Source organism: Pieris rapae, chromosome 15 (assembly GCF_905147795.1).
Source record: "Pieris rapae chromosome 15, ilPieRapa1.1, whole genome shotgun sequence".
NCBI classification, from domain to species: domain Eukaryota; kingdom Metazoa; phylum Arthropoda; class Insecta; order Lepidoptera; family Pieridae; genus Pieris; species Pieris rapae.
In genome coordinates this window covers 6,014,922-6,087,010 of record NC_059523.1, presented here as the reverse complement: position 1 = coordinate 6,087,010, position 72,089 = coordinate 6,014,922, and the positions used below count along the sequence as shown (strand labels likewise).

General features: G+C 33.4%; 1 protein-coding gene across 1 annotated transcript; it reads right to left on the bottom strand.

Moving 5' to 3' along the window:
* Window positions 1–20,705: 20,705 nt before the first annotated feature.
* LOC110996774 (headcase protein) lies at window positions 20,706–64,752 on the bottom strand. The gene is made up of 5 exons (XM_022264603.2): window positions 63,953–64,752; window positions 49,642–49,738; window positions 22,599–22,787; window positions 21,512–21,700; window positions 20,706–21,022 (listed from the first exon to the last, which is right to left on the bottom strand). Exons 1-5 carry the CDS (start codon window positions 64,540–64,542, stop codon window positions 20,852–20,854), a joined length of 1,236 nt encoding a protein of 411 aa, XP_022120295.2. The 5' UTR covers window positions 64,543–64,752; the 3' UTR covers window positions 20,706–20,851.
* Between the last annotated feature and the right edge of the window lie 7,337 nt (window positions 64,753–72,089).

Genomic DNA, 72,089 nt, shown 5'->3' with positions numbered 1-72,089 from the left:
AGAAACTTTTATTACAATTGATATCGTTCCCCAACATGAAGTTACCATCAGAGAATGTGCAAAAAAAGAGTCACATCTTGGCGGCCAAGGATTTCAGCACTGCAACTGTACTGGAGAATACGTTTCTAATAGGTGTAAATGTAAAAAGTCAAACCTCACGTGTAACTCAAAATTAACGCCTTACTTGTAACAATAAATAATACTTATGACTCAGTTAATGAATGTCAGTTCATTTTAAATATTTTATTATTGTAGTCTTCAACGATAGATACCAAATACTTCTATTCATCTGTTTTTTTTTTGTTGTTTTTAACGGCTAGTAAGCTTTAAGTTTACTTTATAAAGTTTAATTACATTATAACAATGTTAATTAATGTAGAATTATTATATCTATGGTAATGTCATTTTAATTCTTAATATAAACCTTAACAGTACCTACTTGTTTTATTACATTATCCAAGTCTTTGAAGATATTATATAAAATTGCTAGTTAATGTGATTAATTCCGTGTCAATTATCACTTTATCTAAATTGAGTAGACATTATAAATAATATCTAGATAATATACATAATATCCAGATTAATTACTTTGGCTGTAACATATACATTATTGTTTAGCTTATTTAAAAAAAAATAACATAAAGCATTTGCATTGATGTCCTACATCTCTCTTTTAAATAATGTAACTGGAAATATATTTATCGAGTATATTTAATCCAACTCCAAAAAAGCTCAATTTAAAACGTTTAAAATGAAAATACGCGCACTACATGTACCATATAATTAAGATGTAATCTCATAGCGTATTAATCGTTTATCTTAATGACGTCACGCCATCAAAGTTCATAAAAGATCCTTAAATTTCCTTTACGAGAGTTGCGGGAACAATTACTTAGCGTAATCATAGCGGCTCACGTGTAAGTTTGATAAAACTTTGTAGACACTTGCACTTAATTAATGATCTTTTTTGTTGTACTACGTGGGTAACACTGGAAATGTTTAGAACTGGCCAGTTAGAAACATTGATAATGAAAACTTTTTTTCGAATTTCAATTTTAGAACTCTTTGGTAACCTAATGTAGTATATTCATATTATGTCATTTCATTTGTTTTTGTGAATTGGTGGCAAATATAAATTCTTGTTACACGTGAAAATGAACCTAATGCAAGAAAATTTTCGGTCAATGATTTAGTGTGACTTTCGTTGTGGGTTTACAATCCCAATAATGATCCTCGTGAGGGAAGTCTCAAGTCCTTTAACAGCAACTACTGAAGATGATGATGCATGATGAAGGATAATATCATCAGATAAGAGAGTGACCTATCACCAGATACGTGCAAGCCTAGGATTTTTATGAGTCAATTTAAAAAAATTACACATTTGGGCGTCAGGAATCTATGATGGATTCCCCATACTTTAGCCGACGGCATTTCTACCACAGCGATTATGCACAGAGTATATGCAAGAATATTGATTGTTTTTTATTTAAATTTATTTTTGTCGTCATTCCATACATAGGAACGTTGGAGTGTGTTGAACATGGCTGACAAATTTTACGTAATATACATTTACAAACATAAATGAATCCAGTATTTGATTAAACCAAAGACAGTTGTGATTTTAACCATTATTATAATATCTCCGCTGTCTTTGACTAAAATTAACTAAAATAAAGTATATAAAAGTTAAAAACAGTACCTGTTTCGAGATAGATTTCTTTCTTTTAATAGGGAAGTGGATCATCAGTGTTTTAAGTTCTTTCCTCACGATTATTTCCTTCACTGCAGTGGGTGTTACATGCGCATATATGCATAAAGACCTTCGGCGGGTGAAACCTATGACTTTGTTAGAGAGTCACACGCTGAGGCTACTTTAAGTAGACTTACATTTTTTATGACTGTGAGGTTTTTATTTTTTTTATAGAAAACGGGCAGGAGGCTCACCTTTTGATGACTCACCTTCAGATGTTAAGTGGGGTCCACTTATTATTATATATTATTATATATATACTTTATGGACACTCAATATCAAAGAGATCGAAGCCGACCTATTGTCTCTCTTTTCTTAGTTCCTATTATATTATTGATTAAAAAAAAAACTTGCTTTTCTTATCTTATAAACTATAGTTTATTAACTAACTAGGAATGTGAAATATGAGCCACGCGATCGCGACCTTTGATAAGCTTAAAAGTTAAGTTGGGATTAATACATCAAGAAATCGCGTCATCTCATGTTAAAATAAGTGAATGAATAAAGCATTCAGTTTGGTAACACGGAAATAATTTAGTGGAAACCTGACCCACGGCGCGTAAGTCAACTGAGGGATCACATTACACTTATGTTAATGAAGCGTCCAATCTGATAGCGTGAGACAGGCGGGCCTACCAGAAGCGGCTGAAAAAGTGAAATCCCGTAAGCGGCGCATGTAAACGTGTATTTTTACTCTATTGACTCGATGTTATGTGTCAATTGTCAGCAAGCGAAAACATAGTTTCACAGATAACTACTTGATGTAAGTATGTAACCAATATACGCGCGTAATTTTTTTCTGCATACGGCTTTGATCGGGCGATAAAATCTATTCAATTAGACTAAAAAGATTCGTTATTAGGCCGCATATTTAGTGAAGGATAATGTTTATATGCAACTAATCAACTCAGCGAAATTTCTTGCATCAGTGCACTAACGACGATTATAATTTATATAATTCCTTATTATTACAGAAACTTAACACAAAAGAAACATAAATACAATTTAATACAAAATTTAAACTGAGAACATATTACATAAAAACAAAAGAAGAAAACATAAAACCTCAAACTTTTTTAACAAATTCTTAACTATTCCTCGTAAATACAGACAGTGCAATTAAATAGATCAGTCTCACATGCAATAGTAATGAAGGTGCGCAAGATGCACGTAAATGTTGGTTCCCAAAGAAAATTTGATGGCACGTTTCGCAAATAATATTTATCGTTAACAAAAAAATACTCAAGTTGAGCGTATGAATCGTTGCGCTGTCTAAAATCGCAAAGTCTTGGCGGGCGCCTAGTCAAAAATAAATTAACCACAAACCGAACCTAATCGCGTGTAAAGGATTGATATCTCTATCAAACATTATTGATCAACAGTATCAAATATCTATGGAATATAAATGTTCTTCGAAATTTTAACATTATGTTCAGACAAAGTAGTCTACTTTTTGCCTTTTTCTTGGGAATAATTTGGTATTTGAATCCTCATATGACCTGATTGAAGTAGCTAATGTAGCTAGATATGTATCTTATATGATTTTTCTAAATATTATTAATTATTATTATTATAACTATTGAATTACTATTAGTGACCAAAGTGATTCCAACTTTTGGAATATGGAAAAATAAAACTACATCTTTAAAAATACTCTATTTACCCTAGAAAGTTAGAAAGCAACTTACTTAAATGCATTTCGTTAGCGGATTAGTTATATAAAGCTTGTATGTCATATTAAATAGACAAAAGCCTGCAAAATATTTAATTAACAGTAAATCGTATAATATTCATACAGACAGTCATCATAGAATACTGCTTTTCCTCGTCACCCTTACATACCGTCACGCTTCAGGTAAGCTAAAGACGGATTATGATAGCCTCACTAACGAATAAAAAAATGCTAACCGTATAATCAAATTAAATTAAATCAAAATCATTTATTCATTCAGGTAACTCAATGTATACTTTTGAAGTTAAAAAATACATATTAGATGCTTATGATTTTATATTTACTACCAGTTCCCAAATCAAGGGTCTAGAACAGAAGAGAAGAACTGACAATAAACTCTCCGCCACTCTTTTTAATCACCAAGTTTTTGGTTTTACACAACTTTAGAAAGGAGCTGAAACCATTTTATCACGTTATACATGACATCTTAAGGAATTAATTAAAAAAAACACCAGTAGGCATCAAGAAACAGGAGTACGAACTTCCATTCTCGTGGGAACAACACGCTCACATATTCAATATAACTAACATTACCGCATATAGGAATTCAAGTCCGACCAGTCATCACAAGCAACACCCGTTCACGAGTTTGAAGCATGGCCAGCCATATTTTAAGGAGAGGGACAACCCGTCGCATGGACGCCGCCACAAGCAATAACATTTATGCGAGCGTGACGATGCTTGGATTTTGAAAACCTCAACAATTGTACTTATTAAATTCTAATTATGCATTTTTGTATTTGCATTTTCCTTTATTATTTTATTTATATTTACAACAATCTGTGTTGTGTGTCTGTGATTTAGTCTAGAAAATTACAAGCAACGTGTCGGCCTTCGATAGATTTTTACGTTTTAAATAAGCCAAGTCTAAATAACAAATCATAGATATTAAAACAAAAAGCCCATAATTACGTTTTTACTATTTCATATTTGTTATGCAAAAACAAAATTGTTTAGAACTAGTGATGTGTACAGACATCATTCTATTATAGTTGAGGAATACTTTTATTGTTTTGTTTAAAACGAAATTTTACACATATCAGTGCGTAGTTTTCTTTATCTATGCGGAATATAGGAAAATTAGCTGTACCTAACTAAGGATAGGGTATGAATATAAGTTCGTTACAGACGTAACGTATAAGTCTTTCTTAATAGAAGGGAATTGAAAAGGATATTTAAATGCGATCTGCAGCAGACTTTGCTTCACCGTGCGACTCTCATCCTTGAGGTGAAATCCCCACCTGTGCACCACCAGACTTTCTTAGTAATATCTGTTTCTGTGTGTATCTGTTTCATAATGAAGTAGGTGTCGGGCTCAGGACGCTGATCACCTACTTCATTATGAAACAGATACAGGAACCTGAGGCGAACACCTGAAATGCTTTTAGGGCCAGTTTTTTTTAATATTTAAATGCCTTCGTCGGTTTTGGCCCGTAAATTTATGGGATCATAAAAAAGTGAAATTATACCTAAGAAAAAATGTGATTCACACACCTACTACAAAAAATGAATTCTGGAATAGAAGAGACCTACCCATGTTCTAATAATCAGTGAATGTTTATCTAGTGTCGGATAAACAGACACTACAATTATATTATATGTATAAATCGTGATGTTATTATGTTTTTCATAAACTGTCAGTCGTGGAATTGGAATAGAAAATTAGTTTAGTTAATTATGGGTTTGTTAACGAGACGAACTAATGATGGGGTTAGTTATTGTTCAAGATTCGTGAGTTCAAGGTTGTATGTGGAAAAGCAATATTGAGTGTCAGAATTTTTATGCGTATGCCTATAGGCCAGTTATATTAAAACAGTCACGCTTATTTACCCTTCAATAGAGTATGAAGCAGACCACACTTCTCTGTCGCTTCATTAGCCATGTAGTAAGGCTTTCTACGTCAGCAGACGAACCAGGTACATGAACTAATGTGCCACGAAGGTGGTTAGATAATTGTTATTATATTAAAGTGTAGTTTGTGGTGCTATGCCCACGATTACTTGGGTTATAACTATGGTTTTGCTGTCACCTTCATAAAAGTACTAGAAACTGCGTAAATCCAAGTCTTTGCATGCCTTCGTCAATATAAGAATATTATAAAGTATTTGCGCTTATTCGTATCTGAACCACCGTCTTCTCACTGCCAAGAAGGAGGACTATTCGGTATAAATAGTTTTGATACTTTATGTTAGATACAAGATTTTATTGACTGGAATGCATGAACTCTGTATACCAATTTGCTGTAATTACAAGAATTGTTGCGATTTCTAGCGATTATTTGATCTTATTGCTTGCAATACCGACTCTCAAAGTTGTTTGAGGGGAGCCAGTGTTATTAGTCCGTTAATGACCGACTCACTACCGACTGTACGACCAAATAAAACTGTTTTATTTCCTTTTTAGTGCCCTTTCTTAGCTGCACGGGACAAATTAATTTTTCTTATATCGTTTTGATAGTGAAATTGTCTAACGTTGTTAGGTTTATTCCAGGAGAAACTTATGCACTGTTTCGGTGATTTTTGAAGCGAAAAAAAAAACAGCGTAAAATGCTTTAAAAGCCAGCAAAGATCTTCTGCAGTATATCGCTTAAGTAAAGTTAATAAATATGTTTTGTGTTTTAAGCGTTTTCTTACAATTGAATATTCAAAATAGATATTATATACGCCGGTTTTTTTAGATTTATTTTTGTGAACTTTTTTAGAATAATACGAACAATAACAATAAACAATGAGCTCGTCAATTCTGGCGTCAAGGCAATTCCCAGATATTTACTTTAGGTTTAGCGTATTGCAATCCTGAAATATATTAAAATATTAGGTGGTTTTTAATACAGTACGGACTGTATTGAAATTTAATGAAGAGAGGCACCCGTCAATCTTCGTACAAGCTCAAATTCAATTTTAATAAAAATTACATGAGTCCCAGATGTTTCAACTTTATAGAGTATTTCTGACGCAGGTATAAGTTGCTAACACGTTTATAAGATTATTTCTTGAAACGTGAGATCGTATATCTAATTATAATTTGATTAATTTATGCTACAATTTATTTGATATTTTAACTTAAATTGTCAAATTCTTGCAATATGAATCTCATACAAATTGAATGAATTAATATATTCTTATTATTCATTTTAAAAACTCCGCCACAGGGACCAACTTTTTAAATTAATTTTAATTTTATTTTTAATAATCATTTCCATAGTTTTTATAAGACAAATCTAGGATATAAATATCATATAGGTAACATTGCGTCCCGCATGCTTAAAGTATGTCGTTGCATGTCCGGGTTCGATATCAAGTCGTTCCAGAATTGTATTTTTCTAGAGATAACGATGGTTATCAAATTTTCCAATTATGTTTGGTGTCAAGAAAAAAATTGAAAAAATAAGCAGGTTTCTGATGACCAAGTTTACCATTTCTAGAAAATAATCTATGCTAGAAAATTTATTGATGAAGTTCTTGAATTTTTACCGCCACAGACCACCATACCATAAAATTAAATAAAATTTGGCCGCTTCTGTTCATCTGTTTATGTAAAATTTATTTTTCAGATTTTCCGGGGATGGTCCGATTCTCTTAGAAGATTTAAGTGTATAATTCATTATACTAACAAAGTGAATTTACTGAAATTTAACGATTTTTTTTTATAGAACAGGGGGCAAACGGGCAGGAGGCTCACCTGATGTTAAGTGATACCGCCATCCATGGACACTCTCAATGCCAGAGGGCTCGCGAGTGCGTTGCCGGCCTTTTAAGAATTGGTACGCTCTTTTCTTGAAGGACCCTAAGTCGATTATGATTGAATACGTTGAAATCCTGCATAAATACACGAAACCTACTATAGGAAGCTGATAATATATTGCGCACCTCTAACCAATCTTAGAGTTCAATTTTAATTTAAGAGGTAAAAACGCTAGTTAGTGAAAAACTCAGCGCGATTGACTAATAAACTTTATAGCGAAATGATCACATAATAAAGGGATTTATGCCCGCATGTGACGTTGTTTGCGAAGGTGTTTAAACTGCAGTCTAGACTAGACTTTACGGACGTTTTAATGTCGTAACTTGTGACGTACTCTTTACATTACGAGCTTGGGCGTGGTTATAGACTATACTGATAAAGTTATGAACGATGAGATATACATTTATTGCTTCCGCGCTTGGCGAAGCCTGCTTCGGAACAAATAAACCGAAGATTCTTTCGTAAAATCTTAAGTCATATTATTGACTAGCCCTGGGATCATAAAATTGTTTTGGGTTAAAATATTTTAAGCATCGCAATAGAGCGAGGGAATACTGCCAGGATTATAGGTAAGGCTTTACACCACATGTACCTAACTTATGACTTTATTAGCTTAGGTTTTAATTTTTATGTAAAAATATTATCTAATAACAAAATACATTGCAAAATGATATGGGATATAACAGGTTCAATTTTATATAGTGATAACAAAAAGTGAAAGAAAACAATAACATAATTATAACAATAATTAATTACAGTTTTATATTTAATTGATGGCATGTAAGATTGGCTAATTTGCTTTAATATTTATTAAGATTTACTGTTAGAATTTCACTTTTTCCCTCGTTGCTTGTTTATGAAAATTTAAAACCTTAAGTTCAATAAATAAAGACCACAGCAAACTATCTTAATATATTGCGGTGAACGTCAGGAGGGTAGCTCATAAAAATAATTTAATGCGGCGGCGTCATTAGCCAGCAACGCCATCTGCTGGCACCGCCTAATGAACATAAAAGCATTATTATGTCTTATTTGAATCTTCTGCTGCAAAACTGTTAGATATATAAATTACTAAACAACTATTTGTAATAATTTTTCTTTAGATCTTATCTATATATTATGAAGTATGGTTAAGTTATTGGATAATGTTTTTATGAGCTTTAAACCCTGGATTTTATTTCTATGTGCGTTAATAACGCTTGAGGAAACTGGCATGATCTCAAAACCTATGTGTGTCAGGCACACAAGGTACTTAACGCAATAACTAGGATAGAGATAGACACAAATATATGTCTCGCCTGTGCTAAGAATTTAGTTAGAACTGCCGGTAATTATAAACTAAAATAAACAAATTCATCTATGTAGATAAATACATAGGTATCAGATACACAAATAGCTATTTCTTTTAAAATTATTTTTAAGGGTCTACTGAAACTTTATGTTCGGTCCAACAACCGCCGTTCAAAATAGAGTACACTCAAGAAATAAATTAAGCGGACATTTATGTTTCCCCTTAGTCATATCCTGTTTTATTGAAAAGGTTATGTAAAATTTTAGACAGGTGCTAAGAGCACCTTCTAAGAGATCAAAGAGGTAAACACACTTTTACACCGTTCACTGGCTTTACGAGTATTTACTTTCGCTGACCAACAAGATCATCGGATATGTGCGAGATATAAAAAGTTTATAGACAAATAAAGTACGGGGCCTCATCAAAAGACAGTAGGCCGTGACGGGATCGCAAAACGATGGGACCTCATTTTTATTGCTTGTTACGCACCATAAACAGGGATGTGGTTGATAGTGTTACATGGATATATTTTATGATACCTAAAAACTTAATAGTTCATGCGGTTCGTGATAGTGGAAGGTATAAGGGCTGTTGGTATATATATCAAAACAATCAATTAATACCGTATTCACAATTTGCTTAACCTATAGAGTAAAAATAAACATAATTAATAAAAACAAATAAAACTTTATTATCCAAATTATTAAATACTTATTAGGAGTAGTAATAAGTATTTGTATATATTTTATGGTACCTAAAAATTAATAGTTCATGCGGCTCGCGATAGTGGAAGGTATAAGGGCTGTAGGTATATATATCTAAATATAGTTTATTATTAATCATAATAATCAATTAATACTGTAGTTTGCTTAACCTATAGAACAAAAATAAATATAATTAATAAAAACAAGGTTAAAACAAATAAAACTTTATTATCCAAATATTATATATTAAATACTTATTAGGAGTAGTAATAAGTATTTGTATATATTTTATGGTACCTAAAAACTTAATAGTTCATGTGGTTCGCGATAGTGGAAGGTATAGTGCTGTTGGTATATATGTCTAAATATACTTTAATATTAATCATAACAATCAATTAATACAGTATTCACGATTTGCTTAACCTATAGCGTAAAAATAAAAATAATTAATAAAAACAAAATTAAAACAAATAAAACTTTATTATCCAAATATTATATTTTAAATACATATTAGGAGTAGAAAATATATATAAGCAAAGCTGAAAGTTTTCTTAACGATATGTCATCACTCGTTTCTGTTCAGAATTCCTCTTATTATACTGAGATGACTTTTCGTAAATGAAATACAGCAAACAGTCGTCAATGATTTGAATATTGACTGCTACCAATATTCTTTTTAAATCGCAGCTATTTAGCTAATTTCCAATCGCAAATACTGTCACTGGCAGAATTCCCACATCACGTACGAATAGCGAACCCAGACCGACGGATTAGACTCAAATCTAGAAGCACTAAAAATATAAATTCTTTACGTAAATAGAAAGAGCACGTTTCCAATCAAGTTAGTAAACAGTGATAGATATAATGCATAAACCTACGCAGCTATGCGTGGTACAATAAAATGTGTTTTACGCGTTTTGTGCGCCCTGTTCGTCCTGATATCCCAAGGTGACCCTCGCCCGAGTCCACTTTATTATTACGAAATTTCTATAAACTGACCCTTTATTTATAGTTCTGTGTTTTATTGCCAGTTTTACGTGCGGTAAATGTGATGGATTAGTTTGGATTCAATATTTTATTACTACACCTTGCGTCTTAATGCAATTTTTTAACGTAAAAGGAAAATATACGAATATTTTATGAAGGTATTTAAGTGTATAGCTTTTAATTCTGAATAATTTTGTAACAGAGAAAGCAGTATTTTAAAATTGTGCTCATAATATTTTGTTAACATAATCTTATCATGAAAGTAATCAACTAACTTAATACGATTAATACAAATGCTTAATGTTTGATTAAATATTAATCATTTAATTATGTTTCTGTTGCGCTTTATAATTATGATTACAATTAAGTATACAGCTGTTACAATTTTCATAAACTACAAAGTAATAATAATAATTATTCAAAAGAAAATCCAGATAAATTTAAAATGTTTGGTCTCCGTGGCAGTGTACCTTTAACCTTTAATAAACTGTAAAAAAATACTAGCTCCTTAGATCTAAAATTGGAGTTTATCGTACTGGCCACTTTGATCTCAAATATAACCTCTGGTTTCAAATTCAAATCTTTGGAAGCTGGAAGGATTAATCATGTGTATGACGGCTTTGTCGCGGTAAAAAAAAAACATAGTCTAATGTCAGCGTGTTTGTAATTAAATTCCTCCAAAATGGGTCGACCGATTTTCGTGAAATTCTGTCTGCGTATCGGTTGTGTAAAATGTATAAGATCATTTTATAATTTTTTTCTGCTGAATATATCTGTCCCTAAATTATCTTTTTAAACAAGTTTACAACCCTTTCACCATTCTACGATCAACCCCTGATTTTTTATTATAGTACATAGAGTCTTATATTATAACTCTGTAAAAAATAAATAAGGTTTTTTACAATGAAACCTTGAACAGAATGCAAGAACATTAATTATTATTAAAACTGATCTCATGTAAATATCTTAATTAATAAGTTATTTGTGTAATCTGTGGTAAGATAAACTGTTTATTCCATGCAGTTTCACCTCTCCAAGTCATCTGATTGTACGAGGTGTAAATACTAATTATCTAGATACCAACTACAATAAATCTAGTTAAATCATGTATTACACCTCAGCCATTAATCTACTAACGACGTCTCGGGTCAAGATTATTTGAAATAGTGCCTACGGTAGTAATTATCTCGCCGCAATGAAGATATGAAATCGATTAATTTTACTTTAATGTACGTAATATCGGTTTCTGTATATTGCGTTGCATTTCTTATTTTTGCAACACATTTTGCAGAACTCTGGATAGGCTTTAGAAGAACGCGTTTTGGCCAAAACTCACCGATATCAAGATTGAGCATTCTGATAAAGAAGCTAAGCCTGGATATCCATAATTGCTGCCCTTACATTTTGAAATCGACTTTTTTTTCCTTCAGTTATTGTAATTCAATTATTTATAACGACGTGTGTCAGGCACTGGAGGCTGATCACCTACATGCCTATTAGATTGAAAAAAATGATCATGAAACAGATTTATAAATCTGAGGCCAAGACCTAAAGAGGTTGTAGCGCCACTGACTTATTTTTTTAATTTTAAATATTGTATAAGGTTAGTCCTTACATATGAAACTGGTGCTATGTATAGGTGGAACAAAAAGGAGAGTTTTTAAAAATATAATATATTTAATTAATCGTAAAAAAGTAAGTGTAAGTATGAACCATTCCTATGTATACACGTTTGCCATCTTGTTGGTAGTTCATTGATCCGTTAATAAAAAATCATTTAAGAACGAAAACTTTCGAACCAAAACCGCACTGTTTTATTTTGCAACACCGCCGCCATACACATCATTAATACTTCCAGCCTCCAAAGAATTGAATTTGGAATTCCTAACCAAAGAGGATAAATTTAAGGTCAAAGTGGCCAGTACGACAAACGCCAATTTCATATGTAAGGAGCTAATATTTTATTTTTCTTGTACCAATGTATCAGTGTTCCGAACGTTAGCAAGGTTCTAATCAAAGAAATACATGATTATTGTAAATAAGAGCTAGTAGGCGCCGTTACGAATTTGAGAAACTAAGTAATAAAAAAAGTGATGACAATTATTGAACTTTAATTTTAAACGTTATAAATTTATAAAAACTGTAGCATTTTTTTTCGAATGATATCCCTAGGTGATCTTATAAAATCATTTGTTTTGTTAACAAAAATCGTTGGATTTCAATTCTAATCAGTATATCTAAATTGCTAATTACGTTCCAAATCTCTGAATCTACGATGCAAATTCAATGTATATTTAATTCTGAGCTATTTACGGAGGAAATACAAATCTGTCTAAGTAACCCGTACTTGGAGCTCGTTATCTCTAAATTTGTAGCGGTAGGATTAGACGCGAATCTGAATGGCCTCGGACGGACACTTGACGGCAGTAACTGTATTATGCGCGATTTTGGATTTCTGTATTCAAGTTTCTTTATGTTATTTGAATCAGCAAATTGAACGGTGTTGATAGAAACTCGAAAGTCCAGCTCAACATAAACAAATTCATAGCAATATTATATGTATTTCAAGTTGTATAAATCAGGTGAGCCTCCTGCCCGTTCTTAAAAAAAAAGTCAAAACCGTTTACGCTGACATCGCTTAGAACATACCGGTTATATTGGCCAAAATCAAAGGTACCCGCGGATGTCTATAGTATTGCCCCCTGTTCTATAAAAAAAATAGTAATAACAACGTCATCGGCTGTTACGACTATCAGTTTTAACGACCAAATATGAGTAGACTCTACGATGTCGTTAAAACAGAATTTGACTGTAGTCTTTATTCTATAATTAAATAAAACCAATATGTGACGAATTTAACAGCTGCTCTGGGTGAGGTTGATTACTTAAACTTTTTGTAATTAGCGGTTATGGACTAAGATTTATCAAGCTGTATAATTAAGAACGAAATTGAACAATTGAAATTCGGAAGTTCGACCTGACCTTTAACTACAGCGAAAGCCTGTAGGGCAGACTACCAACAGTGAGAACTTTCTGTTCTTACTTCGTAACTATGATTGTTTCCCCGAGCTCGAACCCACGACCTTTATATGGTATTGAACGACATCTAACCCACGACAATCAAAAAATATTTAGCAATTGCGAAAAAAGATGCGAATCAAAATGTGTTTTACGCGCTAAATAAGATCAAATGTATCATTTTAAAGGTGGCATTGTTATTTCATATCTATTAAGTCGAAAATTCAAATATGACTGAATTAGATGTCATTTAATGCCTCATTACAAGTTTCAATAATAATTTTGATATTTGATATATGCGTTTAATGTTGTGTACCAAGTAGGCACTTCGTACACAATTGCATTAAAACTAAATAAATTTTGTAGTTCTTGTGTATTGTCGATGAGACATCAAGGCGGCAAAACTCATTTTGTATGCCCCAAAATCAATTTACACTACTAGAAAAAATTGTCAATTTCTAGCAAGAATAGGTAGTATTAAAAGAAACGCACAGTAAATTTTTTAAAATTTTTATTATATTTTTATAAAGGTTTCATTGTATTACCATAGGTAGTGTCATTTGAAGTATATTTCAATGCAAATTAGCTTTCCCTTTAGGTAATGTGTAGTAGGCGATTAAGTATAACAAATATAAGTAAAACATAATTTGCTGGGTAGTTTACATACAACGAAGCTTAAAATTAGTGGGAAAAAGTAACTAAGTATCGGGTTACAATGCAATAACTAAAGGTAAATTATAAAATTAAAATAAACTAACATCAAACGAATGTACACAGCTGCTAACTAAGAAGTGGACATCGTTGCCAATGGCTTGATAAAATCAGTATTAATTTTAACTACAATATACTTTGATTATCCTTGTCGGCGACGAATGCGATGTACAAACCATAAAATGATTATGCATATTTTATTAAGAGGCTTCATCGCAGGCAAAGAAAATACAATACAAAGCCAATCCTTAGAATACGCTTCCTCTGCTGTTTGCGAGCAAGCCTTACTCTCTCTAAATTAATTTCCAGTCAATAACAGTCAAACAAAATTGGACTAAACAACAAGGAATTTGTACTTTGGGAGATGTGATATCATAGAGAATCGACTAGGTTCTCATCAAATGAATTAAATACTTAATGAACATTGTATCCATAATATATAATATAAGCAATATAAAACGTAACATAATCGGAAACACTAGATGATAATATAATTCTGCTAAATAACTGAAGTAATTCAGGTCAATCGCCAGACTTGTAATGGGACAAAACTTCTTAAGACGTTCTGACTATTTTCGTAAGCCGATGAAATCGACTAGAGACGGCTCCGATCCAATATGGAAATGTACTGTCCACTACAAAACTGACAATACAGAATTGTCTAACAATATAATAAATTGAATAGAATAAAAACTTGGCTAAATTTTGTACCAAAACGTATCTAGCGTCGTATTAAATGATATGCATGCGAACAGCGACACTTTGGTAAAGATCACATAACTGCTGCCCGCTGATGCTACGTAAACAAAAACGAAATGTTTCGTCGTCCTACCCTCATACCCACTACACATCGGCTAATGATCGATAGCCGCTTGTTCGGTACCTCTGCGTATAGTATAATTAATAGTAAATGTCACAACATCAAGCCGGTATAAAAAACACTAAGCCTACTAAAACTACTACCTGCGAAAACTCTTTTAAAGAGTAAACTTACACACTATCTTCGTAAAGTAACACAAACCCGCCTCGCGACGGGTCTAATATCAGTATCCGTATAAAATATAACATGTTTTTTACCTCATTAGCTTTATTACAATTTTCTGAAACAATCTTAAACACTACACATGCTTTACCAACATTATAAAATAGACAATACAACGCTCACTATCTTTACAAATTAATAGCTTTTATTATAAAATCGTTACAAAATGGAACTTTACTCACTTATAATAACTGCTTAGTAACATTTTCTTGGTGCCAATTCCGTACGCATTGACTTTCGCGAATGTACAAAAATATCCTAAATACTTGACGTCTTAAATAATTTTCCAATGGTATATGTTAACCCTATCATTCTTAGTTATTGAATAATTAAAATGACTTCACATAGCTTAGAACGATTTAAAATCTAATTGGCGTTTCTTACTGAGCTTCGCAACCTCGTAACCATCATCGAACCTTATTCCAGAAAAATTGTAAGTAAACGAGAGATCATATTAAAAACCACACGACCACATTGAGATAAGTTATAAAAACCGCTTGACGGTACCTTTCAAAGTTAGAGTATGGAATATACTTATAAGTGCGCCATAAGCAAGTCATACAGTTGTTATAAGTTGTCTCTGACGTGAAAATAACCTGCACATGAAATGATAACACGACAGATATCCACTCATCCAAACATGCATTAATATATCAAAGAATATTTTCAAGAACTTAAATATGCACCAACAGAAAGCGCTCATTGAAACTTCACACCGAGAGATATTTATAGATTGATCCCCATTAGTGTGAAAATAAACTGTAAAACATGAATAAAGACACAATGCGTATCTGATCGCTAGAAACGAACGTTAGGTGAATACTTAATTACCTACGAATTACATGACCTTGCTCAGTGTGCGTATTGTATCAAGAAGGAATCTTTTCTTTCGTCCTGAGGTTCCAGTCAAGATTACTTCTCGAAGTTTCACACTGAGCGGTCTTAATACCTATTATCGCTGTGATACACGTAACGAGCCCATAGTCTCGGATTCTCCTTACAAAAATACTACAACTACGATTTCAGTAAAAAACGTATATTACTTGATGTTTAATTTACGATTTATACATATTATAAGAAAAAAAGTTATCTCTAAATTACTCGTTATTAATAAGAAAGTACAAAAGTTATGTTATTACGAATTATGACACTCATACCCTGATGCACCCCGCGCATTACGTACCTAGTAAATGTAGACTGTATTTATGAAGGCGCTTGTGTAAATTTGCTTTCAGTTTTACGCCTTGTTCGGAAGATGTTGCATACACGAAACGTCTCCATAAGTAAGTCCGTAGTCTTATTGCCTCGCAAAAACTTAATTATTATCATTAACCAATTCGTAAGATTATCACCAATTCAATTGTTCGTGCAACATTCTCAAAGCCGTTCCGAAATCGAAGCCGAATTTAGCAATCCTCATTTACATGCTCCATAAACTGGCTCCGACCATTTAGGGGTATCCGCCAAACGCTTACAATATCATACCGATCTCGAGAATAATTTAAATTCTTTAATTCGATCACAAAATACCTTAGTACCACGTGGGACATGGATGATTTTAACGATAAATGCAATGGAACGCGACGTTAAGCCCTACCTAAAAAAAGTTAATACAAATGTTAATATGTTACTTACTACAGTGTAGAAAACATCGAGTATCAAAATATAATTAACACGTTGATTTGCTTTCACTAACCAATAACAGCCGTATACTAGAATCAGCCAATGCGTTCAGGGTAATTTTGAGCCTACTGCACGCAGAATATTATACGAAATTTTATTCGGTTTTCTGTATCCTATTTATGAATTTTATCTGTTCGCTGTTATTGCTTTTCGGGGTTATGATGCATTCTCAAGGCATTTGTGCAAATTACAACTTAATTTCACCACTGGTTCCTCAATTTCCTTATCACAAATCTTATACCTAGCAAACGTTATCCGCGACCAAGTCTTCTTGACTATCACAATTTGGGACAAACCTTAATCATCGGAACATTAGTTTTCAATGTACGGATACGAGCTCCAAGCATGTATTGGGTAAAGCGCGGTAACCCATTCTAGAAATGGGACAGCGTAGAATGACCACTTAATTTGAAATACCTAAATGCGATGCGTCGTAGCAGCGCCTATGACCAGAATGTACACATTGTAATAACAAAACTCGCTTGGCACGAGATTATTATATAATATGAAAAACATGATGATGACTTAAGAATAAATATGACCACAACCACTCGATCCATTCACACCAATGAATAATTAAATGTAGATAAATTTAAGAGACTACCGAAATTAGGTTAAAACTTATGTTAGAAAGCTGACACGAGACTACTAGATATAATGCAGATGATCCTAACTGCGTGCTACTATGCTACTTTATAGGTTTTCGGTAAATATAAAATTCAAATTAATATACAAAAATTATTAGGATATAGTTGTATAATAAGTAACAATTTTTTGTCTCTAATTTGACCAACGAAAAACAATGTAAATGAAATATGTTAACGAGTCACGTATTGTGAGGGAGAAACAATTGCGCGTATATTATTATTTAGGATTTACAGCAACTATTTCGTAAAGATTATCTAGATCTGTCCATTTAATATGCATTTGATTTAATTTATAAAATTTGCAAAAGTAACAAATTGTTTCTTTGTACTTTTAAGCAATTCACTAAATTACACCACATTAAAATTTAACATGAAAAAATTCGAATGTGGATGTCTAAATAAATTGTTATTAATTACAAAAATTTAACAAATATGTGCAAATAAACTAAGAAATTGGCAACGTTTGTTGTATTAACCTGAACCAATAACTTACTAAAATATGAATAATCAAACACATACGATTAATTTTACACTGAGGAAAATTCAGTATTATTTAGTGAGCCTCCATACAACCTTGCAAGTATTAATATAGTATAGAGTAACCTCAAAGGTAGAAGAAAACTACACCGATAAGTACTATGTAGGAACAAAATTTTGAGAACTGATAAGTTTAACAAGGGAATAAAATAAATATAATTTCTTAACTTTGATTCATACGTTAACTCCTAAAATAGGTATTGGTGAGAATACCTTATAATGGTCTTTGATGTTTATAAAATTTCCTAGTAAATCTAAAGAGGTATCTCGTCAAACGTATGTTTAAATAAAAATTTGCTTCGGAGGACTTTCAATATAAATGGATAATCTATGTTAAAACATTTGAATTTGTACCGGAAAGGGTGTGACACGAGTCATCGTTAAATGTTCTATATAATCTAAGTTAGATAGATGGCTCTGTATTTGACTATTAAACAATATGATTCTATAATTTGTGTCATTTTCTCTAGATATCCGCGCACTGTAATGCCATTCCACTATCATTTGTACATGGCCACCATCAGATGATCTGGTTCATTTTTAATATTTTTCCTAAATATACCAACAACAGCTCGTTTAATTTTTTTTTTACTTTTTTCAAATATTTTATCGATTACATATACATTTATATAAATGTATAAACTTTTAAATATATTTCTATATACGAGCAAACTTTGATAAACTTAAAATTGTTTAACATATGGCGTGGCATTACAATAGCGCGTTGTTTAAAATTATTAGGGATTTTTTGATATTGTTGTATTATGTACTATCGATTATGGCTAATCTAGAAATACGCAATAATATATCTCAATAAACACTTTTTAAGCATCTGCATGTATACGGCATTATTTACATATGTTCCGTACTATTTTAAGATATAATTTTTAATCTTAGTCAAAGCGGGTAGAAACAAAAAAACTTTGAAGATACAAACACACACAACGAAATGGCTATTATGATTCATTAATATTAACGAAGAAGAACTCTACGATGGTTTATCAAAATAAATATTCCTTATATCAATGAATTAAAAAGTCATTCCGTAGTCCAATCAAACCGTGCCAGATGACAAGGATAATGAATGAAGGTGCAGTGATGCGGATGATAGTGGTGATGAATGTCGATGATGAAAACTCGAAAAAGTATATATCGATGAATATTCAGTACACTCACTTCATGCGTCCGGTGTTCAACGCTTCATATCCTATGAGTAATGAAAATTATTCATCGAATTATACGTCTTAGTTAACCATAGTCCCAATTTACTTTAAATATACTTAAAGGACAATGCACATGCGATTATTAAAATAATATTTGAGTACAGTATAAAAGTGTGAAAATATAAAATCCAGTCGTTACTAAATTTATTTCTCAAAAATAGATCTATTGCCTTTGAATTTTTAGTACAAACACATGTGCATAGACCAGAAGATTCTAAATGGCAGTTCACTTTAGAAGAATGCAAAAATTACCTATAAAAATGTTAAGTCTTTATAGAATTATTGCCTACAGAGCGAACAGAGTCCACCGACATTTCTTTATTAACATTTTTACGCCTACCTATCCGCACCACTTTAATTCAATAAGCAAGAACACGCCTCTACAACTATAAAATTTATCACTTTTAATCACTTTGAGAGTAAGTATCAAATGTATCAAAAACTTATCTAATTTTTTTTAAATTTTAAATGAGTAAATGTGCATCACTTACACGCTTATACGTTGAAGCGCTATTCTTAAATAAATAGACATTCATGATAATTATAAGAAAATCCTTATCCTAAACTTAACGTATTTAAATATAACAAAAAGACTTGTAAACTTCAGTGAGCAGCGGTCCTATCCAATAAATTGATGCGAACATCGAAACTCGTTTTTATTTGATATGGCACGATTCCAAATAAATACTTTATATTTTTATCATCCGCTAATTACTGAAGTTTCAAACAAAAACAACTCGAATACAGTAAACCTTATAAATACTCGTACACAGACAAGCTAATCATATTATTGGTGACACAGCAATCACTTACGATTAAAACCTCTACCGATAATTAAGTGACAGGTGAATGAATGTTATTAAGAAAATAATCTAAGACGGCGTATACGGGAACCTCCCTCGGGTGAAATTGCCGTTGTGGTGGGAGAAAAAAAAGAATTGCAATAAACCTACGAAAATATGGTATAACACTTAAGTTAAAGTTAAAAATTTTGCTAAAATAAAACATAACTAATAAACTAAATTGAACTAAATAACACACCACACAGACTGCCCTATTAAATAGGGCTACCGTATCAGTATCACTGAACTCGAAGAATTAATAATTTAAAAAATCTGCCCTTCAGAAGGAAAATACCCAATTTGAGGATAAACCGAAAACAAAAAATGCAATTTCTGGTGTCACTCTACTGCTAAATACTTTCGACAAAACTCAACATCTATCTATTTTAATCAACAAAGTACAGAATAAAATTAAAATAAAATCAATAGTATGATCTAAACCGATACATAAAATTACTTTCAATAATACCAACTTAATTTAACAAAAATTATTCCTAGCCTCGTATGAGGGTAATGTTCATAATTCGTCACACGTCCACAAGTCACACGCTTAAGCGATTTGGTTGAGATAGTTAATGAAGTCATTGGAGAACAGCTGCATGTTCGAAGCTTCGTTGGTTGGAAGACGACGCGGTACACAGCTGAGTGCCGGCCGTTCTATCGGCTTCGGTCTCAGAGTAGCGAGGTATCGTTCAGCGAGGGATTCACCAAGACTTATCGCCAGCGTCTCAGGGCTGAGGCCGAGAAAGGAAAGTGATTCGGTTATGCTGGAGATGGTCGGAGGTGGGAACTTGGCCTCTTCTGTGTCGGTAGTTCGGGACGCCATGCTAGTGTTAATGACGGGGCGCAGGGCCGGGGGCGAAGCGCGTCGTGGGGGCGACGGCGCGAGGCCCCAAGTGTCCGGGGGGGTGCCGGGGCTGGGCCCCGGCACCGCCGTTTGTTATGGCCACTGCTGGAATAGCGGGAAAACCCGTTTTGTGAAGCAGTAGGACAGCGGCTTGACGAAGTGCGTATCTAGCACGCGGCAGTGCGGGCAAGTCACCGGGTGAGAGTAGTCGGAGTAGTTCAACCGCTGGTGCGGGTGAAGAAGTGGCTTGTAGCAGTTGTTGCACTGTTGAAAGAAACAATATTAATATATTGTGTAAACACATATCATATCTACAAATAAAATAAAATATCTTCAATTGGATTATCATGATTCATGTGCACTTTTTACTTTTTGTTTTTTTTTTATTTTCTCTAGATTAAGGTTCTATAGATTTAATATAAATATATTTTGTTTTTTATATAACTTCTGGTTATGCACTTCTTGCACTCATCATTTTTTTTTATTTATTGTTTTCTTTTCTTACTGGGGTTGCCTGGCTGTTAGCGATAAGGCCGCCCGTTGCATCCCTTGTAATTTATATATATTGTGTTATTTGTGTTTCTTTCTAGCAACGAAGTGTGAATAAATAAATAAATAAATAAAATTGATTTTATACAACTTCCGTTACAAGCTATAGATAACGTGGTAATGCCAAAAAATATTCACCTTGATTAGCAATGGTTATTTAGAATATAAGTATCTAATTTGAAAAAAACTACAAATGACCAATACCTTCAATCGTTCAGCGCAGCACGGCGTGGCCATGAAAATGTCATATGAGTACATGGTGCCGAGTACCAGTGAGGAGCCGTCCCACTTTTGTCCACAAAAACGGCAGCGAATAGTGCGCTCGGGGTCACATCTCTCCAGACATCCCATGCAGACGCAGGTCAAGTACTGCGTTCGACCTTCCACTTTCACCTGAGAACCAAAACTGATATTTAATAACTCGTGTAAAGTAGCCTTAATTAAGAAGATTTCGCTTTTCTATTATAATCGCATATTAAAATAGTTTTAAATATCTGTCCTACTCTCGAATTCACATAATGATATATCTATTTAAAGTGTAACATGTTTCCAAGGAATCATATGTTTTTTTGGTTATTTAGCTGTAAATTTAATAAATTAAAAAAAAATCTTCAAATAAGAAGAAATTACGGAAATTAATAATTACAACTTTTAAACTACTATCACGATTTGACGTATATTGTAGCTGTTACAAATTCAGTGATTTTTCCTCTAATCTCCCACATTTAAAGGGATAATCTGTCACCTGTGCGAGGGTAAGTCCGAGAACGTATACTAATGCTTACGTCAAACAAACGTATAAGTATCCAAGAGCACACGTTCTTGTAATTCGCTGAATAAACAACGCCGAGTCGAGGAGTTTGTATGAATTGCGACTGGGGACGCTATTTTGTAGACTTGAACAAACTTTGCCACATCTTATTTAACTTTGTAGTTTACTTTTCTCCAATCTACGACAATTTTATACGCGTTCTTCCGCCCTTTAATTAAAATGGTTTATTGATGTACGTGTGTGATAAACAAGTTTATAGAATCCAGATGGTTTTATTACATCTTAATTTGATTTAATATTATTCCGTTTAGGCTTTTGTTTCGTTTGTATTCATAAGAAAATAATGACCTATACATGTTGTGTATAGGATTTTTTTTATTATTTTCATTAACTTTTTCATTTCCATATAGATAATTAAGTTATTTCTTCAGCAGTTCAGTTCTATATAAAGATAAAAGGAAACTAATTTAGTCGCAGTAAATTGATTAATAAAGATATTTTTTTTGTTTATGTGCCTACCTCCACAGCGCTGCTTGTATGCTGTCGTGGACTGAGGAAGAAAGTTCCATCGACCAATGGGTACCGGTCAAACACGTGCAGGGTCTCTTTGCAGAGGGCACATGACACCTTAGGTTTGTGCTGCCCAGCAAGCGTGGACAAGATGAAAAGCCTTGTGTCATCGTTGCCATGGTTACCTTCGTCTTCAATCTGTAACAAGTGATATATTTAATTAATGTTTCATATAAGTGTACAATTTCAATATTAACCAAGCAGTAAATTTGTATTTTTCTATAATTACTATGGATTAATTATTTATTTCTTCATGACGGTAAGCCCAAACCCCAGAAGGGGTGCACTTGCAGGCATGCAATCATAATTTTCTAGTAAATTACTAAACGATGACATGTAAATTTTATATTACAGTTCTACACAGATAAAAATAAATGCCTTTATATAATTATAGATAACCGACTTGTTATCCATTTTGCAACACGTATTATTAAATAAATTGCTGTTTGTTCCGTGATTTGCTTTAAACGAGAAACCAAAGATAATTTAAATCTATATGTTTAAGGAAATAGGAAGAAATGTGCGGTTACCAACCGTAAAATGGTATCGCAATAGAAAACAATGTAATGGCGGAGTCATGCTCTTCGCGCTTAGCTCGTTTGCAAGCCTCGCTCGCTATTTCAATATTTCATATCCCCACATTTACATATTACGATTAATGCATACACCCACGACACTTACCACACAACTCTCCCTTCGTAATAACCCAAGTAAATGACTGCATAAAGTTGAATAATGAAAGGCTGAAAGGCAATTACGCTGAATTCGGAGTCGAACTCAAACAAAGGCTCAGAGCGCCACAGAGATCGATTGTGAAGTTCAATTTGTTCACGTACGAACAATTTGTGAGCGCGAATAATAATGAAACTTTAACAAGTTACTGCACTCGAAACTCAATTAAACATATTACCATCTGTACACCCCTGAAAGATTTTCATTTACGCATAATTGGTTACATCGCGTGTCTATTGTTGGCCGAGGATGATTTTCGCCGTTACAGAGTTGATCGGTAGCATGTTGTCTAGACATGTAATGCAGGATGCATAATATACAAGTTGCACATACCACTGTGCTCGATGTTAACATTCCTATAATACTATTAATAGATACCTCGTGACACCAGGAACACATAAAACGACCCAGCAAGTGCAATGACCTACGCAAACTCAATATGATTTGCCGTATGGAATAGTGCAGTTTGCCAAGAGACGAAGCGGGGGCAGCCATCCGGCCACGGCGCGCTGATAACATCCCAAGTTTAATGTGAGCTTGCTATTTCGATTGACATTCATGTCAATTAAAGTGTATACGCCTATCATGGATATGTAAACAAGAGCTACAAGTCTGTCGACAATACAAGTGATGATAAATAACGATTTCATGGAACCGCCTGTAAAGGACATGATTGATTCGTCTAGAACGGCACAACCATGATTGATGCTAAAACAAATTGTATGTGTAACACATACGGCATTGTAAGTGTTATAATACATTTATAAAGTGCGAACAAAGTTGTCTCAAGACTAATGAGTGACAATTAAATTGTTAAGATGAAGAAAGTTAAGGTTGAAGGGCGCGGGCAATGACCTAAGAGCTCTTCCACACACATTAATGTGTACACAACAGAATTGCAAGATTGATGAGCACTTTAAACAAGACTTTATTTACTTAATCCGATCACGATTTGTCTTGCAATCGTCGCTACCACGCCGTCGCTTTACCACGCTACAGAATATTGCCAGTAAAACTGAAACATAAAATGTTCTTGATGACTTCTCGTATTTATGTTCTTATGTCTGATGTAACTGCCGCTGTAGAAATGGAGGAGGGGATCATTTAGTTCCGTCCATAGTCAGTTAACAGGAGCAGACTGCCGTTTACCGAGAGTAGACGATAGTTACTTCCTCTAATTACGCCTACTTAAATTTACATAGAGGAGAAACTTGGCAGCCTGTGAAATGGTTACGATATGGCAATATTTATACTCTGTTAATGACTCTTAGTTGGGGATATAGTTTCTGAAGCTTTAAATTTGTAAGCCTCGGATTTAATTTGTATTCAATGTTCAAATAGACGCGTGGAGAACTTCTTTGAGATGAAACTCAAATGGTGTTACGCGAAACGAAATCGGTTGAAAGTTGCCGAATCGAAATCCAATATGAAAAGATAAATAATTTTCAGCAAAGTTAAAACGAGACTCCTCTTTAGCAAACCTATAGAAATATATATGTAAATGTCTAATATTATGTGCACAAGGCTTTTGTTTCCTCAAAATAAACAGCTGGGAGTTACTCACCAGTCACCACACAAACAACCTTCGTTTTCCATTGTCTTTGCTATCTTTACTGAGACTGTTTTAAATGAGCTTTTAATATAAAACGTCGCCGACGTTAATGTTGAACAACTTTAATAAATCCAGATTGTTCCCCTGCTTGGCTTATTTTTAATTAGGCAAATGAAAGTTTCCTATTATAATGCGCCGTCGTCGGCACGGGTAAGTACCGCACAAATAAAAATTAAATACAAAGAACCCCTCGTAGGAAAAGGTCATGTAAAATGAGAAACCTAGCCACAAATCCAATTAGCCACAACAAGATATCGAATGCGATATTGGCGAAATACTAGAGTTCAGACGCTTGTAGATGGACGAGTTTAATTATTATAATTGCTATTTGTTCAACAGATGAGAGTTAAAACGGCAAGGCGACCGTCTTAGAAGTATAATAAATAAAACTGAAAGCAAGCTGCAGACGTTGCAATATTTCGGGGACACGCGAGAAGCAATTTTTCACCAGCTATTTCAAACAATAAGTCTGCGAGTGGTTGATATTTGCGGTGCTCGATACATTTATATCCTGACGTTACGTTCCGTTTCACGTTTGCTGTTGTTGCTCAATGTTCTCTTTGGCAACGCTAAGTGTTAGTAAAATTAAATTTTCTGTCTTGTCTGACGTTATATGTAAAAAATTAAGTTGTTATTGTTTAGATTTCTAGTAGCACCGTATTTTTAGACTCAACTTTGGTTATACACAAGTAACCCCTAATTTTACTTCTTATCATTCAAATCAGAATATTGTGCAAATTCTGGAGATATGACGATTTCTGCAATCATAGCCATCACTCTTGCGTGTAACTTGTCCGCACCTCATCAGTATTCGACTGTCAAAGGATTGTGGTTTATGTAAATCTGAAAGCATTTATTACTCTGACAGTGTGGCTTCGTAAATGTCGATGTGTAAACTTAGGTTTCATATATAAATATTTATTTATAAAAACTTAATTAGTGGTTACAGTGGCTCATAAAGCACTTATCTCATTTGACGGAAAGATGTGCACAAAGTAGGATAATACAGAATATAGTAAAAACGAGGTTTGATTTTTAAAGAAGGTAATTTGTGAATCTATAACCCGAACTAATATTATTAAATCTATCTGCTTTAGTCTAAGCTCCTTTAAAGTTTCTTATGTATTTTTATTTTATATAAAAATTTATTAAAAAGGAAATGATTTTTCCCCAATTTTCGATGTTGTGAACATAATTTAAAGACAACATTCTTCATTTAAATATTTATCCTAATAAACATAGCATATAGAATTCCCCTTCATAATCCAAATACTTTCTGTAAATTAGTATCACGTCTCAGGCATTCTACACGTCGCAAAATTCCGCGATATTGTTAGAATTTATAAAGCGTTTTAATTTAACTAGACCTTTTCAACGTCACATAATGCCCACCTACATGTGGAAATTGTATGAAAATTCCCTGCATAATACCTGCTTAAGCAGACGGAATCTTGTCGTTTTATTGCTTGAGAAATAGTGAAATGTATTCCCCTAGAGGAAAATGAAGTGTAGAACGAACTATCCCATCTCTTTACGACGAAAATGTACTAGAATTTACAATATTCAAACGGGTGTAAAAATTCTTTAACGCAACTCGCGAGGGTGTGGGGTATTTTGATGCGATTTTGATGAGGTTCGCCGTTACAGTGACGACATTTTTATTAAAAGTGTCTGACAATAGCTTGTTCTGCCGATGAGAAACGTTGTTTCAATTGTTCGAACATCGCGATTGAGTAGAAGTGAAGGACAAAAAGAATTTGTAGTTGAGAAAGATGTTAGTTTAGCCACAGTCGAGACGGGTGCTTAGAACATGGAAAACTACTTATCCTAACTTGGTTTTATCGTTAGTTGTATTGTTATGTCAGTTACGACCCATTCAGGCAATGTCATTAGTGCCACTAGATAATGGCAACTTGTTTTACGAATGTTTATAAACATTAAGTTATATTTCTCACGTTTTTCAATGTTTGTTTTTATAGTTTAAGTTCTCTACATATTTGAATGTCTGTCTGTAACCAATAGAAAATCGGAAAAATTAGAGTTGTTTTATGAGTTTTTGATAAGTAACTATATATTCGAAGTATACTGCGAAAGCTTTCGCAAAATTCATTTTCACTTGGTGGTTTTGAAAGAAAACCGGTTTGACGATGTTTAAACAAATGTTTGCACCAGCGACCTCAAAGGCTGACCCGTGCGATTTTAAATAGTTCTTTCGACACACTCCATATCTTTTACTTAACTTCAAAAACATAACTTTATATAAAACATAGCTTTATTAACGTATATGTACGACCTTCGTATATAAATCAAAAACAGCATTCGCGTTTAGTCCGTCGGTTCTGGGTTCGAATCTCGGTGGACTAATTGATAAAATGTTCTTTTAAAATTCATTGAAGCATACACGCAGGAATTTGCTTTTGCTCCGCCATTCAAACATGACTACGGGACTTCGCACACACAACGATAAATATAAACCAATGATATACATGATTCTTGATATAGAATTTATTGCTTCTAAATAATTCCTTTGTACCCAAGTATAAAACATAAATAAAGTGATTGATGTAGGTCAAGGAACACTAACTCATGAGTAATGGGTAAATAACGATGTTTAACTTACTTAAAACTCGTTGTAACAAGTTGTTGTATTTGTTATAAGTAGTAAAACATATTTTATATAAATCGTTTCACGATTATAAAGGTGTCCATATTGGAGAACGCGCCCTTAGAATAAGTAAGAAATAATAAAATATTTCCTCCAAATGCACATGAATTTAATTCGTGTTTAAATTATTTTTGCGTAGCGATGCGATATCAAAGAATACTTTTTTTTATACCGGTTCCATTTACACATGCATACAAAATGTCTGGAATATAGTTTTTTTACTTAAAAAATAAGCGTAAACTTAGCCATCAATCAGGGACTAAAAAATTCAGCGCTGTTTTATTTATCAATCACAAATCAAAATTAAATACAGCTGATACCGGATGAAAGCGTTTAATTACTGCTATTATAGAATTAATCAAATTGTAATTATTACATTCCGTCATTTTTCGCGGTTTAAACCACTATTACCCATATGAAGGTGGGTGATGTTAATTGTCATTGGAGCGGACGCAGGATTTGATTATATTAATTTGAATGAATTTACTAATATTTGGGAATACGATTTATAATGTATTAATCTAGTAATTGGGTTTAAAAAAATGTGTTCGAAATGAACTAAAAGCCATTAGGATTAAAAATATTAAAAAAATATCATTAAAAATATAACGATTCATATAAAAACCTTGAATTGATAGAATAATGAGATTTTTTTTAAAGTGGCATAAAAACTGCTTTCTTTTACAGTGGCTTAAAAATAACAAGACATAATTGTAAAATAATGTAGTATGCATATTTTGTATCAATTATTAAATAATATATATTTAAATAAATTCAAATTTAGATAAATTAAAAATCTAAATGTTTTATTATTTTAGGCTTACTTAAATCTAGTAAAGTAATAGATGCTTAAATGAAAACCACACGAGACGTAAAAACGGTTTTCCTATTTAAAATAAAAGAAAATATGAAGACTGTTTTCTTCTATTTAAAATTTTTAAGTGAGGCGTTTCTATTTTTACAATTCTTAGAAACTAACGAAAATCAGCTTTCGCCTTGTGAGTCCCTTCGTCTAAGTATTTAATCTAATCCCATACGGCTGGGTAAACAATGGATCGCTGTAGTGAATTAATTGCTTCGATATCACAAACTTGATCTGGCTGGAACGCCAATATGTCTAGAAGTGGCTTCGTAATGAAATGTTTCTTGTATTAATAGTGCTTCCCCATGTGGTTATAAAGTTGTTTTAGACTGTTCAAAGCTTAGTGAGCGAGACGTTTCTATGTTATATATTATGTATAATTCAAAGTTCGATAGAATATATGTAGTTTTATATAATTAGTTTATCTACACAATGCGTGTTTTCTGTTTTTATAGAACACGGCTCCTAGTACTTGTCGTTGAAATATATATATGTATTTATGACTTGATAAAGTCTTAATAATAACCAATATATACGTATATATATTATGCTGAGCTAAATACACTTTTACGGCCCGGCTGGCACATTTGTCAAGTGATAAGTGGTACTTACATTTTCTTACATTATGACAGTTGCAATAATGTGACAAACGCGATTTTTTAAGGTATACATCTTTTGGCGCGTTAGGGAAAAGTGATTAAAAATAATTTTTTACAATGCGCGACAGTCACAAAAAACTTAGGCCTTGAAATTAGCGATAGTCAACATTTTAGTAGTTTTGAAGTTATACTTCTTTTGGCGCGTAGGGAAAAAAATTATTACAGTGTTTTTTTTCTAAGTTTAGTGTCGTTTCTTCTACAGACGTAGAATGAGGCGAAAGATAAAGTTTTTGAAAATATTTTGCTTGCTATAAATGCTTCGAACGCGTATACATAAGTGCACACACGTTTTTTTGATCATCGACATAAAATTTAAATACTCGGTAATAATATATTTTATATGAGGGGATAATAAAGTTTATTTAAAATTACCTTCTAGGGGATCAAATGAATTTTCGAATTTCCATTTACACCTTGTTGTTTTAGGTTAAAAATTATCGTAATTACATTTATTGTGGTGTTAACATTAACACGTCAATTACAAAACCCTTTTACGTATTTTCTCATAACCCGTGTTTCAACAGATTGTTATGAGCGGGACTCGGTTATAATAAAAATGCATTCACGCCCACAGTGTGCAAAAATATTCGTATGAAACAAAAACATTATTGGAAACTGCTGATTTTCGAGGAAAAACTAACAAATGTTTTGAATCAGAAATAATTTATTCTGCGGACAGTCTATAGTGTATTCCTATTAGATAGAAAATAAATATTATTATAGTTCTATAAATACTATAAACAATAAAATACATAGGCTATAAGACCTATTATAGTATTGCAAACAAAAAGAACCGATGTATAACATGAATTAAAGTCGAGAACAAAATATTAACACAGTTCATTAACGGTTTTACGATAATTAGCTATAATGTAATTTTATTTTATTTACACAAGCGTGCCAATGCTCGGCACACTGAACCTTTATATAAGAAAAATAAAATACAAGATTGAATGTGACTAGCATTAAACACGAAATGAAATAAATACATCGTTCCATAAATTATAAAACTAAAGGAAATTGATCTCAAAGTGTGACTAGGAGTAACTATATCTATACCGACCTAGCTCGTTTAACAGAACGATCAATCTGACCAAAACTAACAAGCCAGATAAAGGAGTTTCAGACAAGAGGAATATTGGAAGGACTATATTTAAATTAGGTTTTGTCTTTAAAATTATTGGACTTCTTGGTCTTACTGACGAATGTAATTTCAATATACTGCGTTCTTAGTACTGAAGTCGCTATACGAAAAATATTAATTGAAATACAGAGAGCCGTCATAATAAACTGCAGTGCAGTAATTGTGACATCTACCGACAAAATTTAATCATTTGTCAATCATAGGAAATGGATATTGCTGAAGATGGAGCCATAAAGGAGCTAGTTAGGCTTATTCAAGCTTTACAAGGAAGTACTCAATGCGAGCTTTATGCAACCTTGCAACCTAATGTATGCAAAGCTTTATTGCGGTAATCGATCTATAAATAAAATTGTTCAATGTCCCCTTCAAAGCCGTATGATTTAATGTTTTAATTTACATATTTAAATATCAATAACAATTGTATGTCATGAATGACCTCACCAATACATTAAACAGATTTATCTTAAATTCAAATACTTCAAAGTGTGTAAAAGTTTTCTTTTTATCAGGACGTTAAATCAACATGTCGAGATATGAACAATGCATCAAATATGTTTTGCAACAAAATTGCGTACACGCATACTAACAAAAATAGCTGATAGCATTATCAGAAACGATAAGGCATTGACATAATGATAACCCTGCATAAATGTAGTTATCAGTTGTGCAAAATGCTTATTAACAATTATATAACATATCCAACTATATATATAATTCGGCTCGCCTGTGATCGTTGTTTACAACGCGTTACACTTTAGAGCAATATATGTATATGTAATAACCATATGACATAGTTTCAATATTCAAATAAAGTAATAAACAGACACTGGATATATCTAGAAAATCATATTTTCTCCTTAATAAAAATAAATTATCAATACTTTAATAAATATAAAACGCTAAAATCTTGTTAAAATATAATTAAAAGATCAACGTTAATTCGTTACTCAGTAAAACACCAGTATAGTGAGATGTTTCAGCCAGCATTATTATGTTTGTAAGCGAAAATATTTTATTTTACATATTAAATGTTAACCTATAGAATTACAGACAGGTCTAAATGCACATAAAGTGTCCCCCAACCAGTTCTAGGAAGAAAAGCCTTTGAACTCGATAAATATTATTTATTAACCCCAATCGCGATTCTTCGAAACAGATAATCACCTTAATCAATATTGTAGTTGGTTGATATGTGGTAAGACTCTTTATATCTAGTCTTTATTGTTGATAAGCCCAGGTTCATGCGTTTACAGACCGAACTTTTAAAGGACGACAAAGAAAAACCACTTAGTTTAATTTTCTCAGGGAGCTGGGTTTGCCGTACCCAATTATTCAGTAGCTGCAATGGCAGAAGACGGGCGACCCACAGTCTCTCCTACCTTTAACGGTTAAACAAATGGTTGTAAATCATTAATATTTTTTTAAACTTCGTTGCAATTTTACAACATAATACTTATCGCTAACAAGCGATATCTCCCGACAAACCTAGTAATAAAAATCTGAAAAGGAAATATGATGGGGTTATACTTCTTTGATGTAACAACAGCCTTATTCTACGTTTGTAGAAAGAACGACATTAACAAGAAAAAAATACTAAAATGTTGGTTATAGCTCTCTTCAGGGTGTCGTCGGCGTTTGTGACGGTGTGCGCACCGTAAAAATCTACTCTCATCTCTTTCTATAATGCGCCAAAACTTACAACACTTATATTAACCTTATCATGTATTGTAATTTCGCAAATGAAAATAGCCAGTTAAAATTCTAAAATCATCAGTACTGATTTATAAAATCTACTCTAGATTTTATCATAGACATATTTTATATTATTGAATGTAATTATTTACACCTTACGAGTGAAACGTAAGTAAAGATAACCTGACTACAATATTATTTTGGCATCACTGCGAGCACTCATTTAAAGCGATATTCCGAGATCTAAAGAGGATTTTATTGATTCGAGGTTTTATTAAGCGAAGTTGTGCACCCTCCAATGTAATTAATGTTCAGGTCTTGGTGCCGATCAATAACTTTTTTATTTCACAGTATCATGTTCGGGATTTGGCATTTATGTGTAACATGTGACAAGCAAACATAGAGTTGCATATACGTCGCGCTCATGAACGCAAAATAAAACCTTATAAAATTACAGGTATTTTTTTTTTGGCAAAATCTCGTAGTCTCGTTATGACATCAAAGTTATTATATATCCGTTTAACTGACTAGTTAATAATCATAAATAAAATATAATTATAAAACAAAACTTATCTTTTTGTAGGTTAAAAGTCTTGTATTTACTTTTTTAATTATGTTGATTAATGTAGTTTTGAAAATATGTGATAATTTTATCAACTGTTTACATACACTTTCACTGATAAGATACATCCATTTAAAAATATCGGAAGCTTGATAATTTCTTTCCAAGGCTACAACTATTATGTAAGTGTAATTATTCAAACATTACATTTTTTGCGGATAGATCTAAACCGAATTCTCAGTTAAACGGTAAATTCGTCACGGATTTTAAGTTCAAGTGTATATATAAGATAATTAACTTATATTATCTCAGCGTAAAAAAATATATTTGGTGATAATAATGTAATTTTAATAAACGTTCTGGCAGTTCTGTACTGTTATGATATTACTAAAATCTTTTTTTTTAATCATTTTTCATGTAACATAATGTACACTTATGAACGTCAAAAAAGAAATAATTAAATGCTTCTAATTTTACATTTACTTAATTCGATATAACAACAAGTGCGTAGATGCGTAGTAGCAGAGCCAATCCATTTGATTTAAACGTTTAAAACATAAAGAAATGTCTGACATAGAATTTCGACACAAAGCCGTCGTTAAAAAAAATCGTTCAATAGCAAAGTTCTCCTATCTAAATACATTTTAAATTATCCATACATCAACTGTAAACACATGACGTCATCCGATAAATATGTATATTTTTGTAACAGCTGAACAAATAGATATTGTACCCGAGTCGATAAAATATTTTTCACATATCAATGCATTTATTCAACAGTATTCAAGGATGTTTGCGACATAATTTCGTTCAATTTCAGAAAAACATTGTTTTGGCCTTTTGATTCGTCACGGGATATTTTATGCATACTGCAGCTGAACGGAAAAGTTCTAAGACAATAGATAGATAGTATATACATATTAAGGGATCATTTTCGCCTTGAATATTTCTCGATTTAAGTCTACATTTTTCTACTTAGTACTAGCCTTCTGACTCTGTGAAACCTCTAGTAGCTGAGAAATATGTTGTACGACCACTTAGTATTAATTTTGGAGTCGCTATTGAAGTCGTCTAACAAAATTAATTAGGGCTTAATTTATTCTTTTTACACAGGCGGTTCTTACACTTATAAAGTAAGGAAAATATAATCTTTCTCATAAGTTATGATAGCAGACCTGTCATAATTTTTTGCGTGCCAATTATGTCAGTGTGATCAAAAGTTATGCAAAGTAATCTGCTTCCATACATTAGGCAAGTAAGATATTTGCGATAAACGTTCCCACATATGTTAAGAACAAATATAGACTTGGAATTTTATTCCAACAATTTAATTGCTTGAACTATTAATTAATAAACATGCTGAAACCCTAAATAGGCGAATGTTTTTTTTAAACTGGCAATAAATTATTGGTATGTAGGTATGAGTGCAATTTTTAAATCTCACAATAATGTTACAATTAGTTAATAAAATAAAATTATTTTTAAATGTATTTCCAATTTATGTGATAAAAATATTCCTTCATTTCTTTATATTTGCAGCACTACGTATTACACAGATTGTACCTTTGTCTATTTTGAAAGGTTTATACAATTTATAATAGAATTTTTCAACACATATGCAGAGGACAACAGCCTCGTCAAGGCAACTGTACAGTACATTGCGTAATCTAACGTGCGTATAGTACATATTCTACAATGCCAGACCTAGGGCTGATGAAATATTATTAGGAAATAATATTCGATTAAGTTCTGTACGTGACACGATTGTACCAAAAACCAACGAGTGTAAAAAGCTACAATCGTTAATTATTGATGAACGTTTAGAAACAAAATCGTCTTCCGAAATTGAAATACACTTGACGGTGATCTCCAAATACCGCATATAAAAAATATTTAAAACATTTCTTCTCAACAGGACAACACAAATAAGAATATAATAAATCTACTCTGTCTTACAGCATTTTGAAGTCAGTTCTATTATAGTACTAAAAGTAATTCAAAGACCAGATGTATACATTTAGATTGGTTTAAGTAAATTCTACTAGTATTAAAGCAATTATGTTCTCAATTAGAAATTAGAACCAAAATATATTCATAGTGACAACAAAATATACTAAATGGAATATGTCGAAACATTAAAATCTTTGTTCAACCCTATGTAATACGTAATTATTCAATAATATATAATATACAAGCACAATAAAAACAATAACAATTAGATTTCATACAGATATTTTTGATTCCAATTCCATTTTCAAATTGTTTACATTAATCAATTTATGGAACAAAAATACGTCAGTACTGCAAATACATTTGTTTGTGTTTTTAATGTTTACTTTTATCTGTTGAATACATTTGTAAATTATAAGTAAGCTTGTAGTTTATGTTAGTCTGGTACCGTAGCAATGTTTTACATACATTATTTTAATTTCAAATACGACAAATGGATACACAGAACTATATGAATTAATCTCACTAATTATGGTAACTACCGCTTATCTCAGAACACATCCGGTCTTAATACAAGTAGTCATAATTTTAACGAATCAATAAATATTGTACTATATTATAAATATTCTTTAGAAACTCTTAAACTATAAAATAAACTTTAAACTGAGCGCCAAAAGCTATAAAAGTCACGAGCTATTTCAAATATTTATTCATGCAAAAGGATATTTAATTGAAACGTATCATTTTAAAAACGATTGTATTTTATACTGTGATTTTTCCTGGTATTGTACGAATACCGGCCTGGCATTGCCGTTAATGTGTTTCAATCAATTTTAATTAAGTAAATATGTGAAATATATTAACATTTTCAATAAAATTACATACTACATACATACATACACTCACAACGTAATGCATCGGACATTAATAGGCAAGAGCAGTCGAGAATTGTTTCTTCTCTTTTTCGTAGTGGGGCCGTACCTCTGCTCCTGCTAATAATAAATTAGGAACTACTAGGTCTAGCACAGAACATAAAACAACGAAAAGATAAAATAAGATATGACCTAGGCCATGTATTAAGCCTTGACCGCTACCACATCTTTCAATTATACTGGGTAAAATCCAGGGTAAACGCCGTGTTGGTACAAGGAATGATTCTTGGCTTTGCAGCATAGGGGAGTGGACGGATATTGCAACTGAGGAAGACATGTGCATCTGGCACAGAACTAGACTAGCTTCAAGAGACTGTCGGCCAACCTCCAGTAATGGAAATACACGACCAGCTCTGCAGCCCGTATGAAATACATCCATGGTGAAAAGGTACTTTTAAAAACTAATTACGTTTACTTTTCTGTTAAAAGCCGACAACGTACCCGTTATTTGATCCTACCGCATGCTTTGAATGTTGTAGGTGTCCCGTGTCCATGCGCAGCCCATAGATATTAGCATTATCAGCTGGCTTAGACTGCACACAAAACTAATAAACTTTAAAAATCTATCACATGTTTACATTGTGATTAGCTAAAGCTAAACCTTGATCGAAGCATCAATCAGTCATTACGATACTCAAGCGGGACCTATTAGGAATTCAACTTAATTCTGTATTTATAAACAATTTGCATAAGTATTATAATGCAGTTAAGGTGTATTGAACGCTACAAGGCAAACTGCGCTCTACGATTTCTATCGGTCATTGTACCATAATCATTATATAACCATGTCGTATCGTTGGAAGCACTCCAATATATAGATAAAGACTTCCATGATTATATAGGAAACTGAATTTGGTCAATGTCAGAATATCATACACAATTCGTAAAATTAAAAAATGTAGACTGGTTCGAGGGTCGTTAACGTTCACTAGACGTTATTTCCAGCGTTAAAGACGCTAATATAAGATTTATTGCTCCTGGCAAAAGGTGTGGCTCAGTTATCGCGTAATAAATCCAATTTGATATTCTTTTGCGACTGGTTCTTATCTTTGCTTGAAACTCGTACAATTTAATACATACTATAATAGTCACACCTATGTTTCTCTTGTACCAAAATAGACAACTTTTATCCCATGAAGCACAGAATTCCCTAGCAGAAGGCGTGCAGTATCACGAAATCAGCTAGTAAACTCCTAAGTGCTTGTAAATTATTACTTAGCAATATAATCTGTCAAGTTAGAGTTAAATAATAGTTAAGGTCTATGACCTGTAAGTAATTCATATAATGGGCGAGTCAGCGAGGTGCAGCCCGATATGGCAGGTGTGTTATGTAAGCGAACTGCGCCCGCGCAGACACGTACCGACACCAAATGCCACTGCTATTCCTAAGCTGGTTAGAGCTTGTGCCAAGGCCTCAGTTGAAAGTAGATGTCGTTCATTATAACATTACGAAACGTAAATTCAGATAAAACACTACACAATGAGGCACAATTACCCGCCATTTGTTAAAGGTGCTATCAAAGCTCGTAAGCGAGTTGAAGCCAGACAAATTTATAATGATATAGCCCATTAGGTAGCTCATAACGATAACGTATGCGCGCCCCGACTGGCGACCTAAGTGAAGTTTGAGAGAATTTAAAACATAAATTAGATAGTGCAGTCTAAATGCGAGGCATCTACCGGGAGGTTAGGGATGAATAACGAAGCGAAGAGGATGAGGGATCGCGAATGTCCTGGCAGCGAGGGAGACAAATGATAGGGCGCATGTAGAATGCAGCAAAGCACTGTTCACAAATACCGATCGATTAGTGGGCTAGCCCGACTGATATCGACCACAATTCAAAATAACTGCCCAATTATTCCATCATCACTTATTAACGCACACGACAAACAGCGTTAATGTAAACTCAAATTATTTAATGTTAGTATACTGTCTGCTTAATGTCAATATACGCTTCGAATTATTATAGTAAATACTGCGTATCACCTCTTATACAACTCGGTTTTGACATATAATTAACAACCGCTCAATTATTTTCCTTCGTATCACGTATGAATCGATTCAGTAAACAGGATGAGTACCAACAGCCATAGGCAATAGATTCCCCAAGTGCAAATAGAAATAATTCACCTCACGTAAGCGGTGATCATTTAGCCCCGCACTGTGATTCAATACAAATGTAGGATCATTTTTTATTTATAAAATCTGCAATAGACGCGGTAATGGAATAATTTCGCTGGAGCTGATCAGTATTCGGTATAAGCCTGTCGGTGTGTACCCAGCTTTTCTCGATTCAATTCGGCTTTGGCCTCGGTTATAGAGATTAGTGCTTGATTGAATTTATAGTTTTATAACATGTATATTTAATTGCTTCGATGTTTATTATTAGTATACGTAAAGAGCATTTTTCTGATATGTGATTGCGTAAAAACGACTTTCTAGGTTTGCACATTATATATTAAAAACCATACATTATAATTGTCGTAACTCAGACGACAAAATATTTAAATTGCCCATCAAAGACAAGACAAGACGATAAATTGAATTCAGTTCAAGTAGTCTCCCAGTGAGCTATGACGGAGAGAAAAATAACTGAATAAATTCCCCTGAAGTTTCTCGGGACGTATTTAGCTTCAATGAAATTGCCTGTGACCGAGCCATAGTCTTATGAAATTTATAGGAGTCCGTTGGCTTTTCTAACAATAGCGTCTGAGATCCTTTAAGCATTTATTAAATTTTATGAACTAATGACATTGCATTTAATATGATTACACTTTAGCCTGAATAATGAAGACAATGTAGTAATTGAAACTTAACAATAAAAAGTATTTTTTGAGAATGTTCATATTACTTTAATAACATATTTTAAGAACCTAACTTAAACTAAACTGACAGCTTATATCAACACAAAACATTTTAATAGATTTGAACTTGCAAATGCTTAATGAATAGTGAAAATATGTTAAGCGTTTAAATATATCTCTCAACTATTAACGGAATGATTAGAAAGTATTAATAAAAGATTTATTGTTAGACGTAAAGCAGGTTCTAAGCTAGATTTATAATTTTCCCTTTATATAAATAGCGAACAACTTTTTGTGCTTTATCTGTGGAAAGTCAAGACAGTTACAGGAAATGCAGACATAAATAATTGTCAGCGTAACGGAAACATAAGTGATATGATAAAAGAATAGTTCGAAGGAAATGACTAGTTTCTTGAAAGTGCGGGCTGCACTATCGCTTGAGTAATTAGTAAATACTCGCAAGTGTGAAGATACACTATCGATAACAATTAAATGTATGTAGTTGATAATTGTGACTATAATTTTAATATAACACTAATACCCTTAAAACAATCAACAATAGTAAGAATAAAAAAGGACAAAATAAAGGAGGTTATATTGCAAGTATAAAGTTGTTTTAATAATCTCATTGCTTTCTATCATGGGACCGATATTCTAAGCCAAGAACAAAGCTGGGCTAACTGAACAATGTGTTTAGTTTCAAGATTATAGCAATCCCGTCCGACACCTAAACACGGATTTTAGATAACATTCAAACTCCAACCACTGAATATAAATGAGATTTTAGCCATCTCGTGCATAATTAGGGATTCAAGTACAATTCAATGAAGTCTTCATTTTAGCTCAGATTTCAACATTTACGCGGTGTTTTATTAGGGATTTACTCCAACAAGGGTTGAGCCCACCCCAGCTGTTTGCGCCTATTACGATTTCAATGTCAAGTCCGATCAATAATGGCCGGGGATGTCGGGTGCCGTCGGCGTTTTCCGGGGCCGCCCGGAGCCGCGAGCATACTAACCTACCGTAATATCGCCGGGGTGCGTGCGTAAACGATCAATAAATGCCAAGAAAGGTCTGCTTATAAATAGTCTTGAACTTCACCTCGCACAATTTGTGGGTGAAAGTGTGAGATGCGTCACGATCGCGTAAAAGCGATTCGCATCTACCTCAAATGAATAATCAATGTTTGAAGTTCGTGTGCCATGCGCTTGACAATGCCAAGTGTCTCATTATTTAAATCTGCACAATGGCAGGGAGAAAGTTTGAATATTTTAAAATGCATTGTTGATATGAATATTTTGAAATATCAATTGTTTGAAGAAAAATCTTTGGAACGTCGTGATCTGCATTGAAATACGATAAATATAATACTGTTTCGACATGTGTAACTATTGTTAAATACTGATATTCATTTCTATTTAATTCATATAAAAAAATTGATAAACAAAATTAAATTAATTGTACGATACATGTGTATTTGGTGTTGTCCATAATACATTATGTTTAATGTCAAATTGATTAATTAATAATTTTCTATACAAAAACAAACGAGAATTTAAAGGTGTTAATTGTAAAGTGTTAGGTTTGTCAACCTTCTTAAAAGCCATATCTTGCTAAATATGTATATAAATATTATATCGTATTCAAAACCTTTGGAAAGTTAAACAGTATCTGAAAAGGAATGGAAATCGGTGATATTAGAGGATGAAAACGAGCGCTTCATTACTGGAATGTTAGCAATAACAATACGGCTAATGGCCTTCCAGAGATCTTCTCAATTCCCGCTCAAGTAAAATATTCTTTATAAATTCCTTACAAATGAAATCAAGCTCTAGGGACCAAAAGATTTAAAGGTATAATTTTATTACTTGATGTTAGAAGCGTTTAACACTCAAATGAGAGTTTAAAATCACAATATCTTGGAAAGTTTTAAATCACTGTCTATTCATAGAACAGTAAAAATTCTTACTCATAGAGAACTAGCGCCAAGTAATTTTGAAATAGAGTTTATTGTGAATACTTAGCATATCTAAATTGTCTTGTTTAATTTTTTTTTAAATATCTTATTGAAGCAGTAAATTCGAATACTTGTGAATAATTAAGCGTAGTTCAGATACAATTATTTTATGATAATTTGTCTAAATAAGTGCTAGGTATAAATTTCTAGAATTTAACCAAGATACTTACTAGTAGGTACTGTAGTGCCGTAGGTCATGAATGTTTACGAATAACATGTATTTAATACACACATGAAAGCGTCTATTTACGTCAAGACACAAATAGATGTGTCATCAATGCTTATAATCATAATTGGTAGTACGTGTAGTTAGGTCACGTAGCAAACGATAAAATTTATTCTCAAGTAAATAGTCTTGTATATACATAATTAAGACGTGACATTTTGTATATAACGATGATTCACAAATAAATGCAACTGCCGAATTATATACAGGATTTGGTTAAATATTTTGATTATTAGTGATTAAATAGTTTACGCTTTCATAAAAGCTAATAAGTATGTAAGAGAAATTTATGTGTCTAAATCCTTTTTATAGATACGTGATGATTTTGTGCCATTGGACCTAAATTAATTGTATCAGCTCTAACGGAACCCAGAGAGTGGCGACTGAGTACAAATATCAGTGTATATACAATATACATTGGTAAACAGTTATAGACGTAAATATTAAAAAAGCTGGAATGATTACTTTTTCTTTCCTTTTCCAAATCAAGGGCTTAGTTAGATGCAGCGAGCACAACTGGCAAAAATATCTCCGCCACTATTTTATTGCCAAATTTGTTTAATAAAAAATTTATTCAAAGGAAATTGTAAGAAACAATCTAGGCACAACTTCAGTGTGCCATATTTTTAAGTTGTTAACAACAGAAATAGAATTCCTTAAGTATTATTTGAAATGTTTTTAAAATCGTATTAAATATCTATAATAAAAATATCGTATTTTCACACTAATTACACTACACTGCAGCTTAACTATTTATGTTACTATAATTTGCTAAAGTAATTTATACAGCGCACCTTATAATTATATGGACCGTTCGTTAGTACACTGATGCATGTATTTACTCTTATAAGGAAACTTCTTGAGTCTTGTGCGATGTGTTTTACGACAATCATAAAAAAAGTCCATTTTTAAAATATATTTTCAACTTTCTCACTTTCCAGGCTGTGTAATCACCAACGAGCAATCATGGCAACCCCATTCGGAAAGAACCACCATCAACTCCGACTGGCAGGTAGCCGACAAAATAATCACGAAAGAAAAAGTAACATGGGCAATCAACTCATTTCTACCACTCAAAGCGGCTGGCTTGGACGGCATATTCCCAGGTCTACTAAGATGGAGTGGGAATATCTTGGTGAACCATCTGGTACCAGTATTTCGAGCCTGCTTAGCTCACCGCTATATACCTCTGAAATGGAGAGAAGTGAAAATCATTTTTATCCCAAAACCGGGTAGAGAGGACTATACCCAGGCCAAATCATTCAGGCCCATCAGTCTCACTTCATTCTTTCTCAAGACGCTGGAGAGGCTGGGAGATCTGGAGATTCGTAGTCGGGTATCCCTGTCTAGATTTTTACATCCCAATCAGCATGCCTACAGCTCAGGCAAATCAACGGAATCATCACTCCATAACGTTGTTTCCCGCATAGGCAACTCATTGAAGATAAAGCAGTCAACCCTTGGCGCATTTATTGACATTGAAGGTGCCTTTGACAAAACGAATTTCGCGAGCATTACCAGAGCGCTTGTATCTTGTGGAGTACCAACGACTCTTACAGAGTGGATCAATAATATGTTAAAACAACGAGCTATACAGTTCACCGTAAATACCACTACAAGAGGCATTGTCTGCAGGGGCTGCCCACAGGGTGGCGTCCTTTCGCCGCTCTTGTGGAATCTAGTGGTAAATGAGCTCATTACAGAACTAAATGCTATCAATCTTTACACAGTAGGGTATGCGGATGACATAGCTATCTTAGCATCGGGAAACTTTGAAAGCACCTTATGCGATCTCATGGGAAGAGCTTTCAGAGTAATTGAGAGATGGTGCAATCAGCACGAGCTATCTGTCAATCCATTAAAAACGGAACTAGTGCTATTTACAAACAGGAGAGTTCTCGGACCGCACAAGCTACCGAAACTCTTCAACACTGAACTAAAACTAAAAGAAAGTGTTAAATACTTAGGTGTGATTCTGGACAGTAAACTGCTATGGAACAAACACCTTGAACATAAACTAAACAAAGCAACGATCGCCTTTTATCAATGCAAAAAGATGCTAGGCGTCAAATGGGGCCTATCACCCAGAATCACCCTATGGCTATACACTGCCGTAATAAGGCCAATGCTAGCTTATGGTGCCCTGGTATGGTGGCCGAGAACAGAACTACAAACGACAATAACGAAACTTGGGCGCTTCCAAAGGCTCGCTCTATCGGCTACCTGTGGTTGCATGAAAACAACACCAACTGCAGCAATGGAGTTGGCCCTAAAAATTGTACCCCTGGATCTACACATACAGCAGGAGGCAGCATTAGCAGCCATTAGGCTTATGATATTGGATCTATGGGGCAAAAATCACTATAGCGCACACACAGCGATTCTCAACAGGGCAATAGAGTACCAACCTCTAATAGCCGCGCCATGCGATAGGATCGTTAACCAACATATAATAAACAAGAAATACCAGGTCCAAATGGAAGAAGAGAAATGTGATCGATCGATCCTGAATGAGCTTCGAATATTTACTGATGGCTCAAAAACAGGGCGTGGCTCCGGCGCTGGCATATTCTCCTTGGATCTCAACATTAACACACACTTATCTCTAGGCACGCACAGCTCGATTTTTTCAATGCGAATGTGTCGCCCTGACAGAAGCAGCCAGAGTCGTGCAGCGACTAAGAGTAAACAACTTTTGCATTAAGTTTGTATCCGACAGTGCGTCTGTGCTGTTGGCACTAGCAAGCAAAACGACAAATAATTTGCTGGTACTAGAATGTCATAATGCACTGGAGGAAATAGCCCTGACAAACAGGGTTACCCTACAGTGGATTAAAGGACATAGTGGATCTCTTGGCAATGATGCTGCCGATGAACTTGCGAGAAGAGGCTCGGACATATTGCCTGATGGCCCGTATCCTCTCCTGCCCTTGCCCTTCTCGCAGGTGCGAGCATGGATTCGCCAAAGATCAGAAGAACTCCAGCAACAACGCTGGTCACGAAGTGAGGACTGTAGGCAATCCAAAATGGCTATGCCGGCAGCTAACCCAAAAATGACAAAACAGCTACTAAACCTTAACAGAACTAGTCTCAGAACAATGATAGGTACAATCACGGGCCATTGTCTCCTCAACAAACATCTTTTTGTCCTAGGCGTGACAGATAGCCCCGTGTGCAGAGGCTGTCTCAGCGCAGAGGAAACAGTCACCCACGTAGTCCTGGAATGCGAGGCTGTGGCTAAACAACGTACAGATATCCTCAAAACAGTGAGGTCGCTCCGAGAAGCCTGCGAAGTGCCCAGGAAGCTTCTGTGCTTCTGGAAGGAGTTAGGCTGGCTTAGTTAGCCAGGACTTCACGCACAACGGACCTGCTAAGAGTCTAAGTGCGGAAAAGGAGTCTCTACATACATACATACAATATATTTTCAATACTTTAGTTGACGTTTTAACTAGCTATACATTCTTACATCTAAAATCTGCATTGCTATTTGTTATGTAAAAATTAAAAACAAAATAACTTCACGCCGTATGTATACTTAAATTAAGTTATATTATAACGACCCTTTTCTGATGTCACATGAACGAATACGATGTATTGTATCAAATAACCTATGAATCTCTTAAAACGCTATACTACTATTTATTTACAAATTAAATAGGGCCAGTCGCACACAACATAAAGGTAAAAAGCAAGATCTAATAAGAGTAAGTATATCTCGATTACTATATCAAAGTTGGCTGTTAGCTGTTTCTATTTCGTATTAAAAAGTCTAGTAATTGATTGGTAAATTTGCAAGCGCTGCGCTTGCGTCGCATGCACTGTAAGTAGGACGCGCGCGAGCATCGACCCGCCGGCCGACTTCAGGGTTAGCAAGCGAACTCAGTTTGTCGTCAATGCATGCCAACAAACTATTGCGTAACCAAACATTCACACCATTCACAAACATTAGAATACACAAAATTCCAGACAAAAAATTCCAAATTCAAAATACAACTATGTTGGAAACTTCGGGAATCTCAATGCATAACTAATCTAAACCACTAACAATAATATTATCGTTATCGGGATAATAATAGTAGAGATCAACGACCGCTCCAGTTCTATTCGAGTTACGCCCGTCTACGACAAGTTACAATGTAGTTCGTGGAAATGCGATTATTGTGGAATGGAAAATGTTTGAAAAACCGCCTAGGCGACAGTGATCACGTACTTCGAGCAGACTATGTGTGTACGCCGTCTAATGACTCACTTATGAGAAAAACAAGCGACGAAGGTCATGTAGCAATTAGGTTTAATTCAATTATTTTTTGCTTATACAATCGCGACGTAAACAATTGAAATGTACGGTATTTTAATAACGTTTAATTATTCTAAAACATATAACAGTGTGTATCAAAAATGTACTAAAGGATGGTACCATGGTAAGATTTCTTTGTATTTCTTGGGTGAAAAATTTGGTGGACTCAGTTTCCATACATTCCGTTGCGCGTAAAGATATCTTAGATATTCTAATGAATTGTATCCTGTGTAGTTTAACTGTTAATGTCAATTTTGAATATCTCTGTGGCGTAGTTGTTGCCTACCGCACATGACATTCTAGGTTTGGGCCGATGATATAAAAATAATAAGCCAAAATCTTTAAACAACTGTATTAGAACTCGCTTAGTCATAATACTGGCCAATTTTAAGTAAGAACTCTATTAAGGCTTATTTGTGATAGTTTCAAAACAAAAGGATTTAGTTTAACCTTAAAAGAAATTGTGGAGCGAAAACGAGCGTGGGCTAAGTGTAGGTAGACACTGAATACTCTAATAAATTGGAACAACTTGGCAATGTTTTATTAGAAACAATTGCCCTAAAACCAAAGTAAAATACTTTTGAAGCTGCTCAGCTGGGACTGATTTATCATTTCGCGTATCTTGTTATAAATCAAATTTATAACCACATTTGTAATACACTTGCAGTGCGGGATAATACAAAAACACAAATAAATTGTAAAACTAAATGATCTCAACTGTATTTCATTTAAATTGTTCATTCATATTTCATGATGCAAAAAATTGATTGATAGCGATAAATGTTAAATTTATTATATCTACGAAACTTTTATGTCAACTACAAAATAATCACAAATATTTTACAACCAGATTGAATTTAATAGTGTTAGTAATAAAAACCCGTCTCGATCTCTTGGCCGTGTTGGGCATAAATGTTCTCCAATTGGATACTTGCGTTATCTTTGTAAAAACTTGATTGGAGACCTGCGAAACCAAACCAGTAGTCTTTGGTAAAGTTAAGATTACCATTTATAGCACGCTCCTAAAGGTGCTGACGAAATCACAACTCCTGTAAGAATATGTAAGACGTTCGGTACAAGATTAGAACATTCCGTATGATTAGAGGGCTGCCGTTGTAGTAATTATTTATAACATCGCAGTAATGGAGCAATTACGTGTGTCAGTCTTACGAAACGATCGATATCTGAACTAGTATGTGATTGCGCGTCGAGCTATCATCGCAAGGCAACTTTTTCTAGTACAAGAAAGTTGCAACACGAGACCTAACAGACTTCCAGCCCTATTGTATCTATTAGTAGTCTACTTTCTTATTTCTTGCCATTTACGGTCGGTTGAGAAAATCAAGATGCATTCTTAATCGCTCTTCGTAAGTTATAAGAAAGCACATGACAGCATAATCTCTCTTAAACACGTGATAATTTTTCATGTTTTATAGCTCACTTCGATCGGTAATTATTTTCGTTGTTTTTACAGTTGAAAGAAACCGTCTCAATGCAATTACGCTGCGAAATAGCGTTCATGTTTGAAATAAAATAAATCAATTACAACGCCGAGAGCAGTCGCCTAAAAACTAAATCGATTCGCAATCATTCAATTGCAGTATTACAAGCGGAGGCCCCAGGCTCGGCCCAAACGATAAAGCTATTATCTCATTGTTGGAGCAGGCAAGACGATTTAAAAAAACACTGCTAATCCTCATGGGAAGCCTTGAGCGGGGTATCGAGTGGCCGCGCGCGCTCGTTGGATTTAGTTACATGCACGACCGCGTGTCTGCCGCATCTTTGAGGTCTGATGGAATTATGATGTCTGAAATTGACGTTGCCTTGATTTGTTTTAAACTTCCTATACATGTAGATTTAGTAGGTTGGTCTGGATAACAAACATTTTATAATAATAGCGGCCCATACATTACATTCAAAGCATTTCGCTGAGATTCAGAATATATATATCTTAATTTTTCTTGCCATTAAAAGAGCCTATATTAATCAATGATAGTGTAGCATTCAAATGTTGAATGATATTTTAAATCGGTTTTTAAGGCTATTCGTTCCAAACATAATTACATATATTCCTCTTCATAATATAAGTATAGAAGCATAGACAATTTTAGAGGCTTTGTGAAATTATTTGCAATCAGCAGAATGACTAAAAATTCTAAAAAGCTTTCAGACACGAGTAATTAATACATCGTTATTGATGTTTTAGTGTGTGTTTTATTAATGGGTCCACGCTGTAACATTAATAAAAGCGTCTACCTAAAGTTTAGCCTCCGTCTTTTGAACGTCGCAAATAAATCCTCCGAGACACTTTATGAAGTCGTTGAGCTCGTTAGTCTGATGTTTGATCGTGACGATACTATCTAGCGCTTATGTATAACTGATGTGAAAATCGTTCACACTAAGAATTCATAATAAGTACTTACAGGTATGGCTAACCGGTCTGGATAATCAATACACTCGCAGACGTTAAGGCTCCATAAATAGAAGAAATAGACGCTTTTAATGATCTACTCCGCAAAATCGTGCCTCAACTGTCACTGTTATCAAACACACGGCTGTTGAATCAGTTTACGAGGTTTTTATTGACAAATAATCTGAACGTAAAGTATGACATTTCGCAAAACCAAAACTACTGACAAAGTCGAGGATTGATAGCGTTTTAGATTAACAATTCTGGTTTATAGCTAATGGTATAAAAATCCCACAGAAGCATTAGTCTAATATATGGGAATGCAAAGTTATGAAGTTTCCCCTAGTGGCGAACAAACGAGGTAATGTCACGCGACATGGAGCGAAACAAGTCGGTAGAGACAGTACTGGTCGTTTACTCGATAAAGCCCAGAGAATGCTTTGGACTAACTGCACCGCTTGTTAAGTCGCGCCATTACTAAAAAAATCTATTTTAAGACGCAAACCGGACAACAGGTTTTCTACTGAAACATAATTATTTGTTTAGATTAAGATCAGATCGGTACAGATTTTCGCAATCAAATAAATAAATATATTCTGATTAATTAAATCTCATATAATGAAATCAAAAAGTGGCAGTTAGTTCGTGAGTTATTAATTTATAAATTCCAAGAATTGTTCTAATTTGCTGCTGTGATTTAAATAAAATTAGTAAGCGTTTTATAAAAAAATGATAACGTCGAAAATCACATTTTCGCTAATTCAGATTCGTTCATAACGACGCGGGAGATAATAGATTTAAATTGAAGCCATAGTCTACTAATAAACCCGATATGAATTACAATTCATGTATCGAGACAACCAGAGCGTACAGATGGTATAAACGAATAGTTGAATTTCGCAAACGAACACTAGATGCATTATCAGCAGTGGTAGCTGAAAATAATTATTCAATCGCCGTGACAGTAAAAATAAGTACTCTGCAACAAGCACTGGGCAGTAATAAATATCAAACAACGACGGGTAAAAATAGAAGCAGGCACGACGGGCGGGCGAATGACCGTCAGTTGACATACAACGAGCTCAAGGCCTGAGGAGATTAGATACCAACTGCCAACGGTGCATAACAAACACACAACCAATGTACTTAGAATTGCAAAATAATTCAACGCAAGTCTAATGGAACAAAAACATAATATACTAGGGTTGACTTACGCCCAAACCCAATAACCTATCTCAATCCATTCTTGACTATCTGATAGAGACATCTTAATCAAATAATGTTAAAAGTGTGCCAATAACCAATCAACGAATTGTAATAGCCATCTGTCGATACAAGCTATCCATTGTAGGTCAGATCTGTATATGTAGATAGACCTTTGTATGAATATGACAGTTCAACTGTGCCAATATCATATCTGAAGATTTTAACTTCCACCAGTTTTTAAAATAATTAAAAATCTATTTGATATGTTTTAAACATAAACATGTATATGTTAATAATATTTGTACAGTTTTATTTACATTATTTAGTTTATATTGATTATCAAATATGAGTGTAAAGCTAAGATCTCTTAGCTTTACACTCATATTCCATCCATCCGTCGCCAAAAATGGATTGTCTTCGTAGGGTTTGGTTATTGGTTTAATAAATCCAATGCTTAAAAAACTTTAGCTTAATGTAACCAGGGCTAGAATTTCAAACAAATGTTGTGTGACGATTAAATTACAGCGGAGGTACGTTTATTTGGCAGAAGTCGTAGCTCCATGCGCCCACAAGGGCGCCTCCCGTGACGCCATTTTATCGCGAAAAGTGTCAGACCAGTGTTTTTACTGCACCCCCGACAACGGCAAACTTTCACCTCCACAAACCTTTTCAGTAATAAAAATATTTTACTGTCGCATTCCTCTTACGTGTTCACTTGGTTTCAGATTAGAATTTACATCGTGATGTACATTAAGTTCGCGCGAGTAAACACACCTAGTCTGGAGACACTAACAAAATATTTAGGCAAGTTATAACAATTGTAGTATAAAAAATCTTTAAATGGAATAGAACATAAATATTTAATCTTTTTCAGTGAAATCCACAATTCCGTCAAGTCAATAGCCGCGGCTTAAATACAAATATATACTTCGAGAAGTACACGAAAATGTACCCTGAAAACGTAGGCAGAATTTTAATTATATAGAGAAAATGATTCATACTTAGCCCTTAAATGAGAATACATAAATATTTATGTCGAATCAAGACTTAATACCAAAAGTTTAAATATTAAAGATCAGATGTTGGCATAAACAGCTGCTTTTATATTGACATCTTAAAACAATAATCGTGATGACCAAATAAGGATTTACCCAAATATGGCAACTGTTAAACGTCTCGGAATAATTAAATTTATTTAACCTAAATGCTCTGAAGTATTACCTTAATCTGATATGAGTTGACTTTATGCTTCGGCAAAAGGTTGAAAGTAGAAAAGTCCAGTCTTCTAGAAAATATACCATTCGCACCAGCACCAGCCCTGAAAACAAAAAACAATACAAAATTTATAAATTGCCTAATCTTACGATTATATGTATTATGTAAATATATAAAATTTATAAAAGTATGTCATTACTAGTAAGTTATTTATTTATACTGTTTTATATTTTGATAAATTAAGACACTCCTGAATATAGTAAGACAAAATTGAACAAAAATACAACTTGAAACAATAAAGATTCAATAGTTGAACTGTTTGTAAATATCTGTTTTAAGGCATACAATTACAGTGACATTGTAAAATTACCTCGCCCATTTAACCAGAAAATTGATGCTATCTGAACGAAAAATGAATTTTGTTCTGGTTGAAATGATATCAGAAATACATTGTCATTTTGTATCGTAAGACGCAACAGCGCAAGCGACGCTCACAAAAAGCGAAATAAAATTCCAAGGTTATGCGAAAAAAACTTGTTTATTTCATTGCCAAGGCCAACCGAATTAGATAGCAAGTCTCGTATCTTGCGGGCGTGTCAACATAGCATTGTGTTTACATTCGCGTACAGAGAAAATACCTTGTTCATTATTTCTGTTGAAAATATATAAATATTTTTAATATAGTTTCTTTCGTAGGTTTTTCTAACCTACCCCTTCGGCTGTCATGGTAGCTGAGTACGATCAGTTGCAAATTACACTTTTCACGCTTTCTTGGTAAGTTGCGACAGAAAAGAATTTTCACCCACTTAAAATATTTTAATAAAAAATCATTGAAAAGTATGATAGAATATTACACCACTTTTAAAAAATCTAATTGATTAAGCGCTGCGATTTTACCAGTAAAACATCGTGACCGGAAGATTGGTGCACATAACAAAATATGCTTTAACGATAAAAATTCGTGATACTGTTGCCCTTGAACGAACAATGCCTAATTTATTTAAACAAAAACATCGACAAAAATGTTGCCCCCATTACGAATATTATACAATACACGTGTTCGTTCATTACAACAAAAAAGAGCTTGTGATCAGTCAACTAAAATAAAGGCTTGTTATTTGTGAGACTATCAAAAAAGGAACAAACAACATTATGGATTCAAGGACACAAACACGGAAAGTACCGATGCACCAAGCAAGTTATACATAATCAAATGCAAATAATAAAAATAGTTTGTTTACGAGACAGTGGGCACAAAATGGCGGCGCTGGCCTTGGGCATGGATAAAAATAACACACAATATAAGCACTCGATGTGTGCGATGTTTTATCAAATTCAAAGGCGAGCACGTTGAATGCATAACTCCGATATTTAAAACAGAAATACTTTGACTTATTTCATTTGTTTTTTGTTGAATTTAAGCCTGATTCTTATTTTAAAATAATACTTTGCTAGGTTTCTGTTTGTCTATGATTTATAATGGAACTTGACTTAGTTTTTTCATATAAATAAATAAATAAATAATACTTATTCCAAGAGCGAGCAACAGCTAGGTATATTAGTATCAGAACAGAATTCAGTGAGTTTTGTATAGAGATAAACTAATGTCTATTGTGATTTGAAAGTAGACACTTAGTGGGAGCTCAGGAACCGGTCCTGACTTTCTCAATCAGCCCACGGCCGATTCAGGCTTGGTGTTAGGGTAGGAATTATCACACGCGATTGTATAGAGCTGGCGAGTCAAGAAAAAAAATAAATTGTATACTATAAAATTAAGAATGGTCCAGAGATTCTCGGTGTTTATTTAGTAGATGATACGTGGAGTGAAAAACATGGCCGACATAGATTCGGTGACGGTTTATTTGAAAATAACACAAACGCGGCAGAATTTTATACATACCGCAAAGCAAATCGTCAAGGTGCCTTTGTGGCGCCATTTAAATGTGGACGTGCCTTGAAATTTCTTGTGTTATTCAGCATTAAACAGCTTTTAGATAAATTCTAATCCTAAAGTAAACCCCACTTCCATAACTCTAGTAGCCTGCATATAAATATTTATAGCATTTTACTGTTCGTGAACTAGGTTCTAAGGACTAAACGCTATGGTAATAAACAATGGTTTATTAAGACAACGTTGAAAAAAGATTATGTATTAATGCATGTTGCGATGTTATGTCATTCACGCATAAATTAATAGTCTGTGAATAAGCTCTGAACATATACAAATATCGCACTAACATTCTAAAGATCCGTACGTAGGTGGTACATTGCATCATTTGATCACGACGCCATTTAATTACTTGAAAATAAAATCGACATAAGCTGTACTGGGATAATGTTTTACATTGTAATGTAAATACCATGTAAGATTGTTATCGTTCAAGTATATCAGACAGTTTGAAACAATGAAATGAATTCATTAAATTGTAACGATCAAGGCTGACATTCAGCAGTCACGGTTGGTTTCCTATTTTCAATTTATTTCAGAAAGGTTAAGTAAGCTGTAAATGAAGTACACAGTTTTGTTCAAGTGTAAATGAGTGACCCAGTACAATGCAGTGTGAAACGCGAAGTAAACAAAGAAGACCTTGGCCGCGACGCGGGCGCACAATAGGCCCCACTAAATTCGATTACAAAACATGGGCTTGCTTTGTCGGCAGTTTTTTATCATTTGCACCACTTCCTTAATGGTAAGCACATTCATGCTATTACATTTATACAAATTATAGTCAGCTAAACACTTTTCAGAACGAATATGATACTTTATTTAAAGTATCATATAACCTATTTGTTATATTCCGAGTAACTGCGTTCAAAGCATAAACAAAATTTTCATTATAAATTCTCAAGGCACAATGCCCGGAAATTATAAGACAATTGATATCTATTTTGTTATTCACCGACAAAATTTTAGTCTGCGATTCGATTATGTTTCAAGGTTTCTGGACCTCATTAGGATTCCAAAGGAACAAAGATGCCGAACTTTGTGGGATTTTCAATACCCTCATTAGAGTCGACGTGAAATATTTCTTTGAAGTTTGATCCGAGATAAACAAATTATGGATTAAATTGTATCTCGCGTGACAAAGGAAAATTGTTTTTCGTAAGACAATTGGAAAATGGGTCATGCCGGTCGCACCCAAACTAACGGGTAATAAAAATAATTAGGCAATTAGTGCTGGAGATGGAGGCGTGTCGTTTTGTCCATTGTATGTAAAAAAGACACCCAATTGACTGTAACCAATAGATGTAAAAACTATATTTTATCTTAGAAATTTGCATATGAAATTGCAGCATAATTTAAGGCATTAATGTATTCTGAAAATCAATACATTTACATATTATTACCTAATGATTGATCGACGTTTATAAAAACATAACCCAACTAGTTTCTTACTTTTTACAAGGCACATAGAAATGATACATGAACACAGGTTATCTATCCGATGTCTCGCATCGATTTCTTCTGCCATGTTATTTTAATTATTTTTTGCTTCTGTTGATTGATTTTTTTAAACTATATTTAAAATGTTGTAGAATTTGAATGTCATTTATGTTACCTTTAGTACCTACTAAGTATTATTCAGTTGTTTTAGTTTTTATTACTTACTGTTTTTTTTTTGTATGTAATAGTAAAAAGGAGATTGATTATCGGTAACTTTATAAATATTTTGTGTATTTTATTTCTAACAGATATAAAGAATCTATAACACATATTCTAAAATAATATAAAAATTATAGTTGAACGCTAAGTTTGCCTTTTAAAAATTTAAAATATGGATGCATGATTAAAGATGGTATGGAACTATAAAAGTTTACAGAAGTTTAAAGAAGCAATTTACTCTATTATAATTATGGTAAATAAGTTATGGCCAATTATGTACACTTATTATCTTAAATAATGTACATTACAATTCTTGACTTGACACTACATTACTCGTAATATCAAGTCAATGATACTATTTATGGTCTATGTCCTAAAAGGTGCAAGTACACTAAACTGTGTAAATTAGTCTTTAAAAAACAAAGATAAACTTAATAATATCATACAAATATTTATCAATTTGTTAGATCATTTAAACAAGGAAATGACAAAACTATATGCGTTAAATTACTTTTAAAAATAAAGTTTGTTATTTCAAGAAGAGGTGGACTCGATGAAACCCATAAAACTAATTTAAAACTTTATGAGACGCGTCTATTTATAATGAACGAAACGTCTTAGTTCATTGCAAAGTATTCTTCAAACGACTAAATTTAAAGTAATGTAAATAAAATAAATAGATTTGACAGCGCAGAAATGTCAAAAGTGTTTTTAATTTAAATGTCAGGCGCTAAATGTCATAATAAATACGGAAAATGTTACAACTTACATACATGCAATCCGATTAAAAAGAGCTGGTGTCCTTGCCAATACGCATTAAAGATTTTCACACTCTAAAATTATAAAGGTACCTATTAATAAGAATGACATCTTTTTGAGATCCATAGAGCTACATTATACTATTATTTATATGTACTGAACATATAAATTATAATGTAGCTCTATATCTATATATGTACTGAACATACAAATTATAATGTAGCTCTATACATATAATGTATACATAATGAACAGGATACTATCTACTTTGGCGGGAAATGGTTGTCATGGCAACCAACAAATTTTAAGTCTATGTTGCCACATAATAATGACAACTAAAAGTATATTTGACAATAGAATTCTGACATAGTACGGAAACATTTTCTATTTTCAAATGTTGAGACAATAAATCGTAAAATGGTCTGTGGCTTACCGATCGAAAAAGCGCGAATCATTATTTTATAAGAAAAACAAGAGTATTTTTAATTAATATACCAAAGTATGTAAATGCGGGCACGAAGCCAATGAGTTTTCGCACGTAATGCAATAAATTTTCATTAATTAACTTTTTATTTAGTGTTAACAAGATTTCATTTAAGCAGATGTAACTGTAAACATTTTAATAAAACAAACAGAAATATTGATGCACAAATAAAATTAATTGCAAGAAATAAAGTCATTTTATTTTAATTACAAATTAAATTTAATTCAGACACGTAAAACAATTTAAACATTACACTCAATCTGTGTAAAAAGAACTACAAATACAAATTTAAATACGTAAAAAAATGAGTTTTCATAACAGGAAATATGTCGTAAAACATCCGACAGTCGCATACATGACTTAATTAAACTATAAATCACTGTCTCCATTTACATGACAAAATAACGTGAGGTTTTAATGCAATTTAGACAAGAAGTGTAATTGCACTTGATGTGTACCAATTACCTCTATCAAACAAGCAAATTGGTAAATAATTTCTTGAATAAACATTAATAAGCACAAAAAATGCTGTTATGCTCTTTTTTATTCGAGTTTCTAGAGACTTGAGACTTAAGACTTAATCTTACAACTTGTTATAATTATAGTTTGGTGAATATGGTAACAATTCAAAACAAAATATGCTTGTTACGTTAGATTCTGATTGGTCAAACGGGATCGCGTCGCATGTCAGTGATTGGAATAGATTAGTGTTTTTTAACCTTTTCGAATAGCCCCTTAAGAATCGAATTCGGCAAACCCTGTGGGGCATGGGCCCTACTGGAAAACACTGGTCTAGTCGATTAACTAATCACACTCAAGCACAACGGGCCATTGTCTAGTCTTTCACATCTTAGAAATATTTGTTTTTTTTTCTATGACATCACTACTAAGTAAACCGCATAAACGAACTTACTGTCAACTTACACAGTCGGTAAAACAATGTTTGCAGTTGTTATAAGAAATAAAAGAGATAATTGATTAAATTATTATTATTCGATAAATACCAATGTCAGAGCAATTTGCAATTCAAATTAATTACGCAGTTAAGAATAGCTGTAGTGAGTTAAATACATAATAAAATAGGTATGAATTATATAACGCATCTACTTATCAACTATTTCTACATTATCACGTTGTTCTTGACCAAGGGCAACAATTACTGTATTAATAGAGCGCACGCCAAGTACCGCGTACAAAGTTATTTATATGATTTCATTTGAATCGAATTTATACATACAAGATGCAGTTAGCTTTTGGCATGTAATACTGAGAAGTTTTCGTTTGTTTACTAAAATAAAGTCCCAAAAAGAAATTTTACAAGTTAATGTAATAAATTTTTGCCGCCATAAATAAAACGCAGCGTGACAACACGACCTCAATTGTTTCATAAACAAGTGCATAGAAATATGACGCATTAAGTGCATGTTGAGGACGGTTAGTTATTTAGACGCAGTTTATCGCAACAATGTCGTGAAAACGATATAAATTCTTCCATAGCTAAACTGACATCAATAGTGAATATATAGTCGGTTGAAATATAGCGATTAGCGCACCTATGCAGAAGCCAAATGGGGTTATAGAAATCATAATTTGAGTTGTACCTATATCGCCTTTACGGACGTTGCATTATGAGTAATGGTTTTTTAAAATGGTATATCTGCTGGTTTGATTGTAGTGTCTATAAACCATAGGAAACGAAATTTGTTTTTTTTGTATCGAATCTCGCTGTTGGTCTTAAGGCCCTTTACGAAACGAAATTTGGCTTACCCAATCACTATACATATAATACAGACTGCTAACATATTGTTTTCATACGAATGCGATACTGTGATATCAAGCTGACAAGTCAACGCAACCATAAATCTCATATCTAATCTAAACGTCATTTCCAGTCTATTGCGGGAGATATATTTCGATTTATACATGAAGCTAAGAGCATACGTTGCAATGAAGATAATAAATTCATAGTATCCATTTCAGTACTGGCAAGCACAAATTAAATCAGACTTAAGCTGTATAAGGAATGTCATGGATTTAAATGGCGATCAAGATGCTCAACGCAAGTTGGAATAGATCTCTGATTAACGTAAATGTCACGACTAATTATTCAAATTATCGTAAGAGAAAATCGCTATTGTCAAAATGCGCGGGAAGAATAAATGGTTTCTTCGTTCAAAACATTTGTAATATACAGAAACATGACACCGTTTGTCTAAATTAGAATAACAATTGGCGGGAAATTTAAAATATATTTTTAAGTTCTCAATACGTATAAAAAAGGGCGATTGAATAATTATATTATTGGGATACTCGCAAAACTATCAAAATCAATAACGTTATTTAGTTGGTTAAGTGATAGTAATTGACGTCTGAATGCTGAAAATCTAAGAACGTTCATGCGTAATAGATTTACTTGAAATCGAAAACAATTCCCTTCCATTATTGGCATAGATTGACCTTTAGATAGATTGGATTTAAGCGCAACGAACTACTGAACTTTATGTAGGTTATCATTTCAACATTGGATTAGGTGTGTAACATTATCTCTACAGCATTGGTTAATTACTCCCCAGTCACTTATTGCAATATTTCATATAAAAATTTGATCATAGTAAAGAAAACGCAAAGTAAATTGAGCTCTTAACGACATTTGATAGGAACATATAATTCACTTATTAACTGATTACTTGACTTAACTTGACACAGGTCATAAGATAATAAAAATATTGTTTTTGCCCTGATGTTTTTTTTTTTTCAGTTTTATCTAAACCAGATCTTTTAATTAGTCACCCTTGTCATTATGGACAATTGACATGAATACACTCGAAATTCTGTAGTCTTTGGTTCATTTGTAATGCTATGTAATTTTGAACGTTTAATTTTAACAGTCTATTTATTAAATTCGAAATAAAAATTTGTAAAATATAATTTGGTTTTGAGAAGTGTTATTTTAGTTCAGTAAACACTAGACGGGTTCGTTTACAAATTTAATTGCATTGATGATCGCCCGCCGCGCGACGCAAATAGCACGACTCCGTCCGTGAACCTATACGAACTTTCTCCGTATACTGAGCTTGTTTCTTAAACGTTATAAGATTTCACATATTTACTTTAAAGACTCTTTATTATTCAACATTGGTGGCAATACATACAGTATTAATTTAGTTAATTATTGAAAAATCTTACTAAGACACGAAATCATCAAAAACAATTATACAGTGATTAATTGAAATCTGGTTTTACAATACTCTTAACCGGTTTCATAGAAAGTATTAAAAATATGCATAATGTAGTGGTCAATTGCGTCTGGGACAGAGAAGTTAGTCATTTTGAAAATTAATGGCTAATTTATGCATAAACCGCTCTAAATTGTCCTTACTTCGCCAACAGAGCAAACTTGATGCAATGGCCAGGCTGCGACGCGAATTATAATTAAGATTTATAAGGGATTAATATTAATTTAATAATATGAAAATTGCTGTATTTAAAAATGCCATCTGGTCGTAAGTCGTAAACTGTTTGCTAAAGAGCTCTTTAGTCTGTGATGGTGTTATTTAAAATTGGAATTCTGGGCAGCTTATTAATCTTGTTATATCTATGGAAAATGTACTGTGGTAAATAAAAATTAAAATTGGAATTTTGTGTAGCTAAGTATAGTTATTCGTAGTCGATGACTACGATACATTAAACGTATGAAGGTCAAGATTCACTGCCACATAACAATACATTTTGTTATATAAACCTATAGGGCATGGACAAACAATAAACGCGTTAATGCATCTGCAAGTCAAATTGGCGCATAACAATAATATTATTTCCACGTCTGACGAAAATTCCGTCTATTATCGACCAAAACTGCGTACAAGGTCGGTGTGACGAGCCACTTTAATTTCGAAAGAGATGCATATAGAGAATCGGCGAATGCATTCGGCTGCAATTTATGCAGGCATGCGCCGTTGCGCCGATCACGCCCTAAAAACTACCTTAACAACCCATGCCGCCCTCTACATGGGAACGGAAACTATCGCCTTACGAAATAAGAATAAACTCATTCATTTGAAACATGAGTAACCTTGACAGCTGTTTATTTGCAATTTAAGGAAGTATTGTTCTTATAATTTAGCGCCTTTTGTTTATTATGTAAGACAAAGTCATTTAGGCCATACCAGTACATGTTCTATAGTTCACTCAAATAGCACTAAAAACAGATCGTCCAGCAGAGTTCTACTTGTTTCACACAAATTGTATCTGGTAGAAATCGGTACTGAACTTAAAAAAACCGTATATAATCACTAATTTATATTATTTTCATGCCTCTCGCTAAATATATGTAGTGTGTTGTATCTGGTAAATAAGTATATTTAAATGTCCACTACGTACGTACACTATGGAAATAATATAATCAAGAGCTTATATATAGTAATAGTAGACGAATATGACAGTATAGGACTTGAAATCATTCTAATAACACACTTTTTTTAAATCTATAGCAAAAGCAGATGTATTGATACCCTTTAGGGGCCTCCCCTCCTATAGCCTGATGTTTCACGCGCCACTGAAGTCTGACTCATTCACTGGTCGCGCCTCAGCGTTCATTATGTAGAAACAAAAGATTAAATTAAGGTGAATCTGCCCTTAGTTTCTTAAGAATACAGATAAAAATCACTTTTTTTTAATAGTACACGAATGTTTCAGTATTATCTATCAATAATCTAGCTAACGCAAGCAATCGCGTTTTATAAAATTTGTATATCGATGAATAAATATGAACTAATACACGAGGGTGTAATACAAAAACCTTACGTCAAAAAACTCATTGTTTATAAACAAGTGTAAAGAAATCGTAGTAAATTAAGTTGAGGAAGGCGTGAAAAAACAATACAAGTCATCTAGCGTAATGTTCGTCCCAAGGCCGAATTCGTATAATTCATTTCACGATCCAAATAAACTAAAAAATCGTGTCACGATGTTTAAAATATATTATTTATATCTAACTTTATGTTTTCTCTGTTATTCAATGGTCTGAACGTTTCAATTAAAGTTAAAAAGGTTACTTAACATACAAACATTTTAACACATTTTAATAAATCATAGCATTGATACGAAACATTATTAGACTTGTTTTTCGTAGATTCGCGGAGGCTGCGTCAGTTAAGAAAATTTGACACACCTACAGCTTTTTATTAAACCGGTAATGTTAATATATTCAAAAAAGTTGGGCGTGTGCACACAATAAATACTGCGCAAGATTTTTTGTTATACAATTTGACGATTGAAATTTAACATAATAAAGGGAATAATTTGTTACGAATTAAAGTTTTCTCGCAAGATTTTTTTTAAAAATATTTTATGAATTATAATAATAAACTAAATCAACATAAATTATATTATACGTATTAAACCATTGGCATCAAATTTATGTATGTATTTCGTGATCATTTCTAATCGAGATGTAGTTGATCAGGTTTCCTTCACCGTGCGCTCACCAATACACTTTTATTATAACCTCTGTAATAAGCAAATAATTAAAAACTAATATTGATTTGAACAAATAACAATTAGCATTACACAAGATATTTACAGTTTCAATATTTATTTCCAGTCAAATTCAATGTCGTCGTTCGTGTCACAGAAAATATTTTATTAAAATTCGCAATGACACATTTTTGCCTCGACCTTTTAACTCCCATAGCATGTTTACCTGTGAGCGTACGAATAGATTTCCGCCGAGAGCTTTTTAACAATAATGTAGTAGTTTCTTGCGTAGTTTATCAACAAAAAACTGATTTAATTGTAAAGCTAATATACAAAAAAAACCAGATCAACTATGGTTATATAAGTATTTTGAATAATTAATTGCAAAATTTGGATTCATAACGATTACTACTTATTTAATCAAAAAACTTATAAATTAAAAATACAAAAATGTGTTCATCATTAAAGTTAAAATTCCAACAATAGATTCCTTAGTGATTTATTGATTTTCAATTACAATTAAGGTGACATATATATTCTCTGAGTTCCCAGACCAAATGTAATGAGGCAGTTTGTATGCAAGGCAACGTATCGTTGCTGCTTATTGTATTTATTATACCTTATTAGGATATAGCATTTATATGCTGTATTATGTAATTAAAGCATAATTAAAATGTATAGTCAGCCAAGGATAAGTTGGAGAAGGAAAGCAATTTTGACAAATCTCCACTTCCTTAGCACATGTGATGGTGCTATTAGAAGCGTTCAGTGTTCAAAAAACGTATCTTTTTAATACAGCTTAAGCTTTTACCAAAGCGAAAATAAATGACATTTGGTTAAAGAAGATTCCATATGCATGGCAAAACTAGTGACATTTAATATGTTACAATTATCTTTTTTTTATTTCTGTCCTTGGTTTTGCATTCGGTACGTGGTTAATCTTTTTATCGTAAGATTTTTAAAACACTGTCTTCACTGAGATATAATGTATAAAATTACGATCTATACTAACTGAAAACAAATAAGTTATTTACGTCGAACCTAATTTATTCACGAGGATATTTAATATAACAAAGTGTCCAATAACACTACTTACAGGCTCTATTAAGGGGAAAAAACTCTGAGCTTATGTTCTTTACAATAAAAAAATATATTTTCATAGTAAGTACCCTACAATAAATTCAAATTAATTTTAATTTATGGTTGAAACTATCAGCAATTTTAATGTTATCATCATTAAGTAAGTAAAAAGATCAATATCTGGTTTTACCATACCATTACTTGGTAACAAATATGAATTGTAGTAGCTAATTTTGAACATAAGATATTTACGAGTGTCAAAACGCAAATTCATATGTCTTTAACGAACACCAATTGTTATTTCGAGGCTCAAATTAAGTTAATTTATCCTGAGGCATATTTCTTCGAGGTTATATCTTTATAGGTCAAAGTTAACGAACAAATAAGAATCGGACGCCACTCGCCCACGTTTTAATAAAGATTAACACCTACCTCTACCATTGAGCTCTCAATAACAAAATTAAAAGCGCACAGATTATAAAGGAAATTTACAGTTTATATTTTAAATATATACACTTAAATCTGCTAACAGTTTACATTTTTGGCTATGGTATAGTAATTACCATGTTTTATTTGTGTTGTGGCAAACGTAAAAAAAAGATTTTATAATACATAAGACGGTACCACCGTAAATGATGTAAAAAGGAGGAAATTTAAATTTCGAATACGCAGGACGTGTAAGACATGTATGGACATCGGGCGTATTTTGTTCGTGCGTAGAAAACACATTCAAGTCGTGATTATCGGCTTCAAAGGAACCGGTTTTAACAGTCTTGTTTACGTTGCAGCAAAACCCGATTGCGGGATCATTTTTTATATCAATTTAAATACAACATGCTTGTGATAAACGCTTTTTTATCTGAGTTACATTCCATTGGCTAAATGGCACGGGAACGATAACGAGCAGTTTTATTGTACTGATTTTAAATTGTAGCCCCTAGCTACTTTTTATGTACTATTTGGTGCCACTACATCTGCATAGAATTTTGTCAAATAGCATGCAGAGATAAGACAACTGGATTTTAGCAGGCGATTGGATCCTTCTCCACATTAACAAAACAAACAAAAAACTCACATGCGTGTAACCTAGCAGATTTTCTTAGTGTTTGGAGTATTTTTATATATTTATTTACTGCATTTCAGGATTTAATAATTTATTTAAGTCGATAAGAAAAACCGTTAAGGGTAAATAAAGTCGACGTGAAACCCAAAAGTGCATGATGATTTGGCGAAGAAACCACATTAATTTGGACATGGGGCAGCTGGTGCAATTTGGGGAAAGCATTTTTGTAAAACGGGAAACGGAAACTAAGTGCAGCGAAGCGTAGTTAATGTATGGGACGGGTGAAATTGCATTTTTAAGGTTATGCCAATTTGTGTATCGAATACAATTGCACAATTTTAAAGTACTTTTGTATATTGTATTTGTATATATACCTACGTTAAATTATAAAATAATATCAAGACTTGTATAAAAATATATTAATTAAATTATTTATTTTCGAGTAGTAAAATAAATTTATTTCATAATATAAATATGTAATCCCAATAAACTATTAAGCAAATGTATTTACTTGCTTTAATATATTGTTATTAGTTTAAAGGATACAGTAATAATTAAAATACTTAAAAATGTATTAAAAAGAAAATCAAAGCGAATTTAAATACTTTGGTCCCTGTGGCAATGTACCTATAACGCTGGCAGCATTACCTCGCTATATTGCGATACTTATCGTTGATATATTAATTTGGATTATAATATGATAATATCGTGTAATAATGGAACTCATAAAACAAAAAAACTAAATTAAAAAGATCCTATTTCTGTAAATAGTTCCATTACAAATCTGTTATATTTACACATAATTACGAATTTTTGAATAGGTACAATTTCTTTGATTATAAAACTAAAGAAATACACTAGATAACCAATACAATACATATTTGCACATTAATTACACTTACTTATAGATTTGATGAAACAAGAGAAAAACACACAAAGCGAATAGAAATGATTATGCATTGGTTATGTATTGATATGATGAATATGCATTTTATTCATGTTTTATCTTTTTGGTCTACATAAGTACTTTTTTGTTGTTGTTGCATGTCTTAACTAAACATTTGCATCTTGAAAAGATGAGAGAATGGAATGATGTTAGTAAGGGATTAGTAGATTTAAGTGATCTCTTATCTAACTAGACACTACTGTATACAAAGAATATAATTAATACTACTTAATAAACTAAATCCATTAAAAAAAACTATCCAATTAACACCATTTAGTGTATGGTAATAGGTTTAGTGGACCACGCAAATGCATGCATATCGCCGTGTAAATATATTTAAATATTTATCTGGTAGTCTATAACTGGACAATTTGCATTATAAACGGTTTAGCTGCAAACTGATAAGCGGTCTCTTAAGAGTTCATCTCAGTTCAGCTCTACAACCAGTTCCGCACTAATAACATAGGCCTGCTATCCGATATGCTATAAACAACGAGTAAGAAATGCATTCAAATCGCCTATATTAACTGCCAACTGCCCGTATCAGGCACATACAAATATCTTTATTACTGAACGTGGGCGTTCATTTAATATGTTTGCCATTTGACTATGAACTCCGTAAGATCGCAATAACATAATATTTAATCGACTGACTCAAGAAATAACGGGTAGATAGGTTAGGTTTTCTAGTTAGATAACGCAAGTTCTTACTAGAGTTGTAGCGACATGTTTACAATGTCTTTTTATCCGTTTGCCACAAAATACATTATGCATAATTTGTTTATTCACAGGTGTTTATATTGTTAATACAGAGTAACCACGGTATAAATTATGCAAAAACGCAGTAATTCTAGACGAGAATAACAATGGTTAAAATTACAAACAAAAGTATGATAAAGCACTCACCTGATCCTGTCGGATACGATTTCATGTTTAGAATTTCTCTTTGCGGGTGTCAACGGGTTAGGCGGAGCGTGAGTAGGACTCGTCGATGGCTCCGAAGGTGCGGAAGGCGGTGAGCAGGAGCCAGAACTAGACAAGCTGAAGGCCCTTGAGCGAGCATCGATGGCAGCTGGTGTACGGCTCGATCTTGCCCGCCTTCGTTTCTTTTTATCTTCTTCAGCCCGTATAGCCGCGCCAGGCGGAGACCAATCAAGATCTTTCTTCAAGTGTCCGCGCCCGCACCGGCAACCGCAAGCTTTGAATGCCAAGTCGTAACCCTTCTTGGTCCATAGATTCTGATGCCTTTGCCTCTCAGACCACGATCGAGCTCGGCCACAAGACTTGAGGTAAGCCAGGACGCCTGCTTCCCATTGATCGAAACATTCTCTGTGCATATGCCGGCCGGCAGGGCACGTGTCGTTGCTGCAAAGCACGCGAACGGCGTCCTCAATGCGTACGGATTCCCGGGGGCGAAGGCATTCGCTAGGTACGCAGCACCCGTGACTTTCTTCTGTCTCCCGTTCACCGGTCGCGCCTTGTCTTCGCGGAGCCATGCTGCACCACGATCGACTAACGAAATCGAACGTGCGCCGCGAGAGTACTGGAGCGTCACACGAAACACATGCTTGCCGGAGCGCGCGCGGCCGACTAATAACCGCGAGTGAACGAAAGCGAAATTTCAAGAGCGCAGCGCGTCGCCGCGTTGCCCGCCGCCGCGCCACCCGCCTGCACGCGGGGCTGACCTTGCGGCTTGAGGGGACCGACGCAGGGCGGGGGGTAGCGGCGGTGCAGCGAGGGGCGGGCCAATGCGACGCGAGACGACGGGTGGGGAGAAAGTGCCTAGCAAATTTTCACTTTCGCGCGGGAGCGTACCAAGCCGCCACAGCAGTATCAGTTGATTTTAACTATCAAACCAGCTGCAGTAAAAGCTCTACTGAATGAGGCAAATGTTAATTAGGAATCAAAATCTTATGGCATCTTTTATTATTAGATACGATCAATCACAATACAAAATTTGCAAGGATTGTTGTAAACAGTACTTATTGTTTTAGTTATTTCTTTATAACTGGGTGGAAAACACGTTATAAAAGTTAAATAGAGATTCTAGCGCTTTCACAAGGCTACTTTGGGATCAACCCGTCTTATTCATTTTTTCTTTTTACCTATATATTTAATATCTGACTGTATATTTAATATCTGTATGTGGGTATAGAAGTTATCGATTTCTGTATTATTTTAAACGTTTCGCTTATATCAAAGCAAAGACGTATTGACTCAAGTTAACAAGGAGCAAATATTGTTTTAGTTATAAATAGCTGAGTTGACCAGACAAGTCGGCGATAGGTTTAAGAGTTCGAAGAATTTGATAAGTAATTGATAACGCCATCAATGCACGTGTGTTTGTACAAGTTGATTTCTTGTAGAAAGATCGATTGTATTACGTTTAGGTATTCGACCATTTTGTTTTGGCATTTGGTTACGCAGCTGTCAACATAACGGCTAGACATTTAAATACCTATTTTAGAAATAAATACTATTTAATTTATTCGTCGTATTATTTTTATATTTATTTACGACTTTTTCGCTAAGGGGTAAGCAGTGAATACGGATATCTACTTGCTACGGTCCTGACTTATGACATCTCTTGCTCCATTCACTTTCATGACATTGACCATGCATGCTCTTCAGTTCTGGGAATTTGTAAATTATCCCTTCTCTTATCTCAGATAGATACAAGTACATACATATGATTCAATTTTAATTCCCTTCATAAAAAATACATTATTTTTACGTTATTGTCATAATACTAGTTACATAAAAATTTTCTATACAAATATTGTAGAATATATTATGTTGTACAAATGATACATTTCTTTTAAATCTAGTAGGTCAGGCTTCGGCCCGGAACCCTAACCCCTGATACGCCAGTTAAGAAATTAGCCACCGTTTTTCTAGATTTCAGACAATGCATTAAATTACCGTTGGCATAGATAATAATTTTTGATTTCCGATGGTTTGTCTGCTAATAAACGTGATATTGTACATTTTTTTTAGAAAAGTTTTTTTTTTTAGAATAGCAAAAATCCTTCACTTTTCTTAATATACATATGAAAAAGATCCTTGACCAAACCCTTTTCTACATTCATGTGAATACTTCAATAATTATGCTCAAGCGCACGTGTGGTATGTATGGGGTATGCGCCACAATGGCTCAACCGGTTCGAGTACAAAGGTAGAGGCGTTTAATAGTTTCGCGGATAAGGTTACCAGTTTTGACCTGCTGGGACTCCATTGAATAGCTGGATGTGAGCTTACTTTGCTACGACATTCTGTTTACAATTCCTTCCAATTCCAATTGACCATTCTTTTTTTATTTATTTTTAAGGTTCACCACATCATATATGCTGCTATATCTAATGTTACAATTATGTAAAAATTAAAATACACTAAAATATTACACTTTGAATTTTAGATTTTACTCGTAGCTTTTTGCTTTTTTTTAAGCAAATATATAAGAATACCGGAATTGGTATCGCTTAACAAATCTTCGTTTAAAAACGTCTTGGACAATTTGTTTACAATTATTAATTTATAGATATGACCTACATTATCTATAGGATCAAGAGAGAATCAGAAACGGTAGTCATACTACGAACCATGACTGTCCACAGAAATCTATGGCCTAAGCACTAAGTCTCGTTTCTGAATCCACCCTAAGCGATCGGCTTTGCCGTACGAGCGAGTGTTTATTACACATATAAACAGGCTTTTTTCTCATTTTACCCCAAGATTCCGAATCGTATGCTTAAACACTAAGCCAGCACTTAGTAATATATAATTTAAGCTCTTAATTTGCTAATTATATGTGATAAGAAAAATTATGTAGAATAATAAATACGTAAATAAAATTAACATCTGATCCCTGTGAACAATGGATTTTATTTCAATGTACGCATTTAATAATAGCTGGAACTGTGAAGGAAAACATCGTGAGGAAACCACCTAATATTAGACTAAAAAAGTCGACTAAAGAAGTAGACAAGAGGCTGATCGCCTTCTTGTCTATTAGATTTTATAAGCAGATACAGAAATCTGAGGCTTTATATTGAATAAAATTTAATTGCAAGTGCTGTAATAAAACTAATAATTTTTTTATACGTATAGAAATTTGCAAGGTTTGATTCTGGGTAGAAACCTTAAAAACGTTTGACACGTTCTCATTCCGTAATATAAAAGGGTCCCAAAAGTAGCCCTTTCTATGGTATCATTCTTGTACAACATAAATCGCCAGAAAATAGTAAAGTTCTTTTTAAGGTTTTATATTAAATCTTTTCAAAAACCAGTGTAGTGGCTCTACAATCTCTAAGTCTTCGGCTGAGATTGTGTATCTGTTAGGAGATTTCTTTTTTTTCATGATCAGCCGTGCCTGAAACACCACCGACTTTGAGTCTAAGGTGTACCGGTTACCTCACGATATTTTCCAAGACCGAACAAGAAAACCATTGGTAGCCAGCCGGTCCTACGCTTATTAGTACGTAAATTATTTCAGCAAGGTTTTATATAAAATCTATTCGAAATACGACCACAGAGATACAAAAAATAGAAATTTAAATCAAGACAAAATTCGAATCAAAGAAAGTAGTGACAACGTGTGACCCAATTTTTACTTCCACTCAACTACCAGGTGACATGCATTTAGTGAGGGGAGACCAACACGTGTATCAAACACCACCCAAATAGCTCCTTAACAAACTTCGTCATTTTGTCACACAAAACTCGCCTTACTCCCAAAGACATAAGGTCTTAGCCGAAAATCTCAGACGCATAATGAAAGGCAGGAATTGCGTTTCAACTCGTTCGAGGATATTATTGTAAAGCTTTTGTCTGAAGTCCGTACATCTGTGACCTCTGAATAGCCATTGGATTATCGAACATGGCGCATATCTTTTGTAATGCCCTACCTTATTATGGGTTTAAACGGAGCTAAAGAGATTATTCGTGCGTTAAATTTTGAAAACAATTACGCGTCTATTGAACGTCCCTTTTGTAACGTTTTGTTGATATTAGACATTTGTTTTACGTGGGATATAATGTAGTATCTATGAATTAGCGGTACACCGCATTTTGATTTCTTTATGCTCTCAAACATCATATAAATTAAAATGAGGACAATCAAACACTGTTAGAAAAAACTGTGCGAAAATGACTCGCTTAAGAAGGCGCAGCGCAAAGATCCAAACTTCCCCACAGTCGAGTAGCCTGGAATATCGCAGTACACAACTCCCGAGAGGACTTTTTGTATTATAGAAATTGCATGGGTCCCCCAAGCGAATATGTAATGTAAATACATAGGAATTTTACAAAAAAAATAACATAAATGATTAGGGATTCATCGGGTGACCTTATCACTAGCAACGGAATGTTCTTCTAGGTTGCCTGGAAGAACTAATTGAGACAGAAAAAACTGAAACACTAAGGTTGCAGTGCAAGAAGTGCGCGTAACTAAAAATTATACAATCACCAAACTTAATTAAAAAAAAATTATAAATAAAAAATAAACTAAAAGTTAATCTCACATCCATCATCAATTATGTTGGAATACAAGGCGAAAGAAAATAATAATAGTAAATAACAAACACCGCAAGGTTGCTAAAAAAAATATGTCTACGAAGTTAAAATTTGCCATACAATATGAATGTAAAATTTTATCGTCTAACCGTATACAAAGCCGTAGCCCGTTTTAATTAGTAATTACTCAAACAAATCGGTTATATTACTCTATACTTGGGAATCATAGAAGTGAGTAATGCGAAACAATGGCGCTTACAATACGGCTAGACGTTGGCTCATCAACGAAACATAACAATATCGTAATAATCGCACAAAACAATCATTATGTGCAAAGTAGCGCATACGTTTATATAAAGTTTTTTGTATTCCGCTGAGCATCCGTTGCGTCGAAAGGAAATGAGGGTTTTATGTAAAGATGTACACCTTGTTGGCGTATGTACTTTGTCGAAACATGTGGAACAAAGGCTTATATAGTTAATGTAGATATAGGAATTTATCGGTATTTTAGAATATCATTATGCATATAAAGTTTTCTGCAGTAAAAACTGATAAATAAAAAAAAAACGATTTTCCTCATATGAAAAAAATTTTGATCTGGTATCAAGAGTTATTTATTATGCCACTCTGCATAGAAAGCATTTATAATGTTTACGAATACCACTTGAAGCATACTATGGTTAAAATATAGCAAAAAACAAACAATACGTAAAGAAAGTGATTTCATCCCTAAACCACTTAATCTATATTGATAAAAGACATAACTACACAACGTCGCAGGCACTGACGTTTACATATTTAAATCCTAATCAAATACATTTCTTGCGTTAATTAATTCGCAATCAGTCAGTTTTGATTTAATGGGAGGCAGATGGTCGAATAAAATATCATACTAATAAAAAAGTTACGTACTTTTGGCAGATGTGTTTTGATAAAATCATAATTAAATTACCTACTATTTAGGAAATCAGTAGACAAGACTATTTTAACGAGTTAGATATCAATAACTTTTTTGCTGAATTATTAAAAAGTAAAAGAGCTATTAAAGTTATGTTAAAAAAACTTAACAACGTAGTTAAAAATCAACTTAAGTGGCGAAATATGACGTAAATACAAACATAAGTTTGTATATGTCATGCGAAGCCCGCCAAAACGCTTATGTCGGGGCAAAATGGCGTCGCACTAGTCCCTACTACGCACCGACGACATGGTGCGTCTCAGGGCCAGTAACGAAGTAAACAAACTTCAAGGTTTTATGAGTTAATTATAATTCTTCAATTACATGAATGCACATATGTTTTTCGATCGAAAGCGGTCTCTGACGAAATTAAACTCAAAGAAAGTATTAGGATTATAAGTTATAACTATGTAATGCGACATTACTAGCGTGATTTGACTTATCTGTGGTCGTTTTGTTTCACCTGACTCATATTATACTTAAAAAAATGTATATTGTCATACTTCATTCCATGATGCTTTTTAAAGCCATGTTTTATACTATCTAATAGCCTACAATGACACATTTGTTAAATTCATGAAATCACATCGTGAATCATGATACACAAGTAAAAGTACACAAGGATTACATACAAGTATCTACGCAGTACAATTAATTAGCTTTCATATAAAAAAATAAATTATGACAGTTTTAAAATGAAGCCACAAATTCTATGAATAAATACAACTAATGCATAAAATTGCTGGTAAAAAATACAGCAAAGAATAACAGCAACTGTCTTAGACTGTAATAAAGTTATTTATAGAATATGAGTGCTGACCCTTCATTATCTTGATAAAAGAATTAATTTTCCCTGTAATGGGTGACAGCATCGATATCGTTGGTTTCTATCTAATTTACTATGTTCATTAAGTAATAATTACTTAGTTATTATTTAAATAGTTTTATATCTTGATAAACAAGAAAAATATGCCAAAGTAAAAAAAAATACATCAAAGCGCTCGTGTTTTGAAAAAATTCTTTGTCGCGATCCAAACATGTGTCATTAATTTGCGAACAATGCTTTTTTTTTAGTTTGCGATTACACACAATTGGGTTAGATTACGTTAAAGTTAATTCTTTGTTAGATTTCGGGATCAGGCACTACCGGTGGGTGTGCCGCGGCCGCACTAACTTGCTCAGAGATTCACCACTTTTACATGCATTGCGTATAATGTTTATGTATTTCTTCACAAAACTAAATGCACTATCCTTACACTAGTAAATACGACAGTGTCAAAATTAAAATAAAATATACAATAGTAAATATATAAGATACGCAATATCGCTAATGCCTATTGAATAAGTTTTGTAAGAATAACGCTACCGCGAAGTCTCTCTGTGGTTGTTGAAAGTAACACCACCAGAATTCACAAGACTCGTACTATTTGGCATAATCTATAAGGATAATGTTTGTATTTCTGTAGTAAATAAATACTTATTTTTTATGCGAAGGTATTGGTTATTTTTTCAATGTTAAAATTAATAATTTTCCAGCCAAGTATTAAGACCATGTTTTAGTTGGCAGTAATTATCACGCCAACATTAAATAGAACAGCGGAAAAATACTAAGGGTAACGTGAAAGAAATATTTCGTATACGAGACGAAAAAGAACAGGTGTTAAATGCACGTTCTATAACTTCCTTCGATATTTAAGCGTAGGGAAAATGGTCTTACATAATTCTAAAAGGTTACTAATTAGACTCTTCCCTTTTTATTTGACCCACATCTAAGGGATAATTGTTGGTATATTGTATAATTAGTTTTATAGGTCACTGCATAATAAAAGCAGGTGCAGTGAAGCGATCACCTGCTGGGGTGTTTCAAGGTCTTTGATGTGCGCTTTTTGTTTTTGTTACATGTGAATTTATTTAACGCAACTACGCATTCTGCTTTGTAGACCGTGACGATGTAAGGTTTCCCATGTTTTAAGTGCGATAGGATACTCACAATGAATTAAAATACTAATGCGATGTCACCGAATGTGATACAGTTGAATGGAAACGATTCCTTAATTAATATAATCTAACAAAAAATACAAACATTATCCTTATAGATTATGCCAAATAGTACGAGTCTTGTGAATTCTGGTGGTGTTACTTTCAACAACCACAGAGAGACTTCGCGGTAGCGTTATTCTTACAAAACTTATTCAATAGGCATTAGCGATATTGCGTATCTTATATATTGCGAGTGCGGAGGGGTTGCTGCATCTGGCGCAGGATAAGACGCGGTTCAGAGAACTGACGGCCAACCTCCAGTAATGGAGTGGCACTTGAAGAAGAAGAAGAACAAAAAATATGAAACGCTCCCGCCACCTTATATAATTTGCTTTTCGCCTTAATATAATTTGCTTAATTAGCCTACCTCTTTAGTTTCCACATACCAACATAACAAACGTTTCACTATGCCCATAGAGACGTTTCGTTTCTCTCGAATATACCTAACAAATAATTTCATTCAACAGTACAGAACAAAAACCTAATTCCATATTGAAAATGTACTTACATTATTGTAATAAACTTATACGATGT

What these genes read in the sequence shown, in the direction of transcription:
- LOC110996774 (XM_022264603.2), bottom strand. Translation starts at nt 64,542, where the DNA reads ATGGCTCCGCGAAGACAAGGCGCGACCGGTGAACGGGAGACAGAAGAA. An exon ending in TCAACTCATATCAGATTAAG is followed by an intron (nt 22,788 to 49,641) that starts GTAATACTTCAG and finishes CACTTGTTACAG; the next exon opens with ATTGAAGACGAAGGTAACCA. An exon ending in GCTGCGCTGAACGATTGAAG is followed by an intron (nt 21,023 to 21,511) that starts GTATTGGTCATT and finishes TTCTTTCAACAG; the next exon opens with TGCAACAACTGCTACAAGCC.